Source organism: Vanellus vanellus (genome assembly GCF_965231255.1).
Source record: "Vanellus vanellus genome assembly, chromosome: 8".
Lineage (NCBI taxonomy): Eukaryota > Metazoa > Chordata > Aves > Charadriiformes > Charadriidae > Vanellus > Vanellus vanellus.
This window is the reverse complement of record NC_138913.1, coordinates 13,539,172-13,611,260: the sequence shown is the minus strand read 5'-3', so window position 1 is coordinate 13,611,260 and position 72,089 is coordinate 13,539,172. Positions and strand designations below refer to the sequence as shown.

Here is a 72,089-nt window from a genome sequence, read left to right as displayed (position 1 = left end):
AAGGTCTTGCCCACCCCCAGTCTGCTGGCGAGGGGGGGAATGTTGGAGAGAGCCTTGATGCTGTGCGAGTGCTGCTCAGCGGTAGCCAGAACACTGCTGTGTTATCAACACCTTTCTAGCTACCAGTACAAACCACAGCACTCTGAGGGTTACTATGGGGAAAATTAACTCTACCTCAGCCAGACCCAATACAATCATTTTGTGGACCAGTGTCTCATCAACACCAAGAAAGGTGGGACTGTCTTTAGGTATCATATTGTGAACAGCAGCACCTGAAGACAAAGCCCCCATCCTGTCCCCCTTCATGCCTGCTGCAGCCATAATAGTCCCAGCACGACGACCATGCAGGGAGAAGGGCTGGATGGAGATGCGGTAGCACCTTACCATGCCGCACAGCTCACTCAGCGTGAGGCTTGTTACCAACTCTCCCTGCAGAGCTGGGGCTGGCTGCCCTTGCCCACAGGTTGCTGGGTAGCCCAGGTGGAGAACCTTGCTGCAGACTCTGGAGCCCCTCAATCACCTTCCCAACAGCTCTGCCCACCATCATGAGACACAGCTGCAGCTGCCTGACTGTGCCGCCACCACCACCACCTCCTCCTCCTCCTCCCTGCCCTGTCGACAGCACTGCCCAGTCCAGCACTTCAAGCACGCTTATAGCTATAGGGTGTGCTTGTGCCTACACAAACCACCTGGGCAACTGCCCAGTGTTTCGTAATTACACACACCACCACTGACCTAGGCAATCCCTTGACCAACAATAAATAGTCAGATGCCCAGTGACCTCCAGAGCAGTTATTCATCACAAAAAGATTTTGTTTCACAGCAGCTGTCTGCAACTGCATTCATAGCTAGGTGTGGAGATGAAGGCACCTCCTTTTTAGGTACGTGCCATGGGCTACTTTTTGTTTGTCTGCATCTAGGAAAAGCACGAAGAAAGTGGACAGGAGAAGAGAATGTTGAATTCACAGAGCTGAAGTTTGAATGTTTATATTTGTTAGTGTACCAGGAAAATAGAGTTTTATAGACAAAAAGAGAAAGCTAAGAAAGGGTAGAGTAACCCAGAAGCACATACAGTTTTCATAGTGGGATTTCACATAATTATATTTTAAATTATCTTATCTCCTGCATCCACAGTAAGCTTTCCGATGAAATCCAGTGGTTTCTCACCACAATCATATGCAAGACCCTCTTTACATTTCAGTCCGCTTAGGTATATGCCCAGACTTTCACTCTGAATGCAATGTTAAAATGAATTAAAAAAAGAGTAATCAACCAACACTCTTCTGCTGTGCTTTGACAAGGACCCAAAACCACCACGTTTCTTGTGGTTTTCTACTAAAATCATTATGACAGGGTTGAGTGGAATCACGAGGCAGGTTTGCTGAGTGGTTTGCTTCTGAGAATATAATAGAGTCCAGAGTCAAAGCATTTATCTCTGGCATCAGGGCAAGGGATCACAGTGTTTCTGTGGGTACACATAACCATGTGCTTGCATGTCCTAGCCTCTGGGTGATTATATATCACACAAGGTGATAACACGCACACAGAGAATAACTCTGCAGGAGACACCATGCATGGAGAAAAGCAACTCCCCATGATTTCCTTGAAGTTAGTCCCACAGCTAAAGCCAGAAAGCCCTGGTCTGTCATTCTAGTTCAACTTTAACCCATGAGGAAAGCAACAGCAGAACAGTACCCGTTGCTTCCACCTCAAGGAAGGAGCAGACCAAAGTCTAGCAATTTCCAAAGGTCTCCTAAAGCTTTCCAGAGTCATATGCCGAGTTCCCTTGCCCAAAGGCAAGCCACAGCCTTACTTATCTCTGCAAAGGTCCTGGAAACTGGTGGCTTCCCTTTCCACCACAGATGCCTGTTTGGTTTAGGCTTTGATGTTGCATTCAGTAATCAGCTAAGAAGTGACCAGAGTCAACGCCCACAAGAGCAGCCCCTGGATGAGAGTGCAGCCTGGAGTTCAAAACCCAAATCAAAGCAGAGGATCAAATGGCACAAAAGCAATATTAACAGGACACATACGATCCAGTTCTAAGCTGTAACTCAGTCTTTATTCAAGTCACAACAGACTCCTCACTGACATCAGTAAGGTTTTGGCCACTGGGATATTCTTTTCAGTTTAATTAACAGGCTAGAGCTATATCTTTCCCCTTTTGGTACTTTCCCCCTTTTCTTGCCCTGGGGAGTAACTCAGCAAGCAACCAGCCCGGGGAACAGGTATTCCAAAATCCCACTTAGCACCAGAGTCAGCCTTGTGAGCAACTTGCCCTGTGCTAAGAGGCTGACATAGTGTGCAAACACCCCCTTACAGAAATGGATAAAACCCCGCTTACTTTCCTTCCCACAACTGATCAATTTCATTCGATACAATTTCTGTTTCTCATCTCCCTTTTTGCCACCCAGTCAGCTTCTGCTCCCACCCCGAACCAGCCAGATCGATACGGTAAGCGGAGGGAGAGGAGGAAAGCAGCACAGTGAAAGACCGCAGTCCAAATGGGAGCCGTTTGCTTTGAGTCAGCATATCAGATGTGTGTTTTCACTCACAGATGTAGTACAAATTCTGAATCAAAAGCCAGGATTTCCCCCACCCACCACTCTATATTCACCGAACGTCGCCAAGCAATAAATTCAACAGATCACGCTGGGAGATTGAGTTATGCTCCCTGCATAGCAAGGACAGCTGCACTGCGCCGAGGATACACTAACAATGTAGATTTCTTTTATTGATTTTGGCTGATCTCAACACTGTTGACCTCAAGACGTGTGATGCTAGATGGAGATGAAGATTAATGGCGAGGAATCTGGATGGGATCGATTACTAGTTTCTGTAGACGCGCATTTGCCACGTCTATGGGATAAGGATGTTGAGCTGCTTTGCGCTGCTCTTCTGAGGAGACACATGGCAAGCTCTGCCCCAACCAGATAACATTCAGCTCGGGACCAAAAGCCGTGCAGTTATGTGAGCCTGGCTGAACGCCCAGGCCAATATACCCGGCACCAAGATAGCCGTGGCCACACGGCTCAGACCAGCGCTGGCTTTTGTCCAGACCAGACAGGGGCTCACATCTGTCTGCAAACACTCCGTCGCCACCCTCTCCGTTCAGCAAGGTCGGATCCTGCGAGGCTCAGGGTGTGCCTCAGCCCTCGTGACACATCCAGCATCATCTCGGCTCAGAGCATCCAGAAACTGTAGGAGAATCTCTTGCATTTCATGGTGGCCAAGAACTGTGCAAACCAGTCAGGGGAAGGCATTCGGCAGATTCAGGCTGCCCTTAGGTGATGCCGCTGACCTAAAGCAAGTGATTTGCAGGTGACTGGATAGTAGTAACCGAGTCATCCCGCCTGCAGGGGCAGAAAGCATCGCAAATATGCAAGTAACAGTAACTTTCCAGAAAAGGAGAGGGAGGACTAAGTGGAGACCTGCTCCGAGCTGAGTAACTGCGTGGAGTCATCTGCCCTAACCGCAGTGCACCTGCTCTCAGGCTCTCTTGCTCCAGCCCCCAGCGCCCTCACCTCGCCTTCCCCATCCTGCCACATCAAGGCAAGCACAAGGCACCTCTCTGTGCCCGAGGCAGCTCAAGAATTCCCAGCAGTGCAGGAGCATGAGCCGGGAAAGGGGCAGAGCTGGGATGGGTAACAGAAAGGGCAGAGCGCTCTGTGGTTGCTGCTTCTGTTGCCACGTGGAAAGGATCAAAGGGAGCAACGGCCCCTTTCTGAAAACATCCCCCGCCCAGCAAGAGCCATATGGGCCATGGTTTCCCCCCAGCAGGCACACCACTGGTGCAGCCACCGGCATGGCTTTCCAGGGCTGCAGTCGCAATGAAATGCAGAACAAACCTTACCAGGACTGGCTTGCCGTTTTGGCAGCTGGCTAACGTGGGCAACTGCCTGGGGTTAGAGTGAGCCCTAGAGGTAAGAACAGCAGAACGCCTCTTGCTAGGAGTTTCTGAAGAAAATCAAAGGACCATCTGAAGGATGTAGAAAAAGATGTGTAAGAGTAGGAAAAAATTAATGACCCTGTCAAGGAATAGGAAAGCAGCCCTGAAGCAAGGTAAGATAGGAAAGCATGATTATAGCAGAGATTGCATCCAGCACAGACAGACCCCAGCAGAGAGGATAGGCTGGAGTCCCAGAGCTAAGGCTGTAGGGACTCTCTGAAGACATGTTTCAGCACAGGTCTACTCCAAAGCTGAAAATGTAGGGGTAGAAATTTAGCTGGCAGCAGTGGATCAATAGTGCATTCCCCATTGGGGCAACGGGTCCGAGACATCCACCATTCTGCAGTAGCCCTCTGAAAGACGATTTTGCTATCATCTTAGAAAGACACTGGAACTTGAGAACGGATCTCCAAAGACATGGATGGGAGGAAAAAGAACAAACAAACAAAAAAGGGGGGGGTGTGTCAATCTAGGGATATGGCAAGGAAGCATCCTTACAGGGACACACCACCATTGCCCTTGATTCTATCTATTGTCAGAATATACTATTCCTTTTCTGTCCAATAAGGCTGGGTCACACGAGAAATTACAATTTTAATTTTTTCGGATTAATGGGCCAAGCTGAGCTAGGGCAAGTCCTGTAATGGTGGAAGTTTTAGTACATATGTTATACGAATGACTTAAACTGGTAATACAGCCACGATCTTTTATCAACCCACAACCTTCAAAGAATGAGCTTTTGCAACAGGCTTCACCACAGAAAGCACATGCACATGGATGAAGAGTTTTGTAAACGTCACATGGTTTCCTTACAGACTCATGCGGGTGTACTCACAGGTATACACAACGTACATAAGCGTGCAGTGAGGGAGCAAAGAGAACCCACAAAATATGCAAAACGAGGAAGGTCCTGAGAAAAATCACAGAGAAAGTTCTTCTCAGCTGTGTGCTAACTCAGATGCCAGGAACTGAGAAGCTCTCTGTATTGAACTTTGCAAATGAAAAGAATTCATCCTAAGAAATTCTGGGCTCAAAGACCAAGTTTGCTTTCTAATGGAAATGACCTGCTAGATACCGAACATTGTGGGTTAATTGCTGGTGCCAACGAGGAACGAGTCACGCAAGACTGCTCCAGAAACAACAGAACAAAATATTAATCCAGGGCTTGCAAATGAATGTCACTTCCATTAATAAGATGCTGACTTGTGTTTGCAAGTGTTGGAGCCCCTCAGGCCTTTATGGGAGCGAGGAACAGAACAGCCAAGCTGTTCCGATCCAGTGCAGCACAGTGGTGCACACAGAGCCACTACAAACAAAGTAAGAGCAGACAAAACCTCCTCCTGCCAGAGACAGGCAGCTAAACGCTGTGGTGACACCGTACTGCTCTGGCAGAGCAAGGTGAGGATAAGCCACATGAAAGCTAACTTGTCTACACTGGAAAAGCAACTGGAGCTGGTATTGTGAAATGCTGTCACCTGCTGCTCTGCAGCAGCTCCTGCTCTGCCACTATGTTCCTGAGCAGAGGTAGCTTTAGCTCCCTCATCCTCCCTGGGCAGCTCGTCTTCTGTTCTGTACCCATGACTTCGTCGCACAGCGATCCTGCTCTGGTCAGTGTCCTCTGGTAGACAAAGCTCTGGTGCGTGGACAGTCTGCCTTTCTAAAGCAACATAATTATACCCAACATCATTAGCAACAAAATAATTAATTCCTAATTCCAAAGTGCTTATACAAATAAGATGGAGATAAGAGAACAAACCCTTTGCAAATGCAGCAGGGCATAGGGTGTCTGCGTACGCCTCACTTAATTACCTATTCAAGAGGAACAAAGCGTCTTTCGTACTGTGACTCCAAAAATTAATTAGTCTCAGTTCTCATTAAATAACGATCCAGTTCAGCTCTAATTAAATTAGGCTGCCTTTGACAATCAGCTGCAGTGTAGCTATTGAAGGTAACTAGCTCCTTTTCCCTGCACCTCTCCCCAGCGCCAGCAGAGGCAGGGATGCTGGCAGGGTCCTGCACCCCGGCCCTGCAGCCGAGCGTGGAGCACGATGGCCAGGATGCCCACCGGCCCTGGGAGCAGACGGCATGCAGGAAGCCTCCTGGACTTCAGGTCTTCTGTTGCAAGAACTAATGCCTTGGGGAGAACTTACTTCTCTGCAGCAAGACAACATGCATTCAGCATTGTATCTCAGCATGATCTGCTTTTCGTCACTGCTGTGTTCAGCCCCAGGCGTTCCACATACCCCTGCAAACTCCCTTTCCCTGGCCGCCAGAGGAGACTCAGCTGGGCTCAGCATCTGTCCCCTTCAAGGGCAAGCAAAAAAACCCATGCTTCAGCTAGAGGAAGAAGGACATGGAGGTTCTGCCCAGTCAGATACAGGTTCCTTAGAAAAGGGAGGGAGGGGGAGAGGGAGAAGTTTATGACATCAACCTGTCATCACTGATGCCGGCCCTAAAAAGTCAGCAAGTCAGACAAGTGGAAAGAATGTGCACGTCTGCAAGTTTCAGACACTCTCTCCTTTGGGTTGCTTTCCACCAGTCCAGTTTTATACTCCAGCTCCCGAGAGTAAGTGAGCATGAAGACTCTAGATAACCTTCTGCGTGCCACTCACTAGTTAGTTGACTCCTAACATACTTCCCTTCGCCCTCACTTTTGCGAGGCTGGAGTCCTCACCTGCTTAGCTGTTTCTTTTATGGAAACTGCTCCATGTCTTTGCTCATTCATTGATTCTTTTGAAGTTTGACCAGATTACCAGAGACCAAAACACTTCCCTAAAAAATCACTGAGATAATACAATGTGCAAGGAACTCAGGGTGGGGAACCGCCACACCAAAATAGCTTTTTCTCCTGCAACATTTTACAAATCCCAAGAGAAGGAAAAGATATAGAGGCAGGGAGATTACAACTGCTTATAGATCTGCAGCGTCAAGTCACTGATAAGTATTTCGGAGAGTTTGCATGATCATCTGTGTCAATAAAGCATGACTGAATAGTAACCTTGTAAAATTAAGACCAACTGTCCAGCAAATAGTTACATCAGCTTTCATGGACAGCACCACTATTAAGCCCAATTTGAAATGTCACCTTTGCAAACGAGCACCTGCCTATCTCCCTGGCACACTTGCACTTTTATTTCTCCAAGGTGGCTATTGGGTGCCAACCAATGTCCTTATTCATGCCATAAATGCCTGCTTCAGAAGAAAGGCAATTGGACCTGCTGCCTCCGCCACCACTCATTTCCCAGGCAAGTAATGCAGCTCGAAACCCCATCAAACCTCCATGCTCAGATCTGTGGAAACTTGTAGTGTTCCAACAAGTTAAAATTACCCTGAACTCCTTGCAATCTGAGAGCTCCCAAAGTGCCCCCACATTAAGGAGATTACACAAAAATGTGAAATGCTCAAGTCATTTGAAGTTGCCATGTGATGAGCGCAGAGTAAAGGGACATTACTGGACTGCTTTGGATGATTCTGTAAAGCCTTGTAGCTCGGGATTCAAGCAGCACTAGGAGATGTACACACATCCCTTAAGAGGTGTCAGACAAAGATGGAAAGGGGCAAAGAATAGCTCTAGTAGGGACAGACACCTTGGCTCAGGTAAGGTCTGTACACGCTGCAGCTCTTCTTACTTGATAAGACCTTCTGGGAATCAGTGAATGGAAATCATTCTGTGTAAGTTATATATGCGGTGGTGCTAGCTAGGAATGCGAGAACATGGGGAAGAGGTCAGGAAACATAAACCACTAAAGAGAGACAGACCTGCAATAACTGAGCCATTTTCTCAAGCATAAGTGAAAAAAAAAAGTACGTGTTCCCACTTGCATCCCTATAGCACATACACAGAGAGCTGTTAAGATGCCTCTCTTCGGGCACTGCAACACGCTGTTCACTGTAACAGTGTCCAAATGCTGCATTCCCACCTCTCTCCTTACCAAGGTTTCAGCAGAAGGTGGTACTCTTTGCAAGAAAGCTTTCAAGAAGATTTTGATAGCATGCTTTTTCCCCTTCTGCCTCTACAACATCCATGCTCTCCTTGCTTTTGGAGCTGGCCACTTCCCACCGCTGCCAACAGATGCTCAGAAAAATAATCCCTACAAATTTTATGCCACCTGGTGGCCAGGTAGATAGAAAACACAAGTGCTCTGTGCTCTTTGAAGGGAAGGCTGCAAGAAGTGGTCCAGCTTTTACCAGATTTAAGAGAATTTTAGTAAGAACATTTATTAAACCAGGTTGTAAGAGAAGTACCAGTGGGGGAGACTATTTTATTAGACGGCATTCCTTCATCGGGGGACCTCTCTGCTGGGGATTTATATTGCTTGTTATTGCACTGCAACCTCAGTATAATGCGTTAGGGGAAAGAAAGTTTTGGCAAAACAAACCAAAAACCCCTGACCCTGCATTTACCACCAGACAAAGCCCTAGGAAACCTGACCTCACTGTCTGCCATTCACAGAACCCACCTGCCTGTTGCTAAAATTGAAAAATTTTGTGATCTGTCCCAGCAGGGAAGGAAGAGAGCCTGGGAATGGACTAATTTTATAAGCTTCTCTTTCCCACTTGCATGAGAAGGAACCGGTGCTGGTGGTTTTGCTGCAGAAAGAAGCAACTCTGGGCTCATACCCCGGAGCCCACGCTGCAAGGAAGGAGCTGGCCTGTGACGCACAAAGCTGATGTGCGTATGCAGGGGAAGCCCTGCAAAACCCAAATGACACAAGGTGGTTTTTAGCTGCTCTGCAGCTCTGATTGCAACCACTTCCCCGTCACGGCAATGAAACTACCTACCAGAGTCAGGCTTTTGGAGCAACACACGTATGAATAGGAGCTGAACATCACACTGTGGTCCAAGGAGTGGCAACAAAGATGTACCTCAGGGACAACCACCCTGTCACTGAAAAGAGTCGTCAGTGGGCTGTAGGATTAGTTGCTTTGGAGATGTAAATTTGGATGAGCTACAATATGGGTGTGTTATTTTTGGATGCCAAGTATCCTTTTAAATTAGCGTTGTTTCTTAGTGTTGCATTAAGGGAAACGGAGGCAGGGGAAGGAGGAGACCGAATTCCCCAGCTGAAGTAGAAATACAGCTTCTCAAGCTGCAAAATGAAGGAATGTGCAGCAAGCAGATCCCAAATTCAGAGAGGGTTAGTGGGAGCATTGCTCCACACTGAAGGGTCTTATTTGAGTGGGGTGGGAGATGCACAGTGGACTTCTGTCCTGGCCCACGAATCTGAGAAAGATCATGTTGCCAAGTAAGCTACCAGACAGCAGGAGCCTTTTCCCTAAGAGCAGCTCTCGGATCCAAAGCCTTTTCAAAGCCACTGAAAGAGGTACCCAGAGCTCACATTTATGCAGTGATGACAAGTTGCAAGAGGATTCCACTTCTTACATTGTACATATGAGGATTTCAAGGGCTTTTGACTTCATCTAATCAAAAGCCATTTTCACCACAACACTCAAAGACTTTGTGTGAAATCAAGATAGTTTCTTTGCCAAGTTTTCTCCGGGTAAACTATTGCTCCTCATGTGCCAAGTTGAGTAAAAAGAGAGTAACAAGTTTTAACATTTTTCTCTGCTATTAGTCAGAGAGGAGAGTTAAACCGCTGAGGCTTAAGTTTTCCACAAAAATTCAGTCTAATTAAAAAGAAAAAAAAACGCATAGGAAATTTTACCAGGGTGCCTGAAGACAGGGACAGAGGAGAGAAAAGCTAAGACAACTCGTGCCAAATCAGGGTCCTCTTGTCTCCTACAGTAAGTTGTCTCTGTGACTGAGGCACGGATTTTGCAGAAGTTCAGTCTGAGCTGCAGACTTCACAGAGTTCCCACACAGTAGAAACAAAAGCAAGAATCTCACGCTGCTTGTGAACGTTTCTGCAAGGCAGTGCCTCACCCAGTTCTTAACAGGAAGCTTCCCATTAACAATAAGAGAAGGATGACGAATAAGTGCTTACACACTCTCCAAACCCATTCACTTCCAATTGTTTTATGATATAAACCATGCCAGTCACACAAGTGTCTCAGGGAACTCGTACTCTATATGTTCAAAATGAACGAAAATGGGTCTGTGGCATATCTTGTCCATTGCACCGTACTGCATGCAAACTTGTTTGCAGACAATCTCGAGATGATGCTCTGGCTGGCTATTACCAAGAACAGATCTGCATCCCATAGCCCCCCTTTTCACATATGTTGTGTCAGGTATTGCTAGAAATGGGGGGAGGGGGGGGAGGGGGAACCTTCTGTTTTGTAGAGCTGAATGCAAAGTCACATCTGATATGCCGTGACTAGCCTCCAAAAGCAACCCTACACTGAAGAGCTTGTAGGAATTTCCCACTGACCACCTGCTCTTGAAACTGCAGGGGGAAATCCCACACACTCTGGGATGAAGGGAGTTCAGTTAAAAACAGCCCTTAACAATTACAGCTGCAGGTTATTTTTAATTGAATTCAGATGATGAATGTGAAATAGATGATTTCAAGTGAGATAAGCAGGGAGATTCTTACTCTTGTCAAGAAGGCACACAGCACACGCTCTCCCCAGCCAGCCTAGAGAGGAACTTTTTAATCACTGAAAGAGAAATTATAGGTCCAAATGATAAAGGTCTTCAGTGCTCAAAATAGCCCGAGGGCAAGTCAGCAGGAGGTGCTGGTTCTTGTCTCTGGACAGGCCTAGAAGGCCCGAGGAGCTTTGTCATTCAAGGACTGACCGCAAAGTTGGAGTCTGGTTCTCCCTGTCACATCAATACCACGGCTGTCCTCAGCCCTGGAGAAGGGAGAGGGAGGATGTTCTCACACTTGCTGTGCTGCAGTTCCGAGATGGCTACAGACTCCTCACACAACCTCACGTGCAGTGCTGAAACCGTCTGGGCAACAGCTTCCTCACCAGAAGAACAGGGACAAGATTTCCTTTCTCCCACTCTGTCTTGTCCATCTAGACGATAAGTCCTTTTACGTGTAAAAGATGCTGTGAAACAAGGCAGAGTTTTTGGTAATGTATGGGTACCAGTAACTAAACTATGGCTTTGGTCCTGCAGCACTGCCAGCTGCTTTTCACTTGTCACTGTGCGTTCGGATGGGTAATTGGATACTGAAACAGCAGCTTTGTAGGCACAAGGGATGTCCCTCAGCATTGACAGAGAATCAGAAAAGGTTTGATAAATCTGGGGTATTTTCCACAGAAGCCGACAAAAACATTCATTAAACTAGAGCCACTCTATGTCAGGCTGAATACCAACAGAGCAATGTGGACATGTGCACAAACTGTGAAGATGGACATCTCCCCACACCACAACATCTTTTATTTAGATTCTGAGCTCATTTTATCCATGCATGTGGTAGAACTGTAAAAAAGACAAAAAGTCTTTTCTAGGCTATTGTTACATGGAAATACAAGTAAATTCACTCCAGCGGAACTTGATCAACACTAATTTCTAATGTAATGAGAAGAGCATACATGCAGCTCCTCCCTTTCCCTCAACCCCAGACCTTTGGGGGACATTATTTCCATTAGAAAGAATGGACTGTAAATGCATGTGTGCAAAAGAAAGGGATGAGCAGAGCTGGAAAAAAGAAATAAATCATGCCTATAAGTGTACACAGTGTTTCACAAGATAATTGCAGGACAAATAGAAAGCATAGCAGAGCCAAACAAACACAGACAGCCCGCGCTACATTCTCATGACCGTCTCAAGAGCATTATAAGGCAGAGGGAAATGGACTAGATAGACTTCTACTAAGCCATTTCCTGGTATCTCAAAGATGGCTAAAATTAAAAATCAGAGTAGAATCACTACTGAGTAGGTACAGGTCTGGCATACGCTGTGCACATCCAGTGCCCGTATGCTTGGAGCAAGGCATAGCTTAGCACAAGAGGGAACCAGTCTACTAAAGGCAGTCTACAGCTGCCACATGACAAAAACCTCCCATGACTCAGCTAGGTGGGATTTGGGCTGGCAAGCCCCCTGCAAGCGCTTTCACAAACCTTCACTGCAGCCTGCCCGACCATTCTCTCTGTGTAAAGAGATCCAAGTTAGCTGGATAGGTTTTATAAAATCATGCTAAGAGCTGGAAAGGAAATCCAGCAGTTACCTGCCACAATTTAAATGCAAAGTAAATATCAGGAAGCCACCATCCAAAGAACCGGAGGAAGAGGCATCCTGAAAAAGTACATCCCATGGAGTGTCACCCCCCCCAGCCCAGCTTATCTGAATCACCTGCCCAAAGGGAGCACCATTGCACTTCACCGTGGCTTAGCCCTGGGCTCCGAGCAGCTGATCACTGGTAGCTTCCCAGGACCCTTTCAGAAGTAGCAGGCACTGCACTTCTACCTGGAGCATAGGCTGATTTGTTAACTAGCTATTGAAATTAGTAATCCTCAGTTGAGTCAACAGTTAGGCAGTTGCTTATATCACCTTACAAGGAAAAAAATATTGACACTCTTATACTGTCAACAGATCTAGAAGTAGGCAAATATAGACAGAGATAGAGTATCCAGATAACCTGCCAACCCCTGCCAATTGCAAGCAAAAACATAAACAGAAGGCTTTCTGCTTTATGAAGAATTGCAACAGGGCAGCAGCTACATGAGGAGCCCTGGAAGCATCTTCTGACCTGAGTTTGAGGCCAGAGGAGCATTATTTCGCTATCTCAAGGATTTTCCTGCTCAGAAGAGCTGCTGACATTATGGACTTGAGCAACTGCAAAGCAGTGCCTCTGTCCCCTTTGGCAGAGGCAGCAGGATTTTACACATTCAGCTGCAGTTGCCAGATAACCCAGTAGAACTGGAGCAGTCTGGATTTCGAGCCACTTTAAACCAAAATCCCTAATTTTACTTAAACCGAATCTTGATGTTGTCCTGCTCATTGTGGCTTACTTACAAAACTGACACAGGTATCCTCAGTCTAGAGCCTAGCTCAGATTTCAAAGATATAGTACATATCCCTGCTCTTCATCACTCACCGTTTTCACCCAAGGCTGATAAATGTTAGAAAATGTTCAGCCAACACACGCCTTGGATTATCCTGCCTGAACCTTCTTCTATCTTCCATGCTTTCTCCCATTGTTCTGTCTCTTGTAGTTCTTCCTTCCACAAATACCCTAGAAGTCTTCCTTCAGCTGTTTCCCCAGAAGGTCCTTTCCTTGGGCATAGCGTTTTAGGTATCACTGGGCCTGGGAGGGACTGATGCTTTAACAAGTTACTCCTATGGTAGTACCTCTGGAAAGGTCTTTCCCTAAGAGCCCAAATGTCCTTCAACAAAATCAGGCAAATTGTTCTTCCTCCTAGAGCATCTGGGACAAGGGCTGGGTGAGCAGCTGGTAACCCTTTCAGCAATGAGTTATGGCTGATACAACTGGTAGAGCTCCTTTGTCATACAAAGACCCGTTCTTTACAGGGGTATAATTGTGAAGATTGCCTTAAGGGCAAAAAGAAACCCCTCCATCTCTACACTCAGCCCCTTGTTCTATTTCTTTTTTGAGTCAACTCAGAGGAAGACTATTCAATCCATTTCCTCATGAAAACCACACAGACTCTCCAACAATGACAAGTGGCTGCTTAGGCTAACCACATGCATCCCCACAGCCCCGACTTTCTAACACACTCTTGGCAAAGCCAAAGGGACACATTGGTTTGTGGTCCTGTGGGGAGTAAATCTCTAATGGAGGCCTGAAGCCCACACCAGTCTGGGATTAGCACGCATGGAGTAGTTACTGGCCGATGTTCAAACAATTAACCTCAAGGGAGGGTAGAGGTGCAGACATGCAGGAGAAAGATTTTAAGATATCAGACAGACTTTCCACAATGTCTATGAAGGTTCAGCTCTGAGGACAGGCATGTTCCAGGTTTAGATTTGTGAGGTTGAAGAAGACAAAATTCATGCTCAGCCCATCAAGAAATGGGCAAAGGTTCAGTCTGAGCTGAAATTTCTTCTACCTGAACCAGTTTGCCCAACCCTGGAGATGCTACTCAAGATATTAGCTTTGCTGAGGTTCCCACCTGACATCTTTCAAGGAGGGCAGAAGGGCTCAGAGAACTCCAACTCCACCTTGGCTTATAAACCTGCCAAACATGTTTCTTGGCAAGGTAGCAGAGTCATTTCCCCAAAGGCATGGCGGTTTTGCTTTGTCTTTTACCAGGTTCTAGCCCTGTGGTGCTAGCAGTTGTCACTGGGAGACAATCCTAAACCAAGAAAGCAAAGCGGAAAAAAAGTAAATAAATAAAAAACAACAAAAACTTTAAGACCACAACTACACACAAAAAGGACACGTTGTTGAGCAGACAAAAGCCAAGATGGATGAAAAAAAAATGACTCACTTCTTTTCAAAAGTTTTTTGCTTGTTCCAAAGTAAAAACAAATGGTGGAATAAGTCATTTCCATTGTGTTTAGCTGCTCTCTGTGGTTTTTTACCAGTAGCCACAATTGTCTGTGTTGACTTAAGTATTATTTATAAGGTACAAGTATGAGTTGTGGAAAAGTCAATCAGGGATTTGACAAACTGCAAGAAAGAGCTTGGAAGTTTTCCTGGTCGTCACTGTGCCTGAAACTCACTACCACTGTCCTCTTTCCATCTCTTTCCCTTTTCTGCCCTTGATAAGAGAGTTTTGCCATTTCTTCCTCTTCTGTATTACAGGCTGAAAATACCGCGGCAGGAATATACCCAACACCAGCGGTGACACGTGCTCTTTCAGTAACAAAAAGGAAAACACCGGCACCTCATTTGAGAAAACATTGGAAATGGAAGAGCAAAGAAGATTAATCGATTCTCTAGGAGACCTACAACCACCCAGGCCACAATGAGACTGTCTGTTCCCCCAAAACACAATAGAAACAGAGATGTGTCAGTGCAATCAGTGCGGAGATGCCCAAGCAGGCTCTGTACGTGGCAGCCTTGGATTGCCAGGATTGATGAGGGCTGCGCAGATACTTCTGTGCTGATGGCGCTCGACCAGCTTGAGTCTGGACATGACCTGGCCACATTTCCAGGCACCGTTGTGCAAACCTAGTCACTTTCTTTCTGGACAGGAGTAACATGCTGAAACGGCACGTTTTCTAGCCTGCACGTACTTACTGGCTCATATCTCCAGTTGACAGATCACCATTTTATGCTCTACCACGACAAAACCACCTGATCCCCCTCTCCTCTCTCTTTCTCTTGCCTGTCTTGGCTCAAACGTAATTTGACTTGAAATTTCAAAGCAAACTAACAGATTTTCATTTTAAACCAACTTTTGAGAACTGCTTCAGATTACTTAATACCTGCAGATACAGAAAAATGTTCAATTTCAATCAAATATATTACAGAAGTTTTATTCAATACTTCCAGGTCAACGTACTGTGCTGGGTTGCAAAAAAAAAAAAAAAAAAAACCACCCTCATTATTTCCTGAATATCTTGACACTACTTCTCTCTCTTAGGATGAATGCAAACATATCTTAGAGTTTCCCAAGGGACAGAAATATTCTTTCCTCTCCAGTTCTGCTCTGTTAGCCACCTAAATATGTTGGCTGCATATTAGGACCTGGAGTTGAGTATTTACTGGGAAAGTAGACACCTTTCTTAAAAGGTGCTTCTCATTAAAAATAGCAACAAGGTAATCTGGGATGAGAACAACAGAATCCAGTCAATGCCCTACATAAACAAATGCGCTGAACCTGACTATTAGAATACCATAGGCTTGCAGAGTTTGTAGGAACCTTTTTTGGTTTTGATTAGCACAAGATGCCTCAGTTGCTTCCCTTGACTCACCTCCTAACATAGCGATTGTAGTCTCAAATTGGGGCAGAAGTCAAATACAGGCGACATGATTCATGTGTTTCTCACTTCAATCCACCCTCCTCTTCTTGGAATTGAATTGTCATTTGCTTTGAAGTTCTATTATCTCAAGTTAACATTTATCGGAATTGCAACCTGCTCAATGCATTGTTTTGGCATAAATTGTTCTATTAGTGCAGCGATCTCACTGCAGAATGCAGCAGGGTGGTGACAAGGAGAGCTTTCCTGCAGCAGGGCCATGCGGTCCTCATGCATTCAACTCATTTAGATTTGTTTTGTACACACCGCAGCAACTCTACTGGCACACGAGCAGAATCAGAATAGGGCCCCAAACTGCGGCTAGCTTTTGACCTATGCGCCCTTCTCTGCTGTGGAAAGGTTGACTCTGGATGTCTCAAGTCAAGGTTGAAGGCACTGCAAACTTGAATAACCTCGGAGTGATCCTTACCCTGTGTAAGAACTGTAGCTAATCTCATCTATTGTCAATTAAAACAAACAAGAGAAAAAGAGGTCCAGCTCCAAAGCCAAGGAAATCTGGGCTAGTTAAAAACAACAACTTTGTTTTCTTTGCATCTTGCTGTGTCCATACTGATTATCTCCTAAGTTGTCTTGGCAAGACTTCTCCAAGACCAATTTTAAGTATGCCCTTCACTATTCTCTCCTTCTAAAGCAAGATATCCTGCCCCAGGCTACCAGCCTCTTTGATTTGTACTGGTCCCTCATCAGAATCTAGTGAACTGTCATCAGGTTCCCTGGCTCCCTCAAGCCAACCCTTGGTATTATAAATCTCGGAGTTTTTGAAATTGCATACGAAAAGTTCATTGGCTCAGCCATTCTTAAGCCATGATTAATAATCAAAATAATAAAATGTAAAAAGAAAAGTTAATTACACCCATGCTGGTAACTAAAGTGAATAGATCTCTTGCACACAAAACAAATCCCTGTACATTGACTTCCTCTGAGTCACGCCCCAATACACCCACGCCTCGCCTCACTAAGGTATTTCTCATGTCATCGTAGCCTAAAGCAAACACCTACACTCTCTTGGAGCCTGCAGAAGAGAGAACCCAACCTTGCAGCATTGGGATCAAAGCTGCAAACGCCACCATCTTCCCCAGGATGTCCTGCAGGCAACAACATGGAGGTGGTGGCTTGGCCTGAGGTCATTTTTCTCAAGGGAGAAGGTGTGTGATGGCTTCTAATGTTGCAATAAGCTCCAGATATTGGGCCAGGTACAACAAAGGAGGACCCAGCTCCTCTGGCCACATTCAGTGTGGCCTCTCTGAGGACCATAGTTTGGAATGAGTGAAATGAGGCTCCCTCTTACACCACGTGCCTAATTTCAGACTGGGGTTTGCAGAGATGCTTGGACAAATTTGCATTGCTCTGCATTCAGAAAGCGGGGAAAGAGAGAGATATTAAGAAATAGAAGAGAAGACAGATGCAGTGATAAGAAAGGAACAAGGGAAAAGAAAAAAAATTACAGAAAAAAGATGAATACTCAAGTGTTGGAAATGCTTTCAAGAAAACACAGTCTCTTGCTCCTCCCTGGTCTGTTTTGTTGGGTTTGCATTTGTGAGCACATCGCCCTCTGATAGCTCCAGTTTGCTGCTACAAAACAACCCTGGGCTAACAGTTTTGCAGGGTCCCACTGCATGAGCAGAGGTTTTTACAGATGAACACTCTTTGTGCAGTGACCTTCCACAAAGCATCCTTGCATCAGCTCTAGCTCCTGAAGAGTGGTGTTTCCCACCAGATATAGAAAATTTAATAAGTATTCGGGCTTTTGGGTTAAGAAGAAGGGCAGGTCATGTTATGGTCATGCAGTGCCCTTAGCTTGCTGTGAACCAGCCTAGTTTGAAAGCCTCAGTAAATCTCAGCCACCATGGAGTGACCTCAGGTGCCTCTGGGCTGCAGCTGGTTCTCCTCACCACTGTGTCACGTGGCCTCAGCTCCTTGGCAAGCCTCCTGCTGCTGTCATTGTCCTCCTGCCAATGCTGCAACATGGCTGGACATTAGTTCCCAAAGCCAAGAGCAGAACCCATGGTCTGGCCTGCCACCATTACTCTGTTATCACCCAGCACACCCTGTGTTTGCCCCATGCTGGCTGCAGGTTCACCAAGAAGGTCTACACATCCCAATAGCAAGTCCCCACACTGGTCATGTCTTCCAAATACCTGCTGGAGACAGGGCAGAAGGCACTGTGATTGTGTTCTCCCTGAGGCCACCAGGCTTGTTGAGGAGGGCTTTACTGGGTCAAGTGCCCACCACCACCTTTGAGCAGCTGCAAACCCCTCAGCTGGGGCTGAAGGTGACCCTCAGTTCTGACTTACATCATACATGTGCTGTGGGTTGGACAGTGCTTGTCCTGGGCTATTTTGAGCAGCTCAATCATTATTTTTTTAGGGCAAGACTCTTGTAACATCCAAGCCTGAAGCAACACCTTTCACACCAGCAGGGTTAGCAGTATAACCAACTCCAAAACCAGGGACATTACATACAGAAAGGACAATGAGTGATCGTTCTTCATGGCCAATGTATTATCTGCAAGGCTTCCCAGCCTCAAAAGTTAGAAACAAAAGTTAAAACTGAGATTAACAGAGTGAGTGAAGCAGCATTTTCTTGCCATGCACTGCCTTCTCACAGCTGTGACCATCAAAGCAAAGGCTGGGGCCACTGAACTGGATTTTCAGCAATTGTGCCATTGAGACAGATGAGGAGTTGAGAGGACCCTCACCTCCTTCCCAGCTCACATGGACATTTTGGGCATCCCTGAATTTACAATGGCTGAAAATCTCAGGAGAGTGAGAAAGGTGATGTATGGAGCAATTACGCCCATGTCAGTAACTGTGGACTGAAGTACTTCTCTACCTGTCCGTGCCAGCAGTGTCCCTACCTTTCCTAATGGTATAGAAAAGGAACATTATTAGCTGCATGCGGCACGCTGATGTGTTTCAAAATCTTTCTGGAATACCAACACCCAGCCAAACAAACAGAGCGGAGCATGCTGCAACGAATATCTGCCCCATCTACAAACAAGAGCTCTCCCAATTTCAGTATTAGTAACCTGCAGTGAAGAATGCAGCCTATGGAGCTGCCAGCTCTATGCCAAGCAGACACACATCAGGGCTTCTCTGCAGCAACCAAACAGACAGAGACCCATGAAAAGGTGATAGCGATGGCACAGTTGGATAGTCCCGAAATACCAGTTTCCCCATAAATACGCAAATCAATTAAAGGTTACGAAATGCAGTAATTTTCTATGGGTGTAGCTACATGCTTCTGAATTTAATGAGCAAGTAAATGAAGTTGGGAGAGAGAAAGCAGAAACACACTTTGGGCTTCTTCTGTTTTGTTCTTCAAAACCTACAAAACTTTGCAAGCCTTAGATCACACCTGGTGACCCTTACAGGACCTTCCAGTTCGTGTCATCCTGCAAACAGTCGCTCCTGACCACCATCCCCTTGGGCCTGATGACTCTTGGGAGAAGTAGAATTGCCTCTCAGGCACAGAAATTCAGGCACTTAGATGGGATATAGTCCAACCAATTTTACCTGGCGTGAGGAAAAGGACAGGGCTAGACAAAATGTCAAAAAAGCGAAGACCTGCAGAGAGCATTAGGACTCAAAATGGACTAAGTCCAATGTTGCCCCGTTTTCTGTCCTTTGAAAAAAGCTTTAGCAATTTTCTTTTTCCAGAGCCAGATAAGGCATCTTAAGCATCCAGAGAGGTTTTATATCTCCTGCAGGAGGACGACCCTATCCCTACAAAGGACAGGCATCTCTGTATGATCCTCTTTCTCAAAAAGCAGAAGAGTTTCCCAGATGAACTTCATGTGAAACCTTCATAATGCCCCAACTTTGTCTCTTAGCATATAACCTGACCTCCCTGGTATCCTACCTTTAAAATGAAATAATTCTTTAATGCTTTAGAGGCAAGTGTTCACATATGTCTATGAGCCTTTTGGCTTGTTTGCCTTGCTTCCTTTACAGGGAATATTTCTGCTAATTCAGAGCCATGACTGAGGACTTTACCCTCATTTCATTCTCTGCTGTACTTTTTTTTTGGGGGGTCATCCTTTGCAGCAGCCCATTTTTTACAAAAAGGTGATAAGGTGAGTCATTCCACTGGCTTTCCAAGGCCAGGGGAACAATGAGGACTAGCCCATGCACAGGCGATAATAGGCTTTCTGAATCATTCTGCAACAATTTCTTGGCATTACACTTGAGAGATGAGATACACCTCCAGATTTCTCCACTCCCCAAAATAGAAGATACTGCCACTTGGGCACATTTAGTACTCGAAAAAGTAGGAATAGAGTTGCTGTGCCATTGGAGGCAGTCATAGAATGTCCTTATCTTAGTTTTCGGTGCACAGCCCCATATTTGGTTGCAATTTGCTGCTTGCAAACCCACTTCTGGGACCACATTTGTAACGCTACGTGCCTTAGTCCTAAACGCTCAAGCCATAGTTGAGGGCTTGTTCCCAGATTCAGGAACTGATGCTTTTAGGCATGATCAAAGATCTGGCATTCCTTCCAGGAGAGGGCAGCAGCCCTCACTCAGCCCAAGATCCAGAACTCTTAAAACCATTGCTTTCTGGTCACCGGCAATTTTTATAGTCAAAATAAGAGATATCTGCTGTGCTGGGACGCAGACAGAAGCACGTAGTTTTAATTGAACAGCAGATATGGAAAGCAACACTTGGCATCTCATTGAAATGTTTGGGTTAACCAGAAAGATATCGCATAAAAGAATACAAAAGTTCAAACTCTACAGTATAAACTAAAGTGAGAAGAAAATCATTAGATTAAATGTTCTTTTAAGCCCCCTCCAACTTTAAACCCCTTAATTAGATCTACTCCAAGCTCATTAATTTTACAGAATTAAAAATAAACAAAGGAAAGAATTCAGTAGAATTTAATATCACAAACCAAAGAATCTACAATTTTTCATTAAAAAAAGGGGCAAACATTTCTCAAACATTAAAAATATCTGACTTACGGCACTATTATATCTGAACAGGGTGTTTAGCTAACAGATGCATCAGTAGGATCAATATGACAATAATCATGTCCTGGAATAATTTGTTTCACTTCAATTACAGAAGAGAAACCATGAGTGTAATTGCCAACACAAGACCAGTCCTCACTAACATTGTGCTCTCCTAAACCAGATCTCAGCTTTGTGCATTGCATTCCTCCTGAGGTCAATTTACTGCTGCACAACCATCCCGTTCTCCATGTAATGGTGCAAGGGGAATTCATTTTACTTCTAATAAAGAACCACTCCACAACTCTTATTTTAAATTTGCATTACATAGAAACCTTTAAAAAGAAGGTGTCGTTAGGCTAGAGGAGCTGGCTCTGCAACATGCTTCTTAGGTAATAATATCTTTCACATTCTGTAACTTCTGAAATATAGGTATGACATAAACCCTATGGAGGCTCATATCACCGAGATACTGCTAACTTGAGCCCTACAACCCTTCTCATTGGGTGCAGAGGGAAAACACTGCAGCCAATCACCCTCCCGTAGTAAGCAAAGATGCTTGGATACTGTGCTCTGGAGTCACGTCCTGCCTTCAGTGGTAACCTTAGAAAGACTATCTTTTCAGTTTGGTCATTAGATAATTTACAAAAATATCCCATGCTGTGATCCCAGCACAAAGGGCACACAAGAGCACAGGTGGAGCTCTGCCTCGCCTCAGGAGGATGCTAAGTTCAAACCAAAGTGCAGGTCGGTGCTGCCAAGGGCAGTACGAAAGCATTTGGCTTTCTGGATAGGAGTCCTGGTCTTCGGAGAACATTTATTGTCACTCTGGGACACCTGAGCTCAGCTCCCTGCTTCGAGACAGGCTTCTTCTCAAACCATGGGCGCATACTTCAGTTTTGCGCTAGAGTGAAAAGCTTTGAGGAAAAATACCTTCAAGATAGACTTTCAGCTACTGTGGTGAAACAACCACACAAGGATGCCAGGAAATTAGATGGTCTACTTCCCGTCCTCCTCCCACGTTGGTCAGGATGTAAGGCTCCAGTGCGTGATGAAGTTGCTATTGCCTAATGAGCTATTGCACATCATCTGACATGGTGCAAGCGATTATGTCCTGCTCTTTGCCTGCGGCAAATGAAGCTTGGCTCTTTTTCCTCGCACGTTACATGTAATTTGCTGCAAAGTAGGTGTCCATTTGTGCACTGTTATCATACGGCCATGGATATTGTTGAGCTGCTGTCATGTGAACTGTGCCTATGCCCTTCCTGGCACAAAGAAAGGCAGGCTTGACCTCACACAGCACGTAAGCACACGCCGGCTGATGGACAAGCTGGCCAACTAAAGGCTGTAAAAGAGCTTTTGTGGCCACAGGCTTTGCTGGAGCTGGGTCCCTGTGTCAAGGGCACGAACACGAAAGGTGCTAGCACCTGCATTTCACTGGGCCAGGAAAGCTTGATGAGAAATGCCACATAGCGGTCAATTCACCGTGAGGCACAAGCCTTATGTACTTTGCAGTTTGTAAATACCTTCCTATACTGGAGGTAGCATAGCTTATTCTTGTGTTTCTCCTTTTTTTCTCTTCTCTTCTACCTATTTATATTAGGTAAAGAGGTGAACTGGCCGAAAATTATTTCTTGCTTTCCTAGGGAGCTGCATTTGACACAGTAAGCAAGAAATCGATCTCTTGAATGAAAACTCTGTGAAATGGTGTGGCTTGCAAAACAGAATGAATTTGGGCAAAAAAGGAGACACTGCTATGGGAAAAATAAAGCTTGAAAAGAGCAAAGATCACTTGTACAACTTGGAGAAGGAAAGGTCGTGATAATCAGAAAAGCAATCAGCTAGAGGTCTCCTGGCAATTGCTTGTATATTGAGAATCTTTTTAAGTTAGACACCACTGTCCCTCTGCAACTCAGTCACAGAGTTTAGTTCCTAATGTCTAAATCTCGGCAGTGGGAGCCAGTGTCATGGGTTGTTGTCAGCCTCAGCTGAGCTGCCCCTCCATGATTTTGAACAAAGAAATGCAATCCTGCAAAGCATAGGCAAGACTACACAGAAAACAGGACACATAAAGCAGGACAGAAGATTGAGCTGCAATTCCCCAGAGGCATTAAACTCACAAACTCTTAGTTTTATGTTTGTAACATGCTCTAGCTGCAGACAACAATATGGACTAAATAGTATCTCAGAATTGGGCTGACTTCCAAACTCCATCTCACCTCTCCTGAGAGTCCTGACTGACAAACGCCTGGTATTGCAGAGCAAGAAATGTTTGAAGATTGGCACCTCAGGGTGCCCCTATGAAGCCTTTGGTGCTTAAATACCTGCATCTGTGGTCTTGAATAAATTCTAAATTTCATGGAGCAATTTTGCTTCAAGTGCATTCATTTTATGTACAATGGAGAACATTTTTCCATACAAAAATAAAAAAAAAAGGGGGCGGAGGTGTCTTTTCATTTGGGAAGGTCCCTGGACAAAGACAAGGAAGGTCCCAAACGCTCATCAGTGAGGCACATTCACCCTGAAAGTGTTTGTGTGGGCATCATGAAAACATTGTGGGCTTCAGCTCGCTGGGGAGCTGAAGCTGTGCTCTTCAGGCAGGTGACCGATGAGACGCTCCTTGCAGCATCTGATGACTAGTGCATAGTCAGAGCAATAATTGCGGTGAAGAGCGGCTGAATAACCAGCAGGGTGGGTACATGGCCAACAAACTCAGGGTGAATAATTTCACGCAAACAAGTTTGTAAAACTGTCTGTTTGCACAACATGAGCTCGTACTTAAGGACAAAATTCGGTGATAAATTTTGCCTGTTGAGGTGAGAAGTGGTGGTTGCACTGGATTTCAGAGACAAAAGGAGACATTTGTTCAGAACCACTTTTCTATTTGAGGGCCTCTTTTTCCTCTGCTGAGTCCCGACCTGACATACTTTGACCTCAGCACAGTTCTGACTGCCTTTGGGATGGAAAGGGCCGTGGTTTGCCAGGCAAGAGCCATGTTCCAGGGGTACACTGCCGGCAGCAGGTCCTGAGCATACTGACTGCTGCAGGGACTACCTGACCGTCACAGCAGGACAAAGCACACTTCAAATACCCTAAGCAGTACACGGAGAATTCCTCCCAACTAGACCCTGACAGCTGTAAGCTTCACGGAAATTTTGGACCTTCATCCAAAGATGACAGCTCATTCTTGCCTCAGAAAGGACCAAACGAAAAACCACATACACAATGCAAACTTGGTAGCCAGATTTAGGTGATTAGCTGTTATAGAAACTTGGACTATGTTAGGCAGTAAATAATTAGAGGAAAAAAAGGTAACTGCTTACGAAGTCAACTAAGATGCAAGAGAAGCAACGAGTGGCTGCAGGGAGCCGATGGGGAGAAGAGACAGACAGCAAAGACTTCTGCATGAAGAAGTGGAAGTCTTCACACCAGATTCAATGCTTTTAAAGCAAAATGTGTTAGCAGGAAGGAGGATCTCCTCCCGCCCCTCTTTTGCTCTCTCTATCAGATTAAAAAAGAGCAGATGCACATGTGAGAGAGAGAATTCCTTAATCTCCCCTCCAGAAGAGCAGGTAGGTAGCGGCAGCTTTGAATCCTGTGCTTGAGGCAACTGCTGCTCTGATCTCTAGTGCTGCCTATTCTCCGTCTGTCTGTCTGTAGGACTACAGAAGACCATACAATTTTTTCCCTCCTTGTCACATACTTTGTGAGCTCCTGAGAGGCAGATGTTACTCTTTTCCTAGGATTGGATACTTGTTGCAAATTTCTCAAAACCTGCCTGCCAAACAGGTTTTAGTTTGATTCCTTCTCCCGCATGAAAACAATTCACCATCACCTTGGAAAAAAGTAACCTCCTTCTTGTCCAAAATAAAGAAAAAGCCTTGGAGAAAAAAATATAAAAATGTACAGAAACACAAGAAAGCTCATTAAAATCTCCTTGGCATTAAAGGAGAAGTTAACAAATGGAAGTTAACAAATGGAAGTTACCACTTGCTCAAAAGCACAAGCAGCAAGGAGGGAAAGTACATAGCATCTCCAGTGCCGGCATATGAGCACGTTTCCATTTGTCAGCCATAGCGGCAAGTTGCCTTCCAGAAAAACTAGCCACTGTGTGAAGGCAAGGAGATCCATGGACTCTATGTAAACACATCTAAACCTGCAGAGCAGGGGTAGTGGCATGCATTAGGGCCATCATGGCTGGCTCTCTGCCACGGTGAAGGCTCCCAACACTACGAACCATGGTACTTTTGACCAGGTAACTTGGAAGCCTTGCAGATGACCTCTCCTTACGTCTTCATACAAGCACGGAGGATGACAAGCTGCAAATCCACACGCAGGGAGAACTTGCTAATCCTACCGCCCACCAGCAGGAAAACACATTGCCACTGAGGGGCAGCTGGAAGAGCAACCCATCACAAGACGCGAATGCCATGCTTTTCCAGCAGCCTGCGCCAAGAGCATCAGTGCACTTTCTTGCTAATCAGTCTCCCAGACACTTTATTGAGCTTATAAAGAAAACCCCAAACCCGCAAACAAGCATGAATTGTGAGGGTGGCAGGCCTCCGAGAGCCAGCAAGCCTGTTAACACCCCGAGGGACTCTAAGTGCCTTCATTAGCTTTTTTGCCAAGGCTGCTTCTGCGAAGGGTCATCCAGGGAGCAGAGGGAATGACAGCACAGTGTGAAAGATGAGAGGGAAGGAGAGGAGGGTACGTGGAGGTGTCTGGGCAACGCTGCCATCCATCAGTCAAGGCAAGCAGCTGCCGGACCCCTGAGCATAAAGGGAAAGGGGCTTGGGTAGCCTATTTGTTTTGCTTTCACCACATTCCCTGCACAGGCCGTCATGGTCCTGTATTGCCATGTCCCCTCATCTACGATGAGCTTATCCAACGCCCATTCCTGCAGGATGCAGCCGTCTCCCTCTGTGCTCCTCAGGGTGACTGATTTAGGGCACTTGACCATGGCGATGCAGATACAAAAGAGAGCCTCTGAGCCTGAGTGGCAGGGCCTGAGGGCGCAGGAGTTGGCATGCCCAGGAGGAGAAAATCCTTTCGCCCCGCAGAGGCCCTGACCTGTGCCAAGAGCTGGCCAGTTCCCACGGGACTCCAAGGCTCCCAATTCACCCTCAAAACATGGGTCTGGTCCTGACACACCTGGCAGGCAGGTGAGTTCAGTGAAGAAAACAGCATGTCTCTGTCCCTTACACCCAAACCCGGGGTTTTCTGTAAGATTTTATATTCTTCAGAATGTTATCATTCTTCACCAAATATAATACACAATTAAAATCCAACTTCTATTAGTCTTTCCCTGGGTTGGGCAAGTTTCTAACATCCGGAGTGGAATTTCTGGTAACTAAAGGAGGGAGAATATTAAGAAAAAAGAAAGCAAGCAAGCTCCTGCTGCACAATGGCACCATGTTCACGGGCAATGCTGGAAACCCAAGGCCAGGGTCAGCTCAAGGAAAGACCAGTACAGTCACTAAAAGCTTATGTGAGTGGAAGAGGTGACTGAACACATTCATGGAATTTGCAGCTATTAAGTATCAAGAAAGTATCAGGATGGTCTGGGAAAGCACCTGGGGCGAGCACCACTACTTGTCCTGTTTTCAGACTTATTCCACGCCATAAATGGGTACAGACAGAGACAGGGTTTGGGCTACACAAATCCTTAGCCAGTATGGACATTCCTTAGTGGCTCTGTGGGCTCCTGGAGTTCTCCTCTTGGAACTGCTTCCCTTCCACTGCCTAAATGTTCATTGGATTAAAGCACACATCTTGGATGTTATAGTTCACTGGTCAGGGCTGGCAGACAGTACGGAGAGCTTAAACACAAGTTCTCTGATTCTCTCTTGGGTTTCAACACATGAAAGCTTCAGCTGTCATTTCAGTGAGACACCAAATGACACAATCTTGAGAGCTCCCGCAAAATTCAATTCCCCTTCAGCAGCTCCAGTTCTATGAAAAGTTGAATTTGCAAAAGGTGCTACAATATTATAAGCTGATGATATCACCCAAGACACTGGTAAATGGCTCAAAGGTCCCAAGCTCTGCTTGCTGGTAACCATGGCACTGCAAATTCTGTTTGCTAAATACTGGCCCTGAAAGGGAAGGCAAAGGTGAGAAGCTCACAGAAGGCAGGCCACGGTGCATGTTGCTAAGCCACTGAGCAATAACATGTTGTGTGTCTCATGGGTGTGATGGCATCAGTCAGAACAGGCATGTGACTCAGCCCTACCAACACTGAATCGAACCTTGGAAAGCACACGGCTAGATTTCATTTCTACTTCTTCTCATCTGTAGGAGATAGCAGAAGAAGAAAATAAAAACCCAGCAAGAAAACCCTTTCAATTGAGTTCTGTTCATAGAAACACCAAAAGACCAAACTGCCAAGCAGGCTAATTTTGCAAATGCTGGATACTTCCTTGATGCAAGACAGACAGGCCTTTTCGGGTTCACCCATCAATACTCAGTCAGTATGAGTACAATTCAGTTCCCAGTCACCAGGAACCACCACTCTCAACCATCCCAAGCTTTGGAGATGAGGCTGGTGTTGGACAGGAAAGCGAGGAGTGAGCTGGGCCCTGAACCCTTGGGGCCTTAGGAGCCCAAATTCCGTTAATCTCGCACTGAGAAGCAAAGAGCTTTGATGCTGCTTAAAAAAACTCAGCACAGAGATCTCAGTGTCCATGAAATAACCATGTGGAAGTGGCCTGGCCAGGCTATGCCAGCACTGGAACCTGAGCCTCACGGTGTGGTAGCTGGTTCAGCCTCCCTAAAACTGCACTGCTCTATGAAGACTGTCCTTTGGCCAAAAAAACCCTTATGTCCCCATTGGGACTACGTGCCTTTGAAAATATTACCCGTCTGTCCTACAGCCTAAACGTCAGCCAGGGGAAGAGGGGGAAGGAAAGAAAAACGAGCTGCTGAGTGTTGCGGCGTAGGTGCAGTCAGCATCCACTCTGCTGAGTCACTCCTGTTCTCTCCGGCACATCGGGGTTTTAGGGCAGGATAAGGCGCTTTCTGTTCACCTTTCCTGGCCACCCTCTGCAGGTGTTTCTTGCAAGTATGAGTGTTGAAGAGCCTCAAGTGTTTCTGCAGACACTAAACTGAATGTGGTTAGTCCAAGTCATAATTTACCAATAGCAGCTGGCTCCTGGGATGAGCAGAAACATGCTGGGGTCAGGATGCGTAAAGTAACCCTATTAAATTATTTTTCACTGTCTGCCTGTGCTCGTGCTCGCGAATGCAGTTTGCGCGTACTCATGAAAGGAGCCGCGGTGAAAGCAGGTGAAGGAGAGGATGAGGTTCGTGCTCCCCATGATTGCAGTGTGGCCAGTCTAGCAGGCACCACAGCAAGTCCTCCGTTGGGGAGCAACTCCTGCACTGATGCTCAAAATGGAAGAGAAAACTCACATCAGGAATCGCACTTCTGCTGGGAAGTTCCCTACCTTGCAGCTGGCAACCTCTCAAAAGAGATGAGGTGAAGGATCAGTGAGTGGATTGGGACGGAATAAAAGCAACCCCTAATACTCCCTTCCACCAGCTCCGTGCCGCACATGAAACTGTGCTTTGGAGAAGTCTAAATTCACACTTTCTTATTCTCTTTATTCCTACATGCATCAGCCCTGTCCTTCTCCTGCATGGTAACATAACCTCCAGAGACCTAGTTGGTTTTTTTTCAGAAAGTCTGCTCTCACCGCATTTTCAACTCAATTTAGGGCACCAACACAACCGGCTCCTCTTCTTGCACCCAAAACTATTAACCAGCAAGCTTTCTACCCCACATCTGTGACAGTTTCAGGGATAGGTCAGCACCAAACCTCTGGTTTGGAAACCGGCTTTTTTCAAAACATATGGCTCAGACTCAAAGGTCTGCATACAGGATCAAAGTGAAGTTTTGCCCCATTATGTCAGTGGCAGTATTCTCATGCTTCATAAAGGTTCCCTGAACCCTGAGCCTTCGAACGCAAGTGTACCACCCACTGCACAAAACCTCTGTCTCAGAGGTTTACTGTTACACACCAAATGTTCAAGGGGCACTGACTGCATCCTCCATTGGCGAGTGCTAGTTCTGTGGTTGAGCACATATAGGTGCTATTCACAGCTTTCTAACTTCCCTTTTTCATTTCAGTCTCTGCCTCAGAAGACAAGTGGCCTTTATCGTCAAGACGTGATGCCCTCAGTTCTCTGTAGCTTGCAGATAATGCAGGTACTGAGCAGAGTCTGGACACCTTGAAGGTACTATGGCCTAGAAATGTTTATTCGGAAGATGCCGTACTGAAGTTTAGATATAATAAAAGAGCGCCATGGACATTCAAAAGATGACAGATAGCTCTTCTCAGTGTCTGAGAGAGAGAGACCACTGGGTCCTTCACCTCCCCATCCCATCAACAGCATTATCTGTGGCCACTGCTTTGTCACCTTGCACATAGCCACCTGGTGAACTTAGTGCTCGCAGAGGGAAGGGTAATACAAGAGGAAAGCCCACAGTCTTCCCTCCTAATTTATTTTCAGGACCCAGTTCCATGGCAGGGGGGCTAGAACTAGATGATCTTTAAGGGCCCTTCCCACTCTAACCATTCTATGATTCTATGACAATGCTTGTTAGTTTGGACTTTAGGGAGAGAAGTGTATTCGGCAGCAATTCTGCATATCTTTCAGTCTCTGGATCTTTTCCACCCTCCATCAGATTGCACCCAACTTCGGGATCTGTGCACTTTTTGGAGCGAGGATTCATTGCTCACATATGTATGGCAACTAGCTGACACCATCCCTGTAGTACTGCACTATCGGTAACACAACACAGCAGTGATTTTAGACGAAGACCCATTACAAACCTGCTTAGTTTTCCAGTGAGAGTTTCACCAAATTAGGACTGCAGGATCCACTCCAAATACAGTGTATCTTTTGCTAACCACACTAAGCGCTTTTAAAAAACAGTTTCTATATGACGAAAAGCCCTAATTAAGCACACAGCAGCCGAAGCAAGTTTGTTGTATTACCTTGTTGAAGGCACACTCAGTTAATCCTTGCGGAAAGTCCCCTCCAGTCCCCTGAAGTCATTGTAACATGCACACAAGTGTGCGTGCATGGGTATAAATAAAAAAATGCATCATGGACCTCGGTCACCAAATCTCGCCTTATTTGTAAGCGCTCCCCTTGCCACAGCCTTTTCTAGACTTGACGCGATGGGGAGGAGGAAGGTGTCACCTGTTGGTGTCCTTGACAGATGTAAGTGTGGGCATGCGAGGGGAGGCATTTTAGAAAGAGGGAAGAAGGGAAAAATCGCTCTCGACGGCAGCAGCCAAGGGTCCAGCGGAGCCCCCTGATGAAAGGTTCAACACTGAACAAAACCGCAAGCTGCTTGGAGTAAAAGGGAATCAAGGGCTGGAGAAAATGAAGAGCAAGCGCATCTCTGCTCTGGGAGCAATGGAGAGTGGTACTAATGGCAAAGTATATTAGCATGCAAAACCAGCCTCCATGTAACCTGCTCAGCCTAGGCATGATCAGAGCTTGCTAAAAAGTTACTAATAAAACATAAGAGAAATATGGGGTTTGGACCATATTTGGGACAAAGCCGTCACACAACCACCCCTGTCCTGCATGGAATGTATCTCTCACGTAAGCTGCAAGATCAGAGCTACCTTCTGGCGAAATGTTAAGATTTTATGGCAGGTGGTTGTTTTTTTTTTGTTGTTTGCTTATAATTGTTTGTGCTGTCCAAGAAAAACAAAACAAAAACAACAAAAAAACCCCAAACAAAACAACCCCCAACAGTTTAGATGTAGTGATTTTCCCTGAAAATCTGAGACAGACAGGAGAATTGGAGAATTTGTTTCCTTGTTATGCTTCACTCGTGTGCTTGAAATTACCGAGAGGAACACTTTTGTGTCATTTTACAGATGCTGCTCTCCTCCTTCACCCATTTCATTCTCTTACATTCTCAGGCTTGTGTACATGTGTAAACTTCACTACAGACAGCAGTGAGCACGGTCAGGCCACCCCGGGTTCTGGGCACTGCTGTAATGCAGCCACAAACAGGACTATGCACAGTTCGGTATCCGGTGTATCCTCTGTTCAGGACATTAGAGCAAAGGAATGGCTCTATGACCCAATATATTCATTATTTATCTTTGGCTTCTTTAACCAGAAGCAATTGTATCCTTGAAGCATGGTGAAAGAATATTGATTCAAAGCGTGTCTTTATGCGCTCACGTACACACACGCGTGCACATGTATAGAGCCTCAAACAGAAGCGCAGCGAGGATGCACACAAACCCCATTCTCCCCTGCGTTAGCAGTGCCAGAAGGCCACGGGGAAAGAAAAGCATTCTCTACTCAGCCGAGCACTGGGAACCTGTATTTCAAGTCATTTCTGTTTGCAGAACTAAGCTGAACTCCCCTGCAACCCAGGTGGGAGGCAGAGCAGCCCTCGCTCCCGGCAGGGACGCAGCTGCCGAGCTCCCCGGAGCCCCTGCGCACGCAGAGGATGGTTTGCAGCACAGCCGGCCCCGAGACCGGGGAACCTCCACAGCAGGCAAGGGCAGGGCATGGGCCAGCTCCCCAAAGGCCTGACCCGCAAAACATGCGAGACAGCGGCTCTGCTAACCCTCGATGCGCTGAAGGTCAGGGAAACAGGAGTTTGGGAAGCTGCTCCTTAGGTACCAGGGAGCAGGGACGGGTCCTTCAACCTCCGATGCCCAGGGCCATAAAAAGTGCCCGATACCTCATTGTTATTTCAGCAGCGTTTGGGCAGCCCAGGATGTTCCAGCTTGGAGCAAGTTTGGACAGGAGATCGCAAGTGTTCCCAACACAAGGGATGCCCCATTTTCTACACAACCACAAAGCTGCCATACCAGAACTGGGCAGAACTGGAAAATTATACCATATATTAATGCGGCATGTGAGAGGGTTACGGTTTACCTTTTGTTCTTATTTAATGAGAGGGCGGGAGAGGAGGGGGTTAAGGGAGGGGTGAGATCATGATAGATGAAGAGAACTTGCTTGGCTAACTCTCCATAGCCTGTAGCTACTGCAATATTTATGAAAGGGAAGGTGCACCTTGGCAAGTTAACCTGCCTGAAATTGGAAGGTTTCAGATGAAAGGGAAACCCTGTAAAGTAAAACTGAGCTGGGTTTGAGAGGAGCATGATGGCAGGGAAAGAAAAGCTATCTCCTCACCAAGAGGTGCCATTTCTGAATGCTTTGCTTTGCCCCCCCCCAAAAAAAAACCCACGAAAGAAAGCCACCTGGCCAGGCCTGCCTGCTCCCAGAGCACAGGAACCAAAGCACCTACAAACATCACTGCCAGAGCACAGGAACCACAGTGTCTACAAACATCAAACTCCCTCTTCTCCGTTGGGCAGAAGTCCTCTGGCATGTGTTAACGCTGCACAACTGCACCACCTGTGAAGGTGGAAGGGCCACATCCTGACACGGGCTGATTTCCACTGCATTTTGAGGTTATTTGCACAGACAGGGCAGGGCCCTTGGGTGTCCATTACAGGTTTGCTTTTTGAAGAGGAAAACCTTGAAGATGCTATCATCAATGGCATTTCCTGCTTCTCGTACAATTCTTTAAACGACTTTAAAAAAAAAAAAAAAAAAAGACAAACCAAAAACAAAAGAAAAAGAAATTTCTGTCAATGTTACCAAGATTTCTTATTTACCAAACACTGCATCTGCATAGGGCTGGGACCCTTTTAGAAGAAATAAAATATAATTTAGATGAAAAAAAGTACGAAAGTCAAGATCCTGCAAAATATTCCCTGGATTTCTTTTTAGCACAAGACATGGAAACAACTTTGAAATTTTTCAGAAAAATATTTGATATAATATAGATAAATTTTAATTAAGATCTTGCCTGTGGGCAGACCCACAGCCCTGGCATCTCAACTCTTATCTACCAGCACAAGGCACTCCCAGTATCCTGCGCTCCCATGGAAGGAACGAGCTCTGTGCATGCAGGGATGGGTTCCTTTAGTTGCTTAACTGTTTCCTCCAGAGAGATGGCTATAAGGCGAGATGACAAGCTACCGCTGGAAATAGAGGAGGGTTTATTTTTCAATTTGGATGAAAAATCTAGATCTTTCTCATTCTCTTCTCCCACTAAAAACAAGGGTTTCAAGCAAACTGAATGAGAGGCTGTGCTTACTATTGCTTTCATTTTTTTAATTGCGATTTCCCTAATTTTGATCTCAGCCTATCAGTAAAAACAAAAGAGCGGTCTGAAAGCTTCAAATGAGAATGGTGCATTTTTTTCCAGCAGTTTTTCTTATTGTCCCTCCCTTCCCACGCCAGCCCTGGCGCACGGGGGCAGGGGAGGGGAGTGCTTGGCGCTCGGGAGGTTCTCACACCCCTCTTCTGTCTAGACCAGGGCTACGTCTGATTTTCTATCACCCCAAGGCTACAATTTCCAGTGAAAAAAATATTAAATTCAAAACCATCTGCCCATCTCAGCTCCTTCCGAAAAAAATCAAACCCCGGCAGAGGCTGAATTCCCACGTCTGGCATCACACACCCTCCTGTCCATTTTGCAGCGTTAACATCGTTGTTGCTCAACCCATGACATTAAACGCTCACACAACGTGTTTGGGGCAGGGGTAGACATTCACGTAAAGCCAGGATTTCACAGGAGCACCGAGAAAAGAGCGGATATAACATGGGGCAACGGTGCTGGGAGCTGGGGAGGATTTAACCAATTTGCATTTACTCCTCAGCTGACTCATACCACTGTCCTCCGACCTTTCCCTCCAGAGACCTTTGGCTCAAGCTTGCCTGCTGCCGACCAGGCCGGGGTTTTGTTTGCAGCATTAATCACAGGCAACCCTCGCAGACGTCTCGGTGGCAAGCTGGGGTCAGTGATGGTGTGCTGGGAGGGGAGGAGGAACAAGGCCAGTCAGTCAATCTGCTGCCTGGTGTCACAAGTGATTTATGGCCCGCTTCAAACGCAGCCATTGATCTGTTCTGCTTTCCCCAGCACGTTTGTCAGCATGTAATAAAGCCAATGGGAATTCCTGTGTGTTGAGTCAAAGAACTTAAGTATGCTCGGGTTTTCTTATTTAGCAAAACACACCTGAAGTCTCCCCATTTGGGAAGCAGCTCAAGATTTACAATCCTGTAGAAATTTGCAAGGGTAAGAACAAGAAATACAACCCCAACCAGCCCTTCAGGCAGCCGGCCAATTAATCTTTCCTTTGCTGTCTGCTGCTTGTTCGCCTTTCTGCCTTCAGCAGTTTTGGAAGATCTAAGCCAGGCAGCGGCGGTGACTTCCTCCTGCCTGGCCCGCAGTGAACCCCCGAGAGCCGTCCCGAAGGTGAACCCAGCGATTCTCTGGGCTGCCTCTCCCGTAAGGGCTGCTCTGGAAATCACCTGCCACTCTCGGCGTGGGCTACCCTCGAGGCCAGGCCAAACGCCCTGCTGTCCCCGGCGAGGCGAGGGGATGCACAGCCACATGGGGGTCACAAGCAAATGGCCACACAGCTTAGGGGTGGCTTGATCACAGAGCATCACTGACCCCACCAGCTCCAGGACTTGGGGACCTTTCTAACAAGGGTTCTCTCATCACCTGGGATTGCCGCAAGGAGGAAGGCGGTAGAGCGGCGAGCCAGGTCAGAGAAAACACGTCTGTGCTATTGGCACTGCAGCACGGTGCACGCTAAGGGACAGCGTGGAGCACTGATTTCTCTCCCCACTGCTCCCAGAAGGTCACCTGAAGCCACAGCCCACACGTGGGTTTGCATCCATGCAACGGAGATTGAAGGACAGGCAAGGCATTTTGCCCAAAATATGGTACATGACATCAGTCAGCCACAAGGGGGTTAATATGGTTCTGCCCTTGCAGGGTCTGGCCTTAATTGTAGCATCAGTGACTTCTTACTTCCAGTACCCATCAAGAATGAAACATTGCTTTACTGCTTTGCGTGGGTTATATATTTAAAACGATGAACAGATAACACTGTTGTCCAGTAGAATGGGGGAAAGCATCTTTTTCTCTTGCTTTGCACTTGACTAAAAAACCCCACCCAAAACAGATAATAAAAAATCCCCAACAAAACAAACTCACAATCTCTCATACAGCAATTTAAACCAAAAAATTTGCATCTCAGATCAGAAATATGTCAAGCAAAGATGTCAGCAAGCTCCCAAAATTCCACTTGTCAAGTGCAGTTTTCCCTAAATGCAGCATTTCCAATACATTCTTTTTCTAATCAGAAAACGTTGACTGATGAAGCTAGTCAGAAAAGAGTTGATAAGCCCCAGCAATTTGTATTCTGACAAAATATTCTCTTTCTCTCCAAAGAAAATCCCCATTAACGATTACTAGGCAGTAGAATAAATGAGATTGCAGAGCAGAGCTGTTCCACAGATCTCATTAAAACTGCTAACCTAGGAGCACGGCATGTTCCGTTTCAGAAGACTCATGAATGCTCAGCTCCCGTGGAAAGGCAGGGGTGAACCATTTGCATCGGGTTTCTCAAAAATCACAGAATTCCCAATCAGTGGCCACTTAGAAGATGTTGGCCCCAGTTCAATGGATTTTAAATTTCAGCTACTGTACATGTCATAACAATCAAACTGTGTGAAAAGAGACACAGAGAACGGCAGGTTCCTAAGAAATATTAGTGCCAAGTCTTGTTGAGTAATGAAGGAAAATGCTCACCTATGGGACTTTCCACAATTCTTATCAGTTATCAAAAAACCCCCAAGAGACACATTCTCCAGTCTCGCTTTTTTTTTTTCTGGGATGAACTTCCCAGCACCCTGGAGAGGGGGGAGAGGAGCGGGAGGAATAAGAAATCCATCTTGAACAAAACATTGAAGTAAATGCCATTAAAATGTTGATTTTTAAAACACCCACTCACATTTGGACAGCCTGGGAATGTCATCCCACAGTAGCGCTGGATTCCCCAGCCCAGTGCATAAAATAGTTTCTGGTTTTGCCCGGCTGGGCACTATTTCCAATAAAGCCTGTTCACATTATTCTATCTTCCCATCCTGCCATACAAAGGGACTGGGAGTGTGGGGAGGAGGTCTTCTCATAGGAAAAGAGGCCAAAATCATAATTGCTAGGGCAGGAAGAGGGATTTCTTGCTTTCTGTACTTCCCTCCCGAGTCACAACTGAGCCGTCACTTCAGGGAGAGCAAAGACATGGCATACCCCAGCACTGGGAGTGCCAGCATCTCTTGCGTAGATTAACACCATTAACTCCTTCTCCTTTCTGGGGCAGCTTTTGTAGCTTTTCTTGTCCAGAAGGCAAGTCTCAGGGTAATAAAACCAGCCAGCTTGTCCTACTAGCAACACAGATGCTGCCTCATCTCTATAGCAGAGGGAAGCTTTCCCCCAACATTTAGCCTGGCTAAATCCTACTGCAGCAACCAGCTGGAGCCTGCATGTAAACAGCACACACATCCAAAAGCAACTGGGCAGCTTCTGTAAATGCTGGCATTCGTAGTCAAGCACTTGGAGCCCTGCTCAAGTGGAAAAATTGTCTGCAGTGCAACCCTTGCAGTAGGGAGCTCTGAGCTTCGTGACCAAGCCCAGGAGTGGTTTCCCTGAAAATCCAGAGACCGGCACAGATTAAAGTGGCTGCAAGGGAAAGATTTTGATGGTACTCTTTGGCCCCTGACTTCAGTGCTAACACCCTCCCGACTGAGCAGGAGTAGGTCAAGAAATACATGGTATCCCCTCAGTGAGAAAAGAAAAGGACAGATTTATGGCAATCTGGGGACATTGGTTTATACCGGCTGAAAATCTAGCCCTAAATATCTTACAAAATTTAGTAGAAAGCTGCGCAGACCACTGCCAAGAGGGATGCTCCATCCCAGGGCTTTAGAGAAAGACAGAGGCAAATTTGAACCTGTGACTTCCCCAGAATCACCCAGTAGATGCCCAGCAAGAGAAGCACCGCATCTGAAATAGGCTCAGACAGTGCCAAACACTCCCTCACATTCTCCCAGATAAAGGGAGAGGAGTGGTTGTTCCACCTCCCAGATCAAGCCTTGAACAAGGCGATTAATTTGAAGAGGGCAATTTGATTAGACTCAAATTTGCCTGGGGTAAAAAACATCCATTAACAAACACCAGCTAATGGGAAGACGCTCGGTTTCCCCTGGTCTTTCTGGCTACGTCAGTTGGGAGAATGTACTTGGGCGGATTCATCAGAGCTAAAGGTGACAAGTTGGGGTTTAACAGGAGACACTGAAAACTTGGTCTTTTTCAGATTTCGCATAGGAAACAATCCCAAGATGCTCAGCTTTTCACAACACTGACAGCAAGAAGGGGAGCATGGGCAAATAACACACAGACACCCTACCCTCAACACCATCCCAGGGCAGGAGCTGCCAGACCAACAAAACCAGTGGTAGTGTCATCTCCAACAAACATCAGCATTAAGGTATCAGTGGAAGGTGGGAGTTACTGCCATGGTGGGAGATCTCCCACGATCAGGCCACAGCTAGCTTGTCTCACTGGCTCAAATACCCATAAATCCCACATTTCTATACTAAGGGATAACCTTGTGGCCACAACTTCATATTACCGGTTTGAATGTGGTTCATTAAACCTATCTAAACACCAGATGACAACCCTTCCTGGAGGACCACAGGGGCAGTTACAGAAACCCCTGGTGCAGATGCAGAGCCATCGCTGCTCTGGTGCTATGCTTGCTCTCAGTCGAGGATGCTGGAGAAAGTGCTCTGTACAGCTATACATAAACTTTCTCACTCAGTGACTGTGTGTGCGTACCCACGCACTCATGTGGGCTCATTCACCGCTCTGCAGTATTTTCTAGGCACACTCTGATAATGAGCAGCCCGCATTGTCACGGCCTGAGGTACACAGCCACCGAGCAGATGCATACACATTTAATCTGGCAGCAGAAGCAGCAGTGTCTCCTGGGATGCTCAATACAGACAGAGTCGCTAAGGGGAAAACCAGCTATCCCAATAAAGTGGATGCCTTTGAGAGCATTTGTCAGCATTGTCATAACAGAGTATCTGCTGGTTCATGCACCAGCGAATTCATTTAGCACAAAATGGGTAACATTTTGACTGCCTCCAGTTGTTTGAGCCAAGCTTGCAGACAACACCTATGTAGGCATGGTACACATCACTACTGCACTCCCCTATTGGGCTTGAGCTCATGGCAGTGCCCTTGGAAAACCCTGGAATATCTGCTTATTGGGCAAATTTTAACAATTGCCTTTGTGCCCTGCCCATGTGGTAACGGAGTGTGTTTAAGCCATTGAGAACGCTGAGTTCCTTGAAGTTGCTAATGGGTTAAAGCTGGGACATCTGGTGAAACACTAGCCTCAGCTGTTCCTCAAATGACATCTTCTTGGGTCAAATTTATCTCTTCTTGCCAGTCCATCTGCTCGCAGCCTGTCAATGGTAAACACTTGAGAGCCACAGAGCAAGCGAGGCGGCAGACAGCAGTGAAGGACAGCATCTTGGAGTCTAACTAGATAGCGATACGGGAGCAAAAATAGTCCCCATGCTCTCCCCCTCCCAGTCATCTTCTTCCCGCTGCGCTCCAGGGTCAGGGTCAGGCCAGGGAAACAGCATGCCACCCTGAGCACAGAGCCCAGACCAGGCCACCCGAGGGCTAATGAGAAACTTGTTTGTTCCCTAAGGCAACGAGGAAAGAGCCACCACACACAACTCAACACACTACTGTACTTGCTCGTGCTTCGGATGCCCCAGGGGAGAGGTTCACACCCATGCTGCCAGCTGGTGAACGGGCATTTCTTTCAGCAAGGCACTCCAGAGCCTCCTGGTCTTTGCTTGCCATCCCTGGGCAGTCCTGCCCATGTAGCATCAGCCCACAGCAACGCAGCAGGAGGCACAGGGGACCTGGAGGCTGCCAGGGAAGGCACAAGATGAACTTGCTTCTCACTCCCCAAGGAGTTTGTACATTCAAGGGCCATCGCCTCCTTGCCCGTGTCTCTAGGAATGGCAACTTTCTTCCAGAAGGCAGCGACCCTCACTGTAGACAAGGCTATAGCCCTGCACAGACACACAAACTCCTCTGCAGAGCACAAACTCAAGAGCCCCAGATCACCTGGCAGCCTGTAAAAACAAGAAGGTGGGAAACGTACATGGCTCCCCCTGCTTCTAGGAGACTATATATCTGAGGGGGACAATTGTATAAAATCCATCCAAAGGATGAAATATTACAAGGATTCCTGGATTTCTACTGCTGTGCAAGGGAGGTGAGGGAGTCACCTCACAATTAGGGTAATCTGGGAAGAGCAGATTAGGGTGTCCTTGGTGTCAGCTGAGCAGCATCAACCTCTTGAAGATGCATTAACCTGATGGGTCACGATCTGTGCTGTTGTGTCTTGCTACCACAGTGGCTATGTCCTGCAACTAGTGAGGATCAGTTTCAAGTTGGCCCTTTTCTATGTGATGAGAAATTTCTACCTTGAGTCACTTGGATTCTTTCACAACAGTGTCATAACGCTGCACTGTGCTATTGCAGAGCACCTGCTCATTTCCCGATGCTGCCCAAAACACGGTGCAGAAACGTCATCGTGACCTCCGTGCGTGCTACAAATACCCTTGAAGACAAAAAGCTCTTTCACCCTGCCAGTGCTACGCAATTGCTCTAATGAGCCACACGACTATAAGAAAAGCATTTGCCTTCTCCTTCACAGGCTTCTCCGTATCCCCAATTAACTACATTAACATCATAACTAACCCCCTGTCCCTGCCGCGCGCTGGCAACTGTCAAAGCCCGTGTTTCAAGGCGCGCTTGATGCATTACTGCACAGCGGATCAGGAGACAGACATTTTAGTGTGCGTCAGACACCACATTTCTCCATCCTCGAAACTGATCCTGCCGGAGTGTGCTCTCTGCAGAGCCAGGACTTTAACCCGAGAGCACAGCTGCATTTTTAAGTATCATGTTAATAGTGTCGTGGTGGGGATTTTGTTCAAGGGAGGATGGCTCCACTCTGACCTTTGGCTCCAGAGGCACGCTTTAAAATTAAAACCTTGCTTCTTGTGTGACCCAGCACTCATTTCTCTTCATTCATACAATAGTGTGATTTTAAAAACTGGTCACATTGTCCTCTGCTAGTGTGCATGGCACTCTGTACGTGCCAGCAGAGGCCAAGAGAAAAACAGTACGTACTCTAGTATTTTTAACCCGAGAAGTCTTTTATACATGTGTTATCTCAGAAAACAGAGAAAGACCTTGGTATTGACCACCTGGCCTGGCAGTATTCCAGTTCTGAGCTTGGATTCAGAGCCACAGCTCAAGAAATCACATTAAGCCAACAGTAGAGCCAAGCCAAAAGGCTCCTTTGGGACCCTGAGCTCTGGTGAGGAGGGAGCAAGGAGAATGGTGGCCAGGAAGAGCAGGAGCAGCACTGGGAGCCCTGCTCTGCTTCTGCTGCCGCATGCTCCTGCTTCACCATGGCAAGTCATCTCCTTGTCATGAGCTTGCTTCTGCTCCTGCACTGCCCCATCCATTGAGCAGCAGGTAGCCTGGAGGCACTGCGTGTCCACGGGGTCTGCAGAGGTCCCACCATCCTTGCTGTGCATGCCCCAGCACAGCCAGTCTGACTTCAAGAAATGAGACTTCCTTATGCTTTTAATTGTGCTACCCTCTAGTGGCCAATCCCATCCCCTTGAAGCTCAGATCATTGCTCCTGGCAGAGGAGAGGCCTTGGACTGCAAACCTTCAAGACGAGAAACCAGCTTGGTGCTGAGCAAGAATGACTTGCACATTTGAAAGGAGGCAGAGATCTGGCAAGGCCAAGTGCTAGCCCAGGCGGAGTGCGCTCCACCACCCTGTCTCTGCTTTGGCCTTAGGGAGGGGACGATCCCCCTGCTAAGGCTGAGAGGCCTTGGGAAGAGCAGGGTGAAGCTAGCTCAGTATCAGGTGCTCGCAACACAAAAACCGCCACCAAATTTGGGCTCTTGGTGGGCTCTCCAAGAGAACAGACTTCCTTCCTCCACCCTGCCTGCTTCCCTCCCTCTCACACCAGGCCCTCCAGCAGCTTAGATGCGGAGCAAAAACACTCAACACCTCAATAAAAATGGGTTAGAATTCAAGGAACGTCCTCGCAATTACCAAGATAATTGCTACATTTCAGAACCAAACATTACTTAATGGCGCTCAATTATCTTGTGGCAGGGCCTGCAATGGCAGCAACTAATTGCTTAACTAAAGACTTTCTTCTTTCCACCCTGTGTCAACATGCACACATGCAATTAGGCCATTGGTGCAGGGAGGAGAGGAGATCCCTGTCGTGAAAAGAGGGGTTAAGTGGCAGCCACAGCCATGTTTCAAAGCTCAGAGGACGGGTGTCTTGCCTCAGATGTTATATGGATGCGAAGCAGAACTGGAAAAGCCCAGGAGGGAACAAGGATACAGATTTTTGCTTCCTGTCTCTGAACAGGGAACTCAAATGACTGCACAATGTGACTGGTGCCACTTGTCCAAGTCTGTATGCCCCCCAGGCTCAGCTGCATGTCTGTAAACTTTCCATAGTTTATCAGTCTGGAGAGTTCACAGATACTAGCAAAAAAAAAGAAAAAAAATAATAAAACAAACCAACTGCCTAATCAGCTAATAGAAGATTTTTCTTTGGTTACTTTCAAGCTTGTTGAAAACCTGCTTGTTGTTCACCCCTTCACTGAACATGTCTCTTATATGAAAGAAAAGCAAAGGAAAATAGGTGTATTTTCCTTGTTAATTGTCATTTCATCACTTCTTCACAATCCTCTTTACTATCTCGATAACGCTCACAAGCAGAGTCTTTCACTCTGCTTTGACACAGAACTACTCCCTGTCCTCCGAGCCTGCATCCCTTCTTCCTGGCTTTTTCAGCCTCTCCTCACTCTGAGGGGGAAACACGAGACCCCAGATCAGGCCATTACCCTTGTGAAGACATTAGGTCTTGGCTTCTACCCCTCACTGATGATGTTTGGTCTGTTCCTCTGACCAGGCAGAGCTCACCACAGAGCCAGCCCCAGGCCTTGTCTCCTGAACATTGGGTACTCTGGACCCAAGGGCTGTGCCTGTTCAGCTTTGCTCATCCTTTCCAGATTCACATTTCTCAGGCATGAATTCCCAAGGCCGTTTTTTTGTTCAATTACCAGCTCAACTCCCTCCCTTTGAAACCCCTCTTCACTACCCTTAATGCCATTTTTTTTCTACAGTTCATCATAGTTTCCACAGCACAAGTAAACAAACTAGGGTTGACTGCCCGGCTCAGAGACCTCCTTGGGGGCTTTCAGCTTTGTGGAAAACTGTCTGTTCTCATCCTGGTTTTGTAGGTTTGGCAGTTTTATATCGTAGCAATAGTTTATTCTTGTCCTTCGAGTTACTGAATGGCCCTGTAAAGACTTCAGACAAAGACTTCAAAACTCCCCAATTATACTTTTCAAATCTCCTTCTTCCTCTTTGCTACAGTAACAGCTCTCATGGACTAAAGAACATAGTTTCCTCTCCGGAATGCCACACTAGCTTGGCCTCAGGATTTTCTCACCATCATTTAAGTCCCGTGTTTGCTCTTCAGACTCGTCTTGCACTTACAAGCCTATGAAGGGGACAGGATCCAGCGGGGTACTAGGTTTCGTGGACTCAAACCGGTCACTTAGAAGAATCATAACTCAGCAAGGGAATGTTTTACATCCCCTAAAATTGCGGGCAGTTTTATTGCAGACACTTCAGTTTGCTAGCAACGCACCCGCTCCATTTTCACAGGTGCGCACACAGGCTAATTGTTTCACAGTAGTAACCTCACCTTCAATTAGCCACTTTTTTAAGTCTTTGATCTTTATAACTCTCCAGAGGACAGCCAGATTCCCACATAAAAGCCTTTTATTATTTTATTCCACATGTGGGAGTGACCCTATGCTCCTGTATTTATTAAAAAGGAAAGTCCTTACCTGATCGCAGAGCTTCCCAGTAAGTTGAGTGAGGCTGTGGCAAGGAGGAGACCTCGCTTTGGGGGCTGGCTCTCCCAGGTGCTAATGATAAGTGATTACAGCCCCAACCTGATGGCCTTCACCTGCTCCCTGCCCAGACTGCTGCTCTGCCAACATCCCGAGCATCAAGCCCATCCTGGAGATGGACTTCTCGGGGATGTGCCTGGTCTCACTGATTCATTTCCTAGGGTTATTTTTGTTTGTTTGATCTATAGTCCAATTCACAGTTAAGGATCAGCACACATTGTCCCTTTCCAGGGAGCTCACTGCAGCCAATGGAGCTCAGCTACATGCCATGGAGGAGAAGACATCCACATCTGCTCCCCTAGCACACACTAAGGCAGGAGGGTGCACGTGGCTCCTGAATTTTGCCTGGCTGTTTTTTCAGGGAAAGGGTTGGGGCCGAGTGGGTAGCTCAGAGGCCCAAACCATAGGTCTGGTCCCAAAGAAAACAAAACGTCAGGGCCTCAAGGTTCTTAATTAACTCTATTAGAGTGATAATCGTGGCCTGCCCAACCCCGGGGGAATGGAAAAAACCCTCCAGTGAGAGACGCATAAAAGTACTGGACTGAAACATGAATATTTTTACCCACTGTCAGTGGTTAGAAGGCAGTGTGGGGTGGGGGGAAGAGGAGAAGGAAAGGAGTTTCTGGTTTAGCACCAACAAGTAGGAAGCAACTCAGAAATCAAAGAGATTTCTGTGAAGTGCTTTTGCTTTTTGTGGGATTGCTTTCGAAACATCTGAAAAATTGAGACTCTATATCCTTTACAGTTCATTAGTGCACAGCAAAATATGCCCTTAACCACTTCCTTTTTGTCTTTTTTTTTTTTTTTAATTAGGTTTGGGTAAAAATAAATCTCTTCTGCATTTCCTTGCAAAGATGCTGATGGGACAGTGCTTTAGGAGACCCACTATTTCTTCCTTGCTTCTGAGCCAGAGTTGGGCTCCAGCAATAAAGCTCTTTCCATCTCACAGGGATGTGCTTCCAGAGACTGGTCCGAGGAAGCAGCAGAGGTGCCTGGTTCCCACAGCTACCAGAGTCCGGCCAGTCACTGGTACAGCAGCTTCAGACACCGCCCAGAAAAATCCCTTAGGTACAGGCAATCGGTGGAGCTGATTTGGCACTGAGGAAGCAAAGCCGTGTGGTCCGACATTGCTTCCTGCTGCAGGAACGAGCAGAGGGATTTTGGGTAGTTCTGCATGGCAGAGAGTCCCACGGGTCTAATAAGCCCTTCTCCTGGTGGAAGATGCAGTTCTGTCTCTTGGGTGCCTCCTTCACACTCTCTGGATGTGAAGGGACCTTACAGCAGCCAGGGTGAAGCCACCCCACCTGAGGAGCGCTCTGGGGCTGATGTGAAAGGGTACAACATCTGGCAGGCGGCAGGAGGCAGAAGCTACTCATATCACTCATACTGTGTGGGTTTGGGGGTTCAGAGGGAGCGCCGATGAAGATGCATAATTAGAGCACCCCAGAAGCTGCTTTAAATTATGAAATCAGCTTAATTTGTCTGCTGCCTTTGGAGGGAAGAGAAAACTTCACACCACCTTTCTCTGTCTGAGACTACAGGCAGGAGATGCTGACCTATGCCTCTCCATAGGATCAGCACAGCATTTTCCCCTGCCATTTGCAGTTGTGTATCTCCAGCACACGCTGATAGAGGATGTTTTAGAGAACAGCCTGCAATGCAGTGCTGTCAGGGCACAGGCCTAGCGGGCTCTCCTGGCTCTGCATTTGGTAGCAGCATCTCCTGCCAGCTGTCCACCAGCACAGCGCTCTCGTGTTGAAGCACATGGCACATGAGTGTCACCAAATTCAAAAATCCCTCACCCACTAAGCACCCAGCTCAACCTAGGGTCTCAGCCCTGAGAAGTCTTTTTCATCTTCTTTGGTTGTAAAACCTACAGCATGAGCTCGTAATTTATAAAATGCCATGTATCACAAAGTCGCGCTGAAGCATGGTTTGCCCCAGTTATAAAAAAAATAAATCCATTGCAAATAATGTGTCTGCAAAATCATCAGTTAAAGGTTTCCTTTACTTTCTGGTTTCTTCACTTTCATGCAACACATACTTCACCCTTTCAAACTTTCCTTTGCTAATCGAGGAACTAGAAATTCACTTTGATCTTAATGAACACTGAGATGGGGGCAGAGAAGTGCAAGTGGCTGACTGGCCCCAGCTTAATGCGTAACTGTTCCCCAGCTGAACCACAGGCTCACCACTCTCCCACCCTGACCACCACAGCTCGATTCAGCTGATGGTGCAGCTACTCTGCACTAGGGGAAGCGTGTTACTCAGTCTGAACCTTCTACCACGCTTCTGGAGCTGGCATGCTATGGGGGGGGAGGTGGGGGGGGAGGAAAGGACAAGTAACATAAACTTCCCAATTAAAAATCACTGAATGGTGACACTGGAACTCCAAGTCAGTCTTTATTTTCAGCTTTAACCCCAAAAGCCGCTTGGATGCAAGCCCTTCTGTGCTGTTGCTGGTGTCACTGCATCTCCCGGAGGGCAGACCTCGTCAGCCGTTTCATCGGCTCTCACCTTTCATCTCGCAGCCCCCTTACCTTCACACACCACTGGAAAAAGACTGTATCAGCCAGAAATCAGGGTCTGTGCTGCCCTGGTACCTGCGGGTAGCATTCAATAACAGGTGCTGCAAAGCACAGGGTTGCTCCTGCCCTGACCCTCGTGCCAGAAGCCTGTCAAGCAGCTGCTCTGTCTAAACTGTACCCTGCTTAACAGAGCACAGCGCCTGCCTTTTTTTTCCCTCTCCGCTTCTGGGAGCTCATATTTCTCACCTCCCACTGTAACACGGAAAAGTATATCCTTCACCTCTAGCCTCAGCGTCCCCTTCCCCAGGCTGGAAAGTCACTGATGATGGGGGTGGAGGGTGGCAGCTTGTTCTCAGCTCATCAATCTATCACAAACCTCTGCAGCAGCCTAGCTGGCTCCAGCCCTCATTTATTTTCAAGCGCGGAGGATGTTTGTGTTTGATCGGATGTGCTGGATAAATGATTTCAAGCCGTGGATTTCATTTCATCACTAATCACAGACATGGGTTGAAATCCTGTTCGTGAAGTCGGCAGCTAAACTTCGATTGACGTCCCTGGCAAGGTGGGTCGCTGGTCACCCTGAAATAAATAATAATGTAAATTAAATCTAAGGGGGCCACAGGAAGGGGATATGCAAGAAGACATCGTTCATATCGTTCTTAACTTTACTTCCGGTCTGTGGATTCACATATGAAAGGGATATTTGCTTTCCTGTGTTACTAGTAGCTGCGAAACAGAAACACATCATTAAGGAGTCTCAATCCCAGCTAAGATAGACCCTAGAAGCTTCTAAACAAGCCCCAAGATGCTGTTATAATATCAGTCAGACCTTTCAGCTTAGCTAATAGCTTTGATATCCCTATGGATAAGGGATTCTGCTCCTCTGGGAACAAAGAAGTCTCTGCCAGCCTCCTGCAGAAAGCCTTCCCGCGAGGCTCCCGCTGTCCCACTGGAAGTGGCACTGCAGGGCTCAGGGCTGGTGCCACAGTTTTCTGCCTTCAGCATCGTTCACTTCCTTTTTCACTCCATGCCAGCAGAGGAGATGATCTTTCCAAGAACATGAATGATTTATCAGTTTGGAGGGGGGACCCTTCAGGTGCTCAACATGGAGCTCCTCCCAGGAATCAGGAGAAACAACAGAGCCAATTTGTTTCTTACTCTTTTTTTTCTTAAATGCTACTGATTGTGCAGTAGGAGCTATATATATACGAATGCTTGGCTCTTTTTTCACAAAGACCCGAAACCCCAAAGTCAGACCAGGGAAATCAGAATCAGACTGACAGTTGTTCAGTATCTTGTATGAAATGAGCTGGTGAGTTCTCAGCCCAGCCCTGCAGTACAGCGTCCTCTCTGAACAAAGCCCCTATATCACCTATCGCATCACAAAGGAGAGACAGAGGGGAAAAAGAAAATAGACGTACGTGAGTGACAGGAGGAATGGAGAAGACAGTACAGCAAAGCAAGATCATGACCTAAGCTTATTACTAGTGCAGTAATACACATCTGCATTTCACAGCTTGTTGTACGTGCCCTGGAGCTGCTCTAAAGGCCCTCTCCTGCTGCTGTGCCATGATATGCCGTGTCCTTCCCTGTGCACAACGGGGCCAGGAGGGAGCTTTTAGAGTAAAGCTGCTCAGCATTAACTGTAATGCCCGTGCTCAGCAGGGCAGTGTGGGCATCACCTCCTTGTCTTAATGAGGAATGGCCGCAGCCTTGCAGCTTCCACAAAAATGCACTTGCCTGCATGTCTCTGTGGCACCTCAATGGCTTCCAGAGCCTAATTCCTGAAATTAGGTACTAGGGCAAAGAGTTTTGGTTTCCAAAACAGAGAATGCTCTGGAGAGTGGCCAGAGGCTGTGGGTATATGGAGCAAGGGTGGGGTAATTTGGGGGGAAGCTTTCTGCCTACAGGGAGAGCAGGATGCGTGAGAGCAGGTCTACAGCACTTAGCTGGAGCAAAATTACCAGCAGATCACCAGCTCGATAGCAGGATTTAGTGCAGGGAGGGCCAGGCCAGGTGAGTCACCAGGCTGCTGCTGCCAGTCGCTGGGGCTGCTGATGGCCATGATATCCCACTGAGCATGGAGTGGGGACCAGCAGGGAGATCGCCAGGTTAGTTATGGAGCTGGGCACCTTCAAAGGTCGGCAGCTGCTGCCTGTGTCTGTGCCCCTTCACAGCACCAGATGCTGGGGAGGACGGAGCACCACTGCCTGAGACCTGCCAGCCTTTGCCATTCGTTACTCACATGGGCTGCACATTCCTCCCCCAGGAACTGGCTGAAGAAGCAGGTTTTGCTCCACTGCAAGATCCTCCTCCAGGGTGGGCATAAGGACCTGAACTGTGCCCATCCCCAGCGTGGCAACAGCTGAACTTTGCATACTGAGCCATGGTCAAACACCAGGGACCCAAGCCTGTGGCCAAGCTTCTGGGAAAGCCCAGACCAAGGGTCTATAAGAACTATAGCAGAGGGACACATCCCCCCCCAAAAAAAACCCCAAACCCAAATAAAAAAAAAAAACCCACAACCACCTCAAACGAAGAAACAGTCACTCTGGCAATCTTCAAGACCACCAGGCTCTGGTGGGACAGGTGGGTCTGAGCTCTGCTGTCTTCAGCTCAGTCACTTGCCACAGCAGACGAATGAGCTCAGGTACTTGCTCATTACTTCAGACCTTACACACCCAGTGCCCCGTTCACCCCAGCAGGTACCGTCACACCAACTATCGTTTTGAGACAGTAGTATCTTACCCTTTCTCTGTGCAGGTCTAAATAGCACTGGGACAGGCTCCCAAACAGGCAAGCTCAGTCTACTAATCAGGGATCACATCGCACCAGAGGGTGTGGAGAGGCCCTTGACACCAAAATGTTTTGACAATCAAGCAAACATCCCCAAGCGACTCTAGGCATCAAGCACAGCTGATGCACGGGTAGCCAAAGCAGCTTTGAACTGTCTAGCCACTCAGCCACATAACAGAGAGCTCAGCAAATCCTTCCTGAGAAGCTGGGTGAACTCTTGGGTTACTGCTACACATGAAGCCAGCTGTCCTGTCTGCACATCCAGCACTACCTATGCTGGCTGGTCTGGTGGCAACTCCAGTCTGTGCAAGCTGAAACCCCAGTGCAGGTCAGTGCTGCTACCTGCGAGGTTTTAAGGAATCACATCCACCTTATAGAGCACCGGAAAGCCATCACCCTCTGTGTGCCCTTCTACATTGTACCCGCCAAGCCTTCCTCGCCACAAAGAGACACACAGATTGCAGATACATGCTGCAGAACAGTATCTGCAAGCATGAGGCTCCTTGGTCTCCCCATGGTCACCAGTAAGGGATGGAGAGTTCAGGTTCTCTGGGTAACACTACTGTAACGCCTGTTTAAGAGCAGAGTCCCTTCCTTTACTTTGCAATCAGGGTCCCTGCCCCACAAATGCAAACTAAGCCCAAACACATCATCCACCCATTGCTGGGGCTCATCCTTTCCCTTTGCTCCAGATGGAGGTGGTAACTGGATATGATGAGGTGGTCGGTCCTTGGCCTGAAAAATCTTTAGATGTTGCAATTGGGTGCACAGGGGCTGCAGCTGAACTAGGTTGGGTTAGACTGGGCTAACCAGAGGGGGTTTTGCTGGGTTTCTCCAGCACCATGTTATCCACAAATCATGAAGCAGCCTAACGACAGCTTAAAAAAAAATCACCTTTCACATCTGACATGCTCTCTCACATAGCCGGTCCAAAAAATAAAAAGTCTCATGAGGTCAAAAGAGGAATGAAAAGTAATCATCGGGGGCTGAGGTTCAACAAGACACAGAGCATTGAAATGACTCACCCTGCCATAGTCGAGCTACCAGATTTCCTGTTTGCTCTGCCCCAATCTTTGGGTGTTTTTCAGCAACTGGAACTATGAATTAAACTCCTACACTAGAAAACAACTGATGGCAATGGAGGTGGGGTAATTTCATGAGGTAGCTGTGACACATCGATGTGAAAAGTCTTGTGATCCAGTTTTGGTTTAAATTTGGAGACTGAAGTTCACCTCAGTCTTTATTTTGTCCAAATGGCTTATTCAGCTCAGGAACATATTTTGCATCCCTATTTCCCCTGCTGCACGATGGAATATGATGCCATGCACTCTGCTTGTCATAGCTGAGATCCTGTCTTGCATTTCTCTAATGCCTTGCGTGCTGGAGAGGCTTGGCATGCTTCACAAGCTGCTGTATACGTAGCCAGAATCAGACATGCAGCCACTTCTGGGGTGGAAGGCAGCAATAACTGCATGTGCTGCACGAGGAGGAATAAGATTTTGTCCCGGAAGAGATACTTTTGCATAACATGTCATTAACGTCAATCTCTGAACACCCAGCAAGCTGCTAGCTACAAGTTTAGCTGCATCTGAAGGACTGGAAGTATTACTGCTGGGATGGGAACCTGTAGTTCCAGGCAATCTATTTCTGCTTAACCTGCTATAGGCTGTCCGTAGCTGTCTTCATCACACCATAGACTGGTAATAGACAAATATCAATGTAGATCACAACCTTCTGTGGTGTCTGGGAGGGGTAATGCCCTCTCAAAGGATGCCTTGGAGAAAGGATCCAACAACAGGTGGGAAAGGAGTCAAATTGACAGAAAAAAGTAATCTCCTCTCTCCCGCCTCTCATCACCTGCAGATCTTTCTATTCTCCTCACTGCCCCAAAATGTGGGGTTGCAGCTGGCAGAAAAGGCAGCAGTGCCAGAAGGAGGTGAGTCCTGCAGATTGGGAGGGCAAAGGAGGAGCTGCAAGGAGGGAAGTCGTGGTCTGGTCGTGGTTGTGGTTCTCAGTGAGTTGCACTAGTTGCAGAGATTGAGGGGTGCCCGGCAGTAAGGACATGACTCAGGCTCTGTCCTCCCAGTGCCTTCTGCAGCCCTTAGGGTCCTGCACATCCCTCCCCTGGTTGAAGAGATAACAGTGTGACAACTCAATTGAGTATCACAATGTAAGTTTGGTGCCTGGAGCATGTCCCCGCTGAACATAATCTTTAATTCAGGCTGTCAATCCTACTCCTGCATCAGATGCCAGACTCCAGGCACCCTGCAGCTTCCGTAACACCTACCTGGAGCCATTTGCCACAGCCTGCCCGCTCATCTCCATCCCCTCTCCCAAAACCCTAGGTGCCAAGAGCATGTCCTTCTGGATGTCTGAGGAAGAGGCTCCAGCAAGGTTCTTGAGGTACCTGCTAGTTGCCTTGCAGCACTTGGGATGGTGCCAGTGAAAAGGCAGGTGATGCTCAGCAGATAGGAGGTTGACCAAGATCACCTGTGATCTGGTCCCAGTGCTGCTACCAGCGCCTTTCTCAATTGGCTTTTAGTTTACTTGCTGTTATGATTTTTGTCAGACCTACAAACTGGCTATTCTCAGGGAAGGAAAAAGAGAGGGGTGGGGGAAAAATCCCTTTCTCCATGCCGGCCTTTCTTAATGTCATCCTGGATCTAAAGAGGGGAGAGTGATGCCCCTTTCTCCCACACCCTGAGAAGGTACACAGGAAAGAGCAGTTCTTGTGGCCTCGAGTGCCACCTGGGGCTGGAAGTTGAAGAAGACCTGGTTTCCAGCCACTCATCCAGCTGCTGCAGTGCCTGTTCTACCTCAGCCCGAATCACAGCTGCTGGCAGGAGCGAACACCCGGGGCTGGAGGGGAACGCTGCCTTCAGCTGCCCCCGGCTCTGCGCTCCGGAAACCACAGCCCTGGTTTAGTGGTGTAGCTGTAACATGGGTGAGTGTCTTTGAGCACACTCAGAACGGGCAGGCTACAGCTATTATTTTAGGCAACATTTGCATTTTGGTGGGGTAGAGGATATGAAGTGATTGCCTAAAAAACAGGGTCTAGTATACTGAAAAAAAACCCGATTGCTGCTGACACACAGTAGCCCTGAGGCTGTCAATCCCTCCTTGGCTCCCAGTGGCCATGTGGCCACAACAGCCTCCCAAAGCAATCAACTGAATGTTCTGCATGCAGTGCAGCAGGGTGCTGGATACCACACAACAGCTGGAGTTTACTGGAACATTAACTTAAGCTTCCTTGAGCATCTGTGCAGAAACAAAAGGCTGCTTAAACAGAGAGAGCCTCTGAATACACCCTTGCAGGCGAGAGGGACAATTTGAACTCATTGCTCTGCATGCAGAGCAACTCAATATCACACACCCAGAGCACAGGGGACTGGGCATCCTGCACGTCCAGCAGCATCTGGTCTGTTCCACGAAGCAGCACGAGCGCCTGCACAACGTGGTCTCACTTGTCGTTGCTGGACCACACAGGGTGGGCAACGTGAAGAGCCACTGCAGTTCTGTATCACCAGCACAGCAGGGAAATTTGACCAAGTCTATTCATCCAGGCACTGTGCCGGTCCTCCTGAAAACACAGAAAGCGTGTTATATCAATCAACATTGGTCAGCAGCAAGAACCTAGGCACTGGCTACGTAAATTTTTTTCCTATTTTTCTGCAACCCTAAATCATAGTCATACTCATTGCTTTACTCAGGTACAGACTTTTGGCTTTACACCCAGGCAAGGTTTTTGCTAACGTAGAAACGAGAGCTCTGCCGGTGAGCCCACGTACCAGCCTGTCTTTGTGGGATGCTGTGGCTGAATAGGGCTGAGGCCTCACTTCCGTCAAAGCTGTGTCTGGATACTGAGCTTGAATTCAGCAGAGAAATGGAAGAAAAACAGATTAATTACCAGCTCTGCCTTTCTTTACCACCATGTGCCATCCTGGATGCTTCCTGCTCCTCAACAGCATCTTCCGCTTTGCGACACTTACAGTGTTGCCCTTCATCTTAAAAAGCAGTGTGTGGGGCAGAGAGACAGCAGAGCCGTTGCCTGATGTCTCACAGCCGTGTATCTGCCTTGTCCATTTCTGGGCAGTGCCAAAAAACATCAGGGCGGGCAGCCCTGGAGTAGCCCCTACCTTCAGCCCTGCTTCTCCTCCCTGACCACGTGCAAACCCGGCGCTGGTTCAGGCCAGGCTGCCTGTACCAGCCTCCGACAATGTCATTTCTTCCATCGCCTGGACCCGTTGTTTTCAAAGGAGCGGAGGGCCAAGGGATATATTTGTTGATGGTGTGTATGTTGGTTACTACCAGGATTGGCAGTTTTAAGGATTTTCCACGTATCGCGTGTCCCTCCATGTTGCAGTGCGCTGACCCAGACACAACACTGACAGCTGCAGGGTAAATAAATAAAAACAGAGTATTTTGATCTTGGAGGGGGGAGGTGGTTTGGAGGGGAAGGGGGGGGGGGGGGCGGGGGTGTCAGCCAGACAGAACAGGGTGGCCACAGCTGTGATGGGAACAGATGCGGCACAGGGAGCGGGGAATAAAGTTCTGCAAATGTAAGCAATGCTGGAAAGTCTTGGAGAATGGCACGCATATTTGGGACAGGTGGGAAGTGTTTACATTGAAAGAAGAAGGATGATGGCCTGAAAAAACGCTGGTCACGTTACCTGTGACCCAAACTGACCGAGCGCAGCTCCCATGGGCCCAGAGCATCTCAGACCACCATTTCTCTGAATGCATGTACCATCCTGCCTGGTGCTATTGATGTCCGGTGCTCTGTGGAGCCTGCAGGTGTTTTGTCCCTCTCTGAAGCAAGCCGACATTGGCTCTAAGCTAGCCTTTATCCCAGTTGAGCTTTTGGCAGGTCTCTTTAGCACCCCTGTGCAAGCCTTGGGCTGGGTGGGTAGGAGAAAGTATCAAGACCAGGCGCACCTGAGCCAGCAAACCTGCCAGTGTGGTCTCCAGCACAGCTGGAGCAGAGCTGGCAGTGCCCAAGGACACCCATCTGGCTGACCCCAAACAGCAGCCCTGCCATGGCTGGGTCCCAAGCTGCCTACATTGGTTTGGTGGTTTCATTTTGTCGGGGTGTTTTGGTTGTTTTTTTTTTTGTTAAAAGTCTAGCAGAATCTACTTCTCAAATGATGTTTAAATGATGAAATAAGTAGAGTTGTACACTGTTTTTTAATTCTCTGAAGCAGCCCTGCTGCCAGGAGGAGCTGAGCGAGGTTCTTGCGGGGCAGGTAACCTGTGGGTAGCTGCTGGCTGACTCAACTGGCATTTAGGTACAAAGCAGTTGTGCTGTGTGCTCTCTCTGCTGATGGTCATTAAAGATAAGAGGTGTGGGGCTTGTTGTAGGGGGTCTTTGCAATGCTTCAGTGAATTGCCTCCGTCCTAAGGACTCATCACAACTAATGACATAAACAAAATCCTTCCTTTCTCCTGGCACATTATACCCTTTCCATAAAACACTAAGGGCTGGATTTTTCAAGAACCCTAGAGGCACCTGTGTCCTCATTTAAAATTAATGGAGGGTTGGGAACCCATCTGCCCAAGGTGCTATTGAAATCCCAGCTAAATGAGTTAAGCTGAGCCCAGCGAAGGCATACAGTGCCGCTCTAGCATAGCTGTGGGATGATTGCCTGAGTCACACCTACTTTACCCAAGAGCGGCAAGGAGACTTGTCCAAGGTCATTTCATGCAGCAGTGGTGCACTGAAGAATAGAGACCAAGAGGCTCCACCTCCTAAGCCTCCGGTCTGCTTCCAAGCTTCGCTTTTGCTCCTGGCTGATTGCTGCCTCGTGTCACCCATGGGAGAAGAAATCCTTCTTAACTACAGCTATGTCACCAGAGGATGCTCAAAGGCAGCCTGCAAGAAAGTTTAAGCATCTCTAATCAAGTTGAAGGAAAGCTCACAAAGTCATGTTGAGAGACATTCTCTGCATTTATTCACACCCTAGCCCCTAGATAAAAATAGCTTTATATGTTAAGTTTAGGACCACAGAAAGCCCAGAGGATAGCAAGGGATTATCACAAAAGGGCAGCAAGGCCGTCAAAAAGAGCCTGGGGGACATCTTGTACAATTTCCATGAAGGGAATAATTAATTCAAACTGTATACAGACAGCTCTGGGAGCGTCCACTCTAGAGATGTTCAAAGACTCCTTTGCTGCTTTGGGCTCACTTTAAATCGAGTGTCCTAAAAAAACCACTTCAGCTATGCATTTCATTTCAGTTATACAGGGTGTTTAAATGCCAAGGGATCAGGGAAAATTTTGTTATTAAAGGGCTGCAAGACTTTAATAAGGTACACAGTCATTAGAAAGTTGTTGAGTCATGAAAATATTCTCAATAATTTGAAATTAATGTTTAGTGTATGCTCTACCATAAAATGCTTAGATGTTGTGGCCATGGATACTAAAGAAAACCTTAAGGCCATAACTACACAAGCAAGTTACCGCAAGGTAAGCTAGGGTGTAATTTTAGAGCACACCACTTACAATAAGGTAACTTCCCATTTGCCAGCTCTTGTCCCGGGACCAGGGGAAGCAAAGTCCTTGTTGAACGTGGCACGGGTTGCCCTTCAAGGGCTGCTGGCTGAGAACACGAGTGTGGCTAGGTACAGCAGAATGGGTAAGGTGCAATAAATCTGTGCAGTAACTGACCTTTTAATAACTTTGCTCTCCAGCACAGATGCAAGGATGGAAGGACTATGTGCCAATGTCATAGACATAGATACAATTAGATAATCAAGAAGCTAAATGGAAAGGGGTAGAACCTAATGAAAATAATAAATACACATATTAATAAATGCTTGCAAATAATTATCAGGGCTCTAAGTTCCCTATACCAGTGGGTCTGTTGAAGAGGTAGGGAAAAATTATTAACTACCAAGAGTTTCCTTCCCTCCTCTCTTTTCCAGAAAAACACAACTATTTCAATGAAGAGTGCTTCTGGTGATCTGCCCTTTCTTTTCCATCTCTGGATCCGGACAAGCAAAATTCATCAACTTCCACTTATGACTTTAATAAGACCAGAATTTCTAGATGTAGTTGTTGAGGAGTGCGTTCCTGATAAATCGTTTAAAATCAGAACAACAAGGCTCCTAGCCCAAATCAAGGATTCATCCCACATCCTGCCCTGAACCTGTCCAGTGCTGGGTGGAAAATCACTGTCTTTCTAACCCCAGTGACTAGGGCACCTTGCAGCCTGGAGTTTTTTCTTTTCAACTCAATAATGATCATCGCAGGACTTTTTTTTTTTTTTTTTTTTTTTTTTTTTTGCTTTTCTCCCACTAGTTATTGTAATGAAGGGAGAGCTGTAAGTGTATTTCCTCTCAAAATTTTGGAGGAAAAATTTTGGAAACTGGTTATACCTCCTGTTTTAAAAAAGGAATGGAGATTCACCAAGAGAGCCCTGCTACTGCTCAGGTGAGCAGGAGGAAGCTTCTGAGCCCTTCAGACCCACCCTCAGGGGCAGTTGAGCAATCCTGATATTCAAACCATCTCTACATTCTCTTCTTCCATCCAGGCAGATGTTATAAACGTTTGGGGAGCAAAAGAAAGAGACTGCAAAGGAAACCATGAGCTGGTACAGCAATCAACTTTCATCGCGTCCCACAAGGTTAAGACTTCATCAGATGAGAGTGCAGCTTCCTTTGGAGAGGTGCACTAGACTCAGCAATGACACCTATTCATCATGCACATCCCTCTTGCTTCAGGTTAAGAACTAATGATCCTGTAGTCCAGGCTTGCCTCCTTCCCGTGGGGGCTGGCCTATAGATCAGCCTGTAGGACTGTCGCTGGTTCATGAGCACCTTACCCAAAGCAAAACTATAACCTGCTTGTATCCCAAAATCAAGGCAGAATTAGGGTACGTTGTTGCACACCACTTTGTGCCTTCTAGGTGGGGATAATGGGAGAAGATGAATGGGAAGAGGAAGAAAAGGTTGGGTTTTTTCACCACATTTCTTTCCTCATACCCCTACGACCCTCCTCCCTGCCCCCAACATGACCGTTCTGACCAAGGCAAGAGGCATGTATTTTGGAGCTGTCACACCTTACACTGTGGAGGAGCACGCCGTGGTGGGTGCTGCTTAGCATTCCTCATACTCCTCGTGGAAGCAGAGAGAAGGATGCAGATCCCAGCCAGCACACTGCTTGAAATTACATAGAAATTAAGTAGAAATTATGGTTCCCTTGCTAGTAAAGAATAACCCACATTTCTACCACTGCCCAGCTCTACAATGAAGAAATGTTGTTGTGATGGAGCATAAAATCCTCCAAATGTCCAGCACTGCTGTGGTTGTCTGTAGGCATCTGTTTTCTTTAGGTACTCGCTATATCAGTGTCTTAAGAGTTAAACTACCTAGAAGAAGGGGATTTTAGTAGAAGATCCAGAGCAGCAAACATTATCAGCAATGTTAATCTGTCACATCTTTCCTGGACTGTACGCATCACGCTCCATCACTCTGGCATGTCACAGCCTGCATTGTTACAAGATGTACCGAAGCTGTAGCCAGCCATAGTTTGGCATCTCAGTGAACCTTCTGATCCAAGAAAATACGGGAAGGAAAAAATAATAATGTCATTTAAAAAAAAAAACAAAAACCACAACAAAAAAGCCACCACCGAAAAACCCCCAACTCTACACAAACCAACTCACCTCTATAAAAAGCAACCAAGACTAACCCCAAAACTTCTAGCAAGTACTAAAATAGATTTTTTCAAATACAACTATAGAACCAATCTGTTTGAATTAAAGATGAGCTAGACCCTTGAATGCACACCACTGAGGGATGCTGGATAACTCAAAACCTAGAGTTTTTCTTTGTCGTGTTTCTTTCATATTCAGACACGTACAAAGAAAAAAAAAAAAAAGAAATTAAAAACCTTTGTTTTCCTGGTTTCCGTTTCCTGGTTCTGGCAAGAACCTGGCCAGCAGCCAGGGTGGCCTGAAAACATCCCATGTTATCCGAGCTTGGAAATGCAGGAGACTCAGGCTGGACCAGTCCTCAGAGTTGACACCACCAGAGTGCCTGGAGCCCACGCCCTGGAGCAGCCACAGGACTGCAGACACCAGATGAGAGGGAATGCTCTTGGCTCTATTGTTGTTGTTGAGCTCCTGGAAAGGAGCTAGGGAGAGGGAAAATGCTCTGGATAGGATAAAAAAAAAAGTCTCAAAGGAATGGATGATCTCACTTGTCCACACACACACGCCCAGATGTACAAATATATATAATTAACTGGAAAATACTGTGTGGTACAAAGGTTTCTTCTGCTTGGGTTCACCACAGTTGGGTTAGTAAAGGTTAGTACAGCCATAACAAAGAGCACTTCCCACACATCTCCTGTTAACAGCACTTCTACCACATCATAGCATTTTAGTATGCATTTATATCTGTTGATAGGTGCCTCTATACTTTCCACACACAGAAAACTAGACATGTGATACAATTATTAAATTTATACAAAGTAGCCTATATAGTCATCAATAGAATATATGAGCTGTGTATACACACGTGTTCTTATACAGGCAGTTTTTTGACCCCTTTAAACTGCCACAAGGGTGTATGAGGGGCAAGAGATGAAAGGACTATCCCATTCAAATACCATAAAGAAGACAACCCAAAAGAAAGAATAAAACCAAAACCCACTGAAGGCAGTCTCTCCATCTGCTTTTGCCCCTGTGCAGGGCACTTGTGGTGGAACAGAAGGAGGGTCATTGTAGTAGCCAGTACTATCAGATTTTGGGGTTTCTTAAACAGTCCTGTATCAACTCGGACAAAGTTGCAAAAAGCAGCCCAACTTAGAGCCACAAATTACCAGTTTCAAAGGTGTCACAAAACATCTTCTGTATCCCTTGCTCCATTTCCTAGACAGTGCCTCCTAAGGGACACAGCAAAGAAAGTGCTCCTCAGAGCACAGTTTAGCCCCTTTCCAGCACGCCACAGCAGCAAAGTCATTTCCGTGCATTGCTGTGATGCCGTACTGCATGACAAACAAGTCCTTGCTCTATTCTGTTCCAAAGTGTTTTTTTTTTTTAATCTGGGATTGTTTTAAATAAATTACATATGCCTCTACTTGGGGTTTGGATTTTCTTTTTTTTGGGGGGGAGAGGAGGCAGCTTGAGAGGTGATTTTTTGTTTGTTTTGTTCTGTTTAGGAAATGCTAATAACCATTTCCACATCCTTTCTGCTCACCCTGCAGATGAAATAGTGTCCCTGAATGCAGCTGGTGGTGCCCATCGTTTCCACCCTGGAGGTGCGCAGGTTCCCACATGGGCATCCTCAGCTGTAACCAGGGCATACTTAATCCTCAGGAGTCACGGTCTGAGAGCAAAACCAAACCTCTTCCTTGCAAGAAGCCCCCACATCATCTCCTAAAATTTTTCAAGAGCCAGGACTGTCTTATTAAAGCCAAGGAATGCGAGAGAGAGAGAGAGAGAGAGAGAGAGAGAGAGAGAGAGAGAGAGAGAGAGAGGAGCTGTGCTACTTCTGTTTAGATACCTCCAGAAGCCAGTACATGCTTGTAGCATTAAATGGAAATAGCTCACTACTTCCACTGTCCCGCTAGAGTAGGAGCTGGTATGTTGTTTGTCTTGCACTGAAGAAATAGGCCAGTGTTTCTCAACAGGAAGGCTTGTCTGGATCCCAGACAAAGAGGGCTCAGGAACACCAGCCCTCAAATAACCCAACCACTCACTCATCCCGACCCTTTACACATTCAAGAAAACTCACCACCACAGCTGCAGATTTGCATCCAGCCTCCCTGCAAAACAGTTAACTTAATCCCTGAGCAGAGATACTAATGAGAGAAGCCAAGAATGGTTATTTTTTAGGTAACAAGAATGCCCCAAACTTTACTGGCCTTACATGACTTTTAGCTTCTTGTTCCAAGCTACTGAAAAGCTTGTCTGTTTTTTAAGACTCCAGGTCATTCCTTTCTCTGCGTCCAAGCTGTTCTTCCAATATCTTTTTAAATCGTGTGCTTGTTTCCAGTGAGTGGACTCCGAGCGACAGGAAAAACTCTGTAAGAGAGATTGTCTTCTTGCATATAAATCTTACTTTGAAAGGAGACGGTATTTTTGGAATTCAAGGGCTGTTTTTGTTTTTTTTTGTTGTTTTTTTGTTTTTTTTTTTTCCCCTGCAATATTTTTTGTTCTGCTGTTTACAGGAACCCCATGTCTCTAGAAGGAAGGTACTTGTTCAACTCTAACCTGAAACAAGGGGCACGAGGTAAAAATCTCCTTCCCTAAACAATATTTTCTAGATGAAGGAGGTATTTTCTTTTAATCTGGTCAGGCTTTTCAAAATTTGTCTCCATCCAGGTGTGCAGGATTTCTGGCAGGGAATGTGTCACCCCCCTGAATACAATACAGATCAAATTTTTATTTTTTGTCTTAAGATGCCCTATCTATGCCATGCTTCCCCTAGTCGTAAATCAGGAGCAATGGTACTTAGGATACAGACGACTCAGAGATGCTTTGAGGTTCAGCTACACATTTTAAGAGCCTTGACCAAAACATTATTTATTACTGGTTACTTAACAACAACAACAGCAACAACAACAACAACAAATGTAAGCTTGCAAGAATGGGTTAGGAGTGTCAAAGGAACAAAAGTTCTGCCCCAAAGGCTTGTACTTTATACAAACATGATGGCCAGAAAGAGCACAACACAATGAAAAGAAGCTCAGAAAATGGCTTACCATCACAGGCAGTGGACAGGTTTCAGATGTGTGCAACCATACTCATTAAAGCCAGCTCCTCACCCTTGATGACTTCTTGCATCCATCCCCTGGTCTATGCACCACTGCTCTGATGGACTGGCTGGTAGAGCCTCTGTTGAATGTCTGGGTCTGTCAGCAGGGTCTGGAAGCAGCACAGAGCTGGAGAACAGCTAGCAGGGCCCTGGCCACACGCTTAAAAGTCACTTAGAAATCCCACCCTGTGACTGAAGCCTGGTGCTACGGGCTTTTCTTCACCATGGGACCCCCAGCACAATAGGTTGTAGCACGGTCTCATGCTTGAGCAGAGGAGATACGAAGAGATTTGAGGACTTTGTGTGTAACTGATGGTAACTCTCAGTAGAGTCTGACATCCTAGAAAGAGGAAAGACAATCATTGCTCAGCACTGTGCCCAGCTGGTTGCAGGAACCATTGAGGCACACCCCCAGGTGTCTAGTTCATTATAAGGCAAAGATACAGGAGATACAAAGGAGATACAAAAATTCAAGATGGGGCACTGGCTAATAGATGGCTGTTCCTTTCTCATCCCCAGAGACAGCAGAAGATCCAGAAGACCTGGACAAGGGTAGAACAAATCAGCTTTCTCATCTGTTAATGCTTACATGGCCACAATCAACATGAGAACAGGGAGAGGGACTCAGCTTGCCTTACGGTGCAGGTGTCTCCATCCGACCTGAGCACTCCGGGTTCATGTCATAGCTGCTGGAGAAAAATAGGCATATTTTAGGGGAAATTAGCCAGGCTTGCTTGGGCTGTCAGGTTAAGGTGACTCAGCCCCTAGACACATCTCTTGCTCTCTGCTTGTTAGAAGGGGTGTCTAGACAGCTCGGGTGAGGCATTACCGTGTCCACATTCGGTTGGATGAATCCCCTTCAGAGAACCACATACTGTGCCAAGGAGGCCCTCTGGCACCACCTCAGTAAGAAGGGCAGAGCGCTACAAACTGGGAAAGGAGGTCTTTACCCCCATGGGGATTTAGTGGCCTGGCTGACTTGCACAGCTATGCGTGGGCTGCATGCAAACAACAGCACCCAAACCCCAGTTCTCTGCTCCCAGTGTGTTTTGGCAACTCTGCTGCTCCCCTCTTGGAGCTCTGCAGAGACAGCAAGGAGCGGCGCAGCGAGAGGGGCAGGTGTTGATGAAGCTCCCAATTAACCCGTCTGATGGATGGGCTTCTCCAAGCAACCCTCAGCATCTGGATGCAAACAGGCATGCCGCCCGCATGGTCTCCAGGGCAACATCTGCGGGTGTGTACACAACAGGACCGTCAGGTAGCTGCTTGTGGGCCACTGAATATCATCACAAACTTTTATTCCTGGTACAGGGTGCAGAGAGATGAAAAATGACACCATCTGCTATAAGGTGTCTAATTCACCAGTGTCATTCTCAAAAGCTGACTATGTGTCTACATACATATATACACAGACACACAAACACACCTCACTCCCCTTTGTCACACCACTACTCAGTTGTACCAGCACTGCTTACCTTAAAAGGAGTTAAGAAAGCCCCAAATCTGTATCTAACACCTTCTAAGACACCATAATATTTTGTTGTTGATGTTGTTTATTTTCACTACTCATGGTACAGTCCTAATGATGGCCATCTGTAGAAAAGGGTCATAATCATGTTTGTCTTTGGAAGTTGGCTCAAATAGCTTGGGAGTGAATAGCAGTAACTGAATAGTTCTCATAAAACCATCTAAACGCAAACAGAAATGTGGAGTCCAGTCCTGCTTCCATTTGCAGTCAATTCCTTGAGCAGACTGGTCCCAGTAGTAACTCTGGAGATATCTCCAGTGAGTGAGGTCTGGAAGATCCTGCAGACAAGTTGCCTGTCCCAAATGCAACAAGGACTCCAAAGAGAGGATCTAATGAACAAGATTTACTGCCTCACGCAGTGGGCATTCACATGAAGAACTTTATTCTCTATGAACCAGATACAGCGATTTCACCGAGTGCCCTGGCGCTCTTGTCTGGTGGCCTTTAGGTTGCCAGTTCTCCAAACCTTGGGAAGCACTGTTGGGAAGAGCTTATTTTGTTCTTGCCACGTATATCAAAGTTCAGATAGCCGCACCTCGTTTGGTACATACGATGGGCACATGAAGATGACTATGAATTTAATCAAAGGACTTTTCAACCACTAGGAGCCTTCCCAGAGGCACAAAGAAAGGGCAGCCCTGGAAGCCAAGGGCACTGACAAGTAGGTAGACAAGGATTTGTGCAGAAATATCTGCATGTGCATGTGTGAGGGGAAGAGACAAGATGAACTAATCCCTTTCCTTGAGGCTATGTCTTTACTCTTTCAGACTGGCACGTGCCTCCTTTGTTTTTGATAATAGAGGTAATTATATCTGAAATGTTCAACTGTAAATCTATCATGCAATTAAGGGAATTCAAACTGCACAGAACTATGGGAACATTTAAGGATGGATTGTGGACAAAGATTCTGAAAATCATACTCCATGTTTTCCATCGCTTGACTCAAGACTCAGGCAGCTTACTGCTTTCCCCAGGGACTATCTGTCTTCCCACCACAAGATAAGAGAACCACACACTGATTCCAGTGAGAATCACTAGTGTACTGTGGTGGAACCAAAAAAACCTTCAGAGAGGAGTTTATGGTTTGGATTTCCTTTAATTTTTTTTGACCCTTCTTATCACTAAACAAAAGCTTGTGGTCTTTCCTAGATAATCAACAATTAAACTCATATAAAACCACATGTCCGGATAAAGCTAGTCTTATGCAACTTGGATGAGGCTTTTTTCCCCACTGTAATTATTATTGAAGAAATCTATCATTATACTTTACAAGGAAGTTTAAAATGCAAAGCACTTAGTTAAAAATACAGACGACCCAGTGTACTTCCTAGTCCTCCCACCCTCTAACACTTATATTTGAAAACAAAAGAAGAAAGAAAAAGAAAAAAAAAAAAAAAAAAAAGAGTACTAAAAGAAGCGATTCATTCTTTCCTCATAGGATCCCCAGTAACACTCACCTTTCACGGGCGGTGAAGGAGGGAGGGCTTGGGCTTACCTTACAGTTTTGTCTGCGTGACAGCCTCTCCAGTTCAATGCTGGAGCAATGGCGCTGATGAAAACGTGGGTCCAAGGGTGGGCTTAAATATAAGGTCTGGTGTCCTCCATGCTTCTCCATTTTGTTGGCTACTGGCCAGGCTCAAGCCCAAGGCATCAGTCTTTGCTTAGGAAGAGTGAACTTGGACTTTCTGCTGCTGGGATGGTGCACAGCTGCGCACAGCTGGCCTGAGCTGCCAGGCCAAAGGAGGGGAAGGCATGGTGCGTTCCCCCTTGGGAAGGGAGCTGCCATTTCAGTACTTGCTTATAGGAAAGAAAGGAGAAAGTGGTTTGAGCATAGCCTCAGATGTGGGCTTCACCAGCAAAACAGAGGAAGAGATCAAGAACTAGAGATTGCGCAGAACCTTCTGGGTCAATATGGTTCTTAGTGCACAGGTGAGCTGTATCTGACATTAAAAGAAGAGAAGAGTCATTTGCACCTTTCTTCCCAATAATTCTTTCCCAATGTGAACAGAGTGATTTTTTGGGGGTGATCTTTGAGTAAGGAATGCTGTAACTTACACCACAGTCACTTGGGATAATATTTAGTACTGATAGCCTTTTGCAGGGCAAGCTCAAGCAAGAAAGATCAAATCTTTGCTTCAGGGCACCCATTGACTTATAACTGCAGAAATGCCAACAACAAAAAAAAGTCAAAGGCAAAATGGAACATGAGTTTACAGAGGTTGACTCCAAAACCATAAGTTTTGGTGAGGTTGTTTTGTTTTACTTTGGGGTGTAATTGGGTCACATTCTACATAAGTGTAAGAGCCAGAAACACATTTTGGATGTTGGCTTTGTTGTTGCGTTTTGGTTTTTGGTTTTTTTTTGCATTAGTGTTTTGGGTTTTTTTAAGAGAACTTAATTTCTTAGATAATAACAGATTATTTTTTCCAAAAGCATCACTTTGCAAAATTCAGGATAAAATTACGAGAACTGGCTACACAGTAACTACAACTCCCACTTCTGCATGCAGCGTTACACAAATATTAGGTTGAATAAAAACTAGACAACTTGCTTCCACTCACCACATTTGGATTGGTAAACAAACCAAATATCTTCATATTTCGAGTATCACCTGATCTTACTTGAAACCTTCTGACTGGCCTGAGTTTGTGTCTTTGCTGGAATGAGTGGGACAAGTACTCCACCCCTCCTTTTAAATAGACTTAAGCTGTATCATTTAAGTTACTTGGAACAGGGTGCAGGGACCATCAGGAAAGGATTAACTGTAACAAAATCTTTGTGAGGTTAAAAACTGGACAAGCTGGCCATTTAAACCCTGTGATGGGCCATTTGCCTGTAGCAAACCAACCTTCCAAAAAAACAACCTAATGACATGTGTCTGCCTTAAAGGTGATGCATGAGGGTTTCTGTTGTTACTGGAAGATGCCCCAATAGAAATGCCTCTATAAAGCTTTTAAGAAGACACCAAATTAGAAGGAGTGGACAAGTGGACTACAGACTAGGATTTAATTAGTGAGAGGCGTGAAAAGCCAGCAATCTGCCCCAGCATTCCCTGGATTTTGTCTCTGGCACAGGAAGGGTTTGCATGTTTCCCGCTTGTGGCTTCTATTTTAGCCTGTATTTATTCATTGTTGAGATGCTTCAACACAGCTGTGCTGGTTCATTAACTGCCCAGCATGTCACTCAGCCCAAGCAAATGGCTTTGGGGTAGTGTTTTCCAACAACTTAAGGGAAGGGTAGACCTCTGTGAGGAAAGGAAGGTGTTGGTCTAGGAGGTATTTGAGAATCTCATGAGATACACTAAAAATGAAGACCAGAGAAGACGACTCAAGCAGGAACGAGGCAGCTTCCCACAGCAGGGAAGGCTGGGACTCAAGTGGAGATTCAGGAACCATCCTCAGCCATTGAAACCCTACTGAGACACCAGTGACCAACGAAGCTAGATCTCCCTTTGTGTTACAGCTAGTATCTCTAGCAGAGAGATCACCGCTCCTGTGGCTTTCCCTGTAGGCTCAGAAGAGAACACTTTGACTTTGCAGGCACAAAGTGGACCCCAAGAATGAGGGGAACAGATCCACAGCATCCGCACCCTCTTCTAGTCATTGCATCCTGCTCTCAGGAGAGAACCACTTGCAAAATTAGAGCACGCTCAAGCCTTGCCCTTGAATGCTTTGGTCAGGAAGGTGCCCTGCCCTATTCCAGAAGCTGCGTCAGAGATGTGCTGAGCCGTGCAGCTGCTAGTTGGGCGCTGCTTCCAAAGAAATAGGGTCCGTATCATGCCGCAAGTGACTCATGCTGAGATCATCCCACTCAGGAAAAGACAGAAAGAGCAGTCCCACCTCTTCCTCCAGGGAGGTCTCGCGGCATGGAGGAGCAAAGCAGGTGCTGCAAGCGGGGATGTTCGGTGCTTCCCGCTGCCTTGCTCCTTGGATCCGTTTTGTGCAGGGGAGAGGGAGACAGGCCATGGGGAACATGCCTGTCTGCCAGCCCGCTCCATGGCATCCATCACAGTGACAGCCCTTGGCCACAGGCAGCATGGGAGGAGCAATCCCCTGCACGCGGCCCCAACATGCCGGAATGCCTCCGCTCCTCTCCCCAAGCCTTGCTCTAGCTACTGCACTGCCCCACCGTAGTGCAGTCTCCTTTCTCCTGCCTCACCATAGGCTTTAATACAAACCCCTGTAACTGCTCCCTTCATCCTTCACATGGGTAGTCTCTGGAAAACCACTATGGGCCCAGGTAGAGCAGGGGACTGTGGATATTGGCTTTAAAGGCAGGAGATTAGTAAATACACATGGTACTATGACAAGCATGAAGTCTCCATGACTATTGCCATGCTGGTCCTAACCCTATCTCAATAATCAGCCGTGGGGTCACTCATCCAAAAACATTTCCCAAGGTGGCTAACACTAGTTTATAAAACGCAAGTTTTATTCTAAAAATCTGATTCGGGTGCAGGCAGCTAAGCAAGAAGTGAGCCCAGCAGCCCCAGAGCTGTCAGTCCAGTCCCCCGTTGTGGCACAGCATTGCCATTGCTAGGTCTATCACTTATAAGCTCACATCTATAACTCTAGAAGCATGGCTGGTTTAAGAAAATAAGGACTCGGTAATGCTACTTCCCAATCCATCCTGTTCTGCTTGTCACTTGTCTAGCCTTTGACCATTACAGTTCTTCCCAAATGGGTTTCCTTGGTGGTTGCCTCCCATGCACGTGAACTCACACATGTCTGCACCACACAAGCTGCTTACGCCTGCTCTTCCAGGCAGTCGTTGCTGTTCAAATTGCCCATTAGAACCCAGCTTGGCCCAAAAACTGAAGAGATTGACAAAAACACATTTTGCTGCTCTTCCTGCAAAACTCTTGAACTCCTGAAAGCTGGACACATGAAAGCAATCTGAGGTTAGTGTGTAATACACAAACCACATAAAAGAGGTAATTTAGCATTAGACACATGTTACCAGAAGCAGGTTGAAACTAATACAGGTTTTGCATTCAGGTCATAAAGTACAGCGCTTATATCATCTTGTGAGCAGTCCCTACTCAGTGTGCCTTCATGGGGGGAATAACTACAAGTGCTCTGATACCAATACAAACTGAATACAAAACACACCCTTCTCCTTCACCCTTCTCCTCCCCGTGAGAGAGATGCTCACATCCGTGGGACAGTCTCTGAATGGCGACAGACAATTCAGGAGACGGACGGGCCAAAACAGTTTTCTTCTTTTCTATTCCCATTCCAAATTTACTGAAAGGCCACACCAACGAGCTGAATCCAAGCACTTTGGTAATCCAATAACAATATTTTTTAGCACTGCCATAATATGCCTTAAAAACCTGATGCCAGCGATCGAGCTGGAGCACTAGCAGGGAGAGTACACGCTCCCCAGTGCTGCCCAGTGACTGTACCTCTGGCATAGAAGGGTGAGCACAGAGATCAGCCTCCAAGCATTATTACGGAACCCGTGTGAGATCTCTCTTGTGATCCTGGGGGAAACCACACACAACTTAATGTTAGCAACTTCTGTCCGTGATTGACTCCTGTAGGATTCTACCATGTTACCACTTTTTTTTTTTTTTTTTTACAGGCGCCAAAGTTCAACCTCTTACTATAAGCCAGAAAAAACAACAAATTCGACATATTTCAAACAAGATGGAGTTCTGAAACTAGAGTTGTGTTGCACCTTTAAAAAGTATGTTGGCAGAGGAACTTGGTTTAATTCGAAAGTTAGTTTGGCGTGAAAGAGCTACACAGCAAAATGCTAAATCCCTTTAGAGAACAGAATGAAATAAAAGCAGATATTTCTTTTCTTAACACCATGTCAGCAAAATTCTCCTTCCTGGGCAAGAATTTTTTTCTTTTGCAAAATTATTGTGCTAGTTTGCCAACGATGCTTTTCTAAGAACAACCGCCTAAGCACCGTAGCTGCTTTCTCATCCTGCCTCTCCCAACACTTCAACACTCCCTCCTGCAGCCCAAGTGGAAAATTCTTTGCCTTGGGGCCAGCAATGAAACTCATACAAGTTATTGGGAGAAAACGCTGTTATGATGACTTCCCTCTTTCCTCTGTCCCCATTTTAAGTTCCTGACCCCGACTTTCAACTGTTGTTCCAGCTAGAGTCCGAGAAATTGATTTGATTCGAGATATTTCTGCCGATGTCATTCAGACTCAAACAAATCTATTGAGGGGCACTAAAAATATGAAGATCTATCAACCCATAGAGTCAGGCTGAAAAAAGTTCCAGTGTGACCAATGGCCTAACTTCCCTTCCATGCCTAATGACATGCTGGGCAAACACGACAATTCAACTGATTTTGTGGTCTGCATCCAACTTACTCAGCCTTTTAAAGAAAAACCTGGATGGAAATGTGAGTATTAATCAAAACACACTATCGCTGAGAATTTTTAGGACCTTCCTGTAAACTGGGCAATCAAAGTCTACCGGAGAGGAGAGTCTATGTCCTATTTTTAACTCTTTATTCACCAGCCAAGAATAGCTGGAAGAATAGCAAAGATATCACACACTGACCTTAATTAAGATGGTGATTCACCCTTTGCTCTCTGAACACAAAGAGAACAGCTTGGAGCTAGAAGGCTTAATGGCAAAAAGAGTTCGGGCAGAGAAAGAGGTAAAATTTACTACGCAGGGCCTCTTTTGAGGGAGAATATAGGGCCCCTGAAGGACACATTTTCCCAGAGAACAAGCACAGTCATTCATCTGTTTTTTCTGGAAGCCTAGAGAAACACAAGTACGGAAGATATTGGGTTTTGAAAGCCTGGAAATTCCAGGTTAACACATAACTTTTCTCTGATCCTTCAATTTAATGATACGATACATTTATCTTACCAAAAAAATTACAATATCCAGAAAACAGAAACATATTTTTTTTATTCTTCCCCACCTCATTTTTTTGTTCCAGGTGAAATGCCCTTCCAGAACATCTCCAGAAAGAATGCTTGCCTTATAAGATTTAGCACAACATGTTTCAGTATCATTTTTTGCTTTGATTGGATCTTCACGAAGTTAATTTCAGCAGTAATCTTTTCCTTGACTAGGGAGACCTAATATTGACAGTATAATGGAGAAGGTAAAGTTTTATCATTGAGTTGTTCCGGAAGTCTCCAGCTGATCCAAACCAAAGGCACTTCTTTAATGAACAGAAGATGCCTTAAAAGATGTCATTAATGATATTTCTACCATTGATCCACAAATGTATTAAATGTAATCATCACACTGTCTATCTCGAATATTTATAAACCACCAATAACTAAACCACTCGTATCAGTTTACAGTCATGATAGTAAATGCCTTCAGACGAACTAGGGAACTACATCTCTATCTACCGCATTCATACAGCACCTTAGGTTGGTAAAGAGCATTTCCTTACTGCATTGCAAAGCTGCTGTATTTTGACTTTAAAATAGATTTCAAAACAAAAAGGACGCGGAAGAGAACATAGATAATTTGGCATATGGCCCAGTTTTTGCAATCCAAGAACAAGTGCCCTTCCAATGCTGTTACGGCAATGGCATGGACGGCTGACAGTGGGGTAGAGCACTTAGCACAGGCGCAGAAACTGCAAACACCAAGTTCACAGCTGAACCCCTCCAAAACTTTGGCACAGCACGTGCCCGGGACAGCTTCTCCATCAGCCTGGGGTCCTGGTTTGGACTAATTTCTGTGAAGAGGAAGGAGAGTTTACAGCTGCCCAATACTTAAATGCATTAAGGGTGAAAAAACCATGAAAAAGTGTGCTCAGAGAGTGAGATTCAACCCCGGCCAGAGAGGCAGCAGAGACCTCACCATGGCTGCTGTATAGATGTTTCCCAATTCACCCAGTTCTCTGGGATGAAAAAGCCGTGTGCTGCCTTGAAAAGGGGTGTATTCCCTCCTTAAACATTCATAGAAAATATACTATATTTGGGATTTAAAGAGGAAAAAAATGAACAAGAAGTAGCCCTTACAGTTCCCAGGGGAGGGGGTGGTGGTGGATTTCAAAATCCCAGGTTTGCACAGGCAATAGAATTACCACAATTGTTCTGATTCCCAAAACAGGCCAAGTGCAGGTGTCAGCATGGAGGGGCTGGTGCAGGACCACAACCAGCACAGCCAGGAGCAGGGTCCTTGTTCTGGGCTCTCTCCACAGCCTGGGCAGAGAAAAGGAAAGGGAATTAGTTTGTTCAGTAAGAGCGGGGAAAACAAAGTACAGAGTCAACTTAAATCATAGCAGAGTCTGAGTCTTATAAAGGAGTTCCTGGAGAAATCATGTTGACATGAAAGTAAGCAAAAAGTCTTGAAATAAAACATTTCAGACCAAGGCTTCAACAAAATTTCCTTGCTCCATATCATCCTGGTGACAATACCTTTCTGTAGAAGGAAGCAAAGTAACCTGTCTTTGCTAAACTCAAAGGTTCAGAAATCAAAGTAGCCCAGTAGGGAAGTGGGGAAAGCCACAGATCTGGTTTGATTTGAAGACCTTTAAGTGGTCCTAGAAAAGCAGACCAGTAAGTAGTGTTTATAAAATGGAAAGAACCCAAATCCAAGGCCCAGATGTCCTCCAAACTTGAGGTTTGATCACATTCAAAGAATATTTTGACTCAATCCCAATTCAGTGAACAGTGAGATGTGACAGGCCCATTTCTATTTTTAAGGGCTGGGGAAGATTTCAGGCAGACTTCCTTCTCTCAGGGCACGCACAGCGTGGGCAGCAGAAAGGCAGACTTCTTCACTGTGCCATTGCTAATGTGCTTTTGTGCTGCCCAGGAGAAAACCTCTTCTTAGAGAGGAAGACAGGATAATGGCCAAAGCCACAGGTCACTGCACAGACTGCCCAGTAGTCGAAATTGCAAGTTCAGGCTTTGTCAGAGGGAATGTCGGGGGTAGGACCTGGAACCAGACACACGGTTCTTCTCTTCCCTGGTCTATTTCAAAAATGTTGGTGGATCCTTCTGCCAGACTATGACTTCAAGCCTTTGAGGAAAGGAGCCTGACTCGAACCGTTCATTCAAAACCTCCCGCCCTGCCCCCTACCAAAGGCTGTGTGCTGATACGGGAATTGGAAAAAATGGAGAACTGGTTTCAAAAAGTAACATCTAGTCCTTAGGCTTTTCACGTGATCAAACAACATCTCTCATACAAATACTTCCATAAGTTCTTGCTTTTCCTATCCAATCCTACGGTGAAGCAGGAGAATGGAGTTTAGGATCCAGACCAGACAGCAGAATTTGTGTCTGAAGGATTTTGTGTATCTAGATAATGAACAATTTGGAGTGAGAACTCTGATGTATAAATGAACAAAGCCAGAGAGGTCAGCTAGGTTTGACTCCTGAAAGCGTGCCAGCAACAAGGCTGCTCTGAATGAATACCTGCATGAACCAGAGCGTAACTGATGGAAAAAGCGTCCAACCTCTACTTGCCAATGACAGAATAAATCACAGCCCTGAGTTTTGCTCCAAGAATGGTTTCCGCTGGGAAAAGTCGAAGACTTATGTGTGGTATGAACTCATCCAACTTCTGACTACCGATTCTTATTATACTATTGCCCAAAGGAGCTTCTGTTTCTGAATTTCTCTTCCTTATATAGCATACTTGAAAACCAGACTTGCTTCTTGACTTGCTGTTTGGTAAGCTAAGGAGATGGGCTCCACTGTAAGGCATGTTTTCCAATCCTTCAGTCATTCTTGTGGCTCTTCTCTGAAAAATCTCCAATTTTCAACATCCTTCTTTAATTGTGGGCACCACAGCTGGATGGAGTGTTCCCAAAGCCATTGCACCAATGCCAAACACAGCAGTAAAGTGATCCCTGGGTATATAAGCAGGGAATATCAAGTAGGCTTTAGAAAGGATCCAAGGACTGCTTTAGCCCCTTTGGCCACAGCACTGGAGTGAGAGGTGACATTCAGCCAGTTATGCATTCAAACGCTCAATCCTTTTCCAGATTCCCCTTTCTCACAGTCTAAAAAATCTGAGAGTGCATAAATCTCAGTTTTAATTTCCCTTACCTGTAGCATCCTGAAAAGAAGAATTATTTGGTATTTCCATTCTACCAAGAGATCCAAATGGACTATGCTAAGTCCAAGCAGAGAGATTCAAATTATGCTTTCTGTCATGTGCTAATGTCAGCAGTGTGGACTTAATGTCTCCTTCCAGTCCCTGCCACACCATTAAACAACTAAAGCAATGACGGGATGACTGGCAAGATCACACTAGAAATACAGCTATTTGATGTGTTTACACTTCAAATCTATTTATAAATACCACTTTGAGATCTGTAACTGAAAGTCAGAATCCATGTACCATTTCCTATTTGATACTGTACCATTTGAGTTTATGAATTAATATGTATAAAAGCACATTAAAGGCTTATAGGAAATTCATACATCAACATTGGTATAATAATCAACCAGATTTTTTTTTTTTTTTTAAATTCAGCTGTGGTTGACCAAAGTTACTTTCCAAAAAATCAATACTAGGTGCCTCTTCATGTGTTATGTTTCTATAGTATGTCCATTCATTTTATGCTTCTTCTTGAATTTCCTTGAATTAATTAATATTAATGTTAATTATGAATGATCATAGCACTCCATTTAAAATATTGATGTAAAATTAGATTTCTTCTGTCCCTAGAACTTCCTCAGTGCTGTAGGGTTATTAGAAATCAACATAAAAGAACCAATGAGCTCTTCAGCTTTGCAACGCTAGGATTTAGAGTTAGAAAAACCCAATGATTTGCATATGTAACTTTAGAACCCAGTTGTTAACATACTCCCAAGTACCAGTGAAGTGAAAATTATTCCATTATCCAGAGAAA

At 46.2% G+C, this 72,089-nt stretch overlaps 1 long non-coding RNA gene across 1 annotated transcript; it reads right to left on the bottom strand.

The window, feature by feature from the left end:
* Positions 1 to 45,116: 45,116 nt before the first annotated feature.
* On the bottom strand, positions 45,117 to 60,112 carry LOC309674838. The gene is made up of 3 exons (XR_014269428.1): positions 59,698 to 60,112; positions 58,863 to 59,017; positions 45,117 to 45,774 (listed from the first exon to the last, which is right to left on the bottom strand). It is a non-coding gene; the product is annotated as an uncharacterized lncRNA (long non-coding RNA).
* Between the last annotated feature and the right edge of the window lie 11,977 nt (positions 60,113 to 72,089).